This window comes from Phocoena phocoena, chromosome 16 (genome assembly GCF_963924675.1).
Source record: "Phocoena phocoena chromosome 16, mPhoPho1.1, whole genome shotgun sequence".
NCBI classification, from domain to species: domain Eukaryota; kingdom Metazoa; phylum Chordata; class Mammalia; order Artiodactyla; family Phocoenidae; genus Phocoena; species Phocoena phocoena.
This window is the reverse complement of record NC_089234.1, coordinates 15,258,283-15,330,371: the sequence shown is the minus strand read 5'-3', so window position 1 is coordinate 15,330,371 and position 72,089 is coordinate 15,258,283. Positions and strand designations below refer to the sequence as shown.

General features: G+C 38.3%; 1 protein-coding gene across 1 annotated transcript; it reads left to right on the top strand.

Moving 5' to 3' along the window:
- Positions 1-27,943: 27,943 nt before the first annotated feature.
- TRUB1 (TruB pseudouridine synthase family member 1) lies at positions 27,944-55,911 on the top strand. The gene is made up of 8 exons (XM_065893881.1): positions 27,944-28,223; positions 31,454-31,552; positions 37,790-37,845; positions 44,282-44,363; positions 51,465-51,537; positions 52,849-52,988; positions 54,808-54,864; positions 55,652-55,911. The coding sequence occupies exons 1-8, from the start codon at positions 27,944-27,946 to the stop codon at positions 55,909-55,911; spliced, it is 1,047 nt and encodes a 348-aa protein (XP_065749953.1).
- The last annotated feature ends 16,178 nt before the right edge of the window (positions 55,912-72,089 follow it).

Below are 72,089 nucleotides of genomic sequence, written 5' to 3'. Positions count from 1 at the left end.
TAATTTTTTTTACATCTTTATTGGAGTATAATTGGTTTACAATGGTGTGTTAAATTCTGCTTTATAACAAAGTGAATCAGTTATACATATACATATGTTCCCATATTTCTTCCCTCTTGCGTCTCCCTCCTGAAGAATTTTTTTTTTAAGTTTTAAAAATCCTTAAAAGTTTAAGTCAAGAAATGAACCAGAAAGTGACAAGGACAATCACATCACATAATAAATTCAAGCTACAAATAGCTAAAAGTAACAAACGTTGATTTGTTACTTGGAAAAATAAAGTGTCTTTAAAGTGCTAAAATATTAGAAAAACACAGGTAATTCCCTGGAGGTCCAGTGGCTAGGACTCTGAGCTTTCACTGTTGAGGTCCGAGGTCGGGGAACTAGGATCCCACAAGCCACAAGACAGGTCAAAAAATAAAAAATAAAAATAAAATATTAGAAAAACAGAAAATTATACTTTTAAAATGACATTTAAAGAATTAGAAATCAATGTAAACATAAAAATTCCTAACTGAAATGTTAAGGTGTCAGTTACAGTTGAATTTTGATATAAAATATATACATAGAAGACTGAACCACTCTATAATCCGGAGTGGTTGGCTACCTGATTGTTCCTTAAAGTGCTGTTATGGAGACAAAAGAGAATCAGTCAACTAAAACGTCACAGGAATATTCAAATGCTGTTAAAACTGTTGCATTCAATTCTAAGTAATCATAACGATTATAAATGATTATAAAAACAAGGTTTTTGTCAATGGGTAAATTTATTGAACAGGTCACCTTTCAGTCGGACCACGTGACACATAATTGAAATCCCAGATGGCTCCTCACTGTGTTACAAAAACCCAAACTCTTGACCTTAATGTACCAGGTCTCTCACAGTAAAGCTCCTGCCTACTTTTCTATTCTCATCTAACTTCAATTAGTCATGCTGGCTGCTTTTTGTTCTAAAATTCTACTTCTGCTCTTTCTGTCTTTGTGACCTTTGCTCTCAATAGTCCCTCTGCCTGGAAGACTCTTCTCATGACTGTCTCCTTCTCTTGTCTTTGCATGCTTATTATAGATCTTCCTCTCTAGAATGTAAGCTCTATGAGAATTAAAGTTATACTTTAAACCAAGCATCTTCTCCTGACACACAGGGTAGGCACAATGTAAATGTTTGTTGAATAAATCAGAGGATAAATAAATTTATCTTTGAGAACACACCTCTTTTTTATTTAAAAAAAGAAATCACTTGACTGGGTCTTTCAGCAATGTGAAAATAGAGCAAAGAACTTCTTTTGGAATGAAGACTTTTGAGACAATGAATCTTCTGCCAGTTATCCTTACCCCACATCCAAATAAATGGAAGCCTCCCTTTCCACTTGAGGAACATTTCCCCACCTAATGGGAAAGTGCTTGACTCCAGAATGTACTGACTGCAGGGATTTGGAAGGATCTCAAACTGTCTATGAAGAGTCCATGTAAGAATGACTCATCTAGTACCTGCCATTGAAGATGATTCTGTGAAAGTGTAGGTGCGTAGATCAGCATAAGTCAACCAATGGCCCATGTGGGAATTGTATCTGCTTGCATATATAAATACCGTCTTTGGGAGGCTTGGTTCCAAAGCATGCTTTAAAGACAACAGTATTAATTCCTGAAATTGCTTCAGAGGAAGAGATGAAAGAGTTGCATTACTTTTGTAACCTGTGGCCCCAGGCAACCTCTGTGATTGTTCACTTCCTACTGAACTCCTGTTATTGAAAAAAAGCTAATTAGAAGTCAGAGGAGGTTAAAGTTCCCCCAAAGACAGACTTTCAAAGAGAAAATTGGGGAAAGTTTTCCAAGCTTGATAATAAGAAGAGTTTTGATAGCTATTAAGGTGACCTCAAGTTCACCTTCAAGCAAAATTTTGAGGAAACATATAAACCTCAATCTTTTTTACTCAGTGAACTGAAAGAAAAAGGGAAAGAATCTAGACATTGTCTCGCCTGTCCTAGGTAAATCAATAAGGAGACTGCTCTTTTTTTGAAGGCTTGTGTGGATTTAATGATCCTCAAACCCTGAGTTCAGAATTCAAAATTTATATGTATGTAATTATTGCAAATCTCACTCAGAAGCACGAGTTCAAAATACAAGACACAATGAAAATGCATGTGGAATGCTGACTACAAATTATCATATATATTGTCATCCTCTATTCAAATATTTATCTTTTCTGGGGACTCTATGCTCACGGGGATTGGTAATGAGATATTGAGCCTTTTGCTGTTAATATTCTGTTTCAAATTGAGACCAGCTTTACAAGGAAGAAAACACTCGTCATCTTCGTTTTCACTGGCTGCTTTCTGGAAAGACATAGGAGGATACCGTCAGAACTGGCTCTGGGGGAAAATTGCAAAGTTGAGGTTGGCTTTCACGCTCATTTCCTCAGAGTCATCCATTTATTTCCCCCCAACCCCCCATTCCTGAGAGTTTGCAGTATATTGCCCTGACAAGGGAGCCCCTTTGCTGGGACCTCTATCTTCCTTCTCTCCCTCCTTCCATCAGAATATGCTCTCTGATATTTTTTTTGTTTTTTTCTTAAATTGCTTATGTTCAGCAGGAGAAACCAAGGCTTTGCAATGAGTGCCAGGCCACCTCTTAGCAACAAGAAGACATCTCGTAATACCAGGCCACCTGGATGTCAGGAGCTCCTAGCTAGCTAGCTATCATCTGTTTGTCTGTGGTCCTATCTATATCTGTCTATATATAATCGTAATTTGCATATATATAACATCTTAGATATATATGTATATAATCTTACACATATACATGTATGTGTGTATGTGTGTTTTTTGATATCTATGTTTTTATGACTTATGATGTAGATATATGATATAGGTATAAATATGATATAGATATATGATTGATAGATAGATAAATAGATACAAAGTACCAGTGATTCCTAACTGGGGGTGATTCTGCCCCCACTCTCCCATTGGCCAGGGATGTTGCTAAATATCCTATAAGGCACACAATAAATCTATACAACAAAAAATTATCTGGTCCAAAAATGTCAAGCTCTGTTCTTTTTGAGAAAAGCAGAGAAACTGAAGAAAAACAAAATCTCTTCAGTGTGGCTGTCACTGTGTTCCTCAAAACCTTGGATATGAAGTTGCCGTCTCAGAGTTAAACTAAAAATGAATTCCTAATGGATGGGAGCAGAGATTACTAAGTACCTTAATGGGACCAAATGGTTCCCAAGGCAGTAAGAATGGACATTAATCAGATTGAAACCAGTAATACACATCTAAATAATGAGGACAGGGGAGGATTTGGCCAGCCAAGGAGGTAGAAATCACTTGTCAGAGACAAGGCTAGCAGTGCCCATCTAAGCACTGGTCGCAGATGGGGGCCTTTCCAGTTGTCTCCTTACGGTGGTCCTGTGTGGATGCCACCAGATGTCCAAATTGCAAAACTCCTGCCTCCCACTCCTACACCTCCAGCTTATTCCATCCTTCCAAAACAAGTGTCTGATAAGTTGTTTCCCCACGTGGCTTGCCTACATGGAGAAAAAGCATTGATCAGGCTTACACAAACATTCAGCATGTCTAATGATTATTTTTCATATTAAAAATTATAAGCAGGGACCCTGATTATATGACAGTGCAGGGTGAGTTATCCAGGTGCATCACCTAGGGAACCCCACGAGGTTTCTGACGCTACCATGCTAATATGGAAAGGATGCCCCAACGGGACCTGTCCACATGGTCACATGGTCTGGAGTTGAAAGAAATCCAGATTGCACACTGTTATGGGTTGAATTGTGTCCCCAAAAAAGATATGTTGAAGCTCTAGCCCCCCCAGTACCTCAAAATGTGATCTTTTTTGAAAGAGGGTCATTGCAGATGGAATTAAGTTAAAATGAGGACTTTTAGGAATAGGGCTGGCCTTTAATCCAGCATGACTGGAGGCAAGATTGGAGTGATGCTAACATAAGCCAAAAAACACCTGGGGCTATCGGAAGCTGAAGAAGCAAGGAAGGATTCTCCCCCGGAGACTTTGGAGGGAACGTGGCCCTTGATTTCAGATGTCTAGACTTTAGAACTGTGAGAGAATAAGTTTCTTTGTATGTAAAGCCACCCAGTTTGTGGTCACTTGCTATGGCAGCCCTAGGAAATAATACACCTGTTGAACAGGGGAGGACACCTAATGGTCTCACAAGCCCGCGGTGCCAGAAGTAATGTGTTCAAGGAGGAAAGAGTCTATGAGACCTAGAGCTGGGTCCAAGAGGAAGTTTGAGAACAAGAGGGTTTGAGATAGAGAAGTGGGTGAAGTCCCCTCTTAGAAGTATAGTCTCAAAGCGTGGAATTCATCTGGGTTTCCATTTACCATGACTGAATACAAGAAGGGAACCAGGAATGGAAACTTTAGAAGTCCTTAATATCTGTCTATTTTCCCTATATGATTATCAGTAAAATCCTTAAGGGCTACAGAAGTAGCAAGAAAAGTAGAAGGAGGGGCTGTGGTCTTGAGAGTTAGGTAACTGGAAAGAAGATTGCACCCTGTAGCCTGGTGTGGGGAGAAGAATTCAAAACGAAAGAGATCATGGAAATAGGAACAGAAAATCGGGTATCGGTCTCACAGTCTCCCCCTTGACCAGCTTCCTTAGAGGGGGATCCTGGAAAACCACTCAGGAATCACCACTTCATTTGCCTCATAGGCAATCTTTCCTTTACTTCACAGATCTTACCCAGGCCTGTAAATTATGTAACTATTCCCTCCATTGCTCAGAAATCTAGGAGTCTTGATTCTTGATCCTTGATTCTTCCCTTTCCTTCCCTCTCTCATCCCCATTTATCAGGAAATCCCAGAGAGTTTACCTCCAAATGTGTTTCCTTTACTTATCATCTGTCCTTTAATCACCATCTCCATAACCCCACCTTAGTCTAATTTTGTAACATCATTTGCCTGGACACCACAACGACCTTCTCCCCTTTTCTAGTCTTCCTCCTCTAATTCCTTCTGCACTCAGCAGCAAAAGCAATCTGCTTAAAACAAAAATCTGGTTATATAACTCCCCTGCTTAAAACCATCCATTTAACTGAGAATAAAATTCCACCTTTTTACAATGGATTACAAAGCATTTTACTATTGAATCCTGCCTTTCTATCCACTGTTTCTTTGGTTCTAGCTGTACTGTTCTTTCTTCAGTTTCTCTGCCTGAAACTCTTTTCCACCCCAGGGCCTTTGCACATGCAATTTCCTTTAGCTGGAATGTTCTACCACAGCAGCATGGCTAGCTACTCCCTATCCTCAGTTTTAGCTTAAATGTCTCCTTGGAGAGGCTTTCCTTGGTGATCACGCATGTCTATTGATCTTTATCTGTCTCAGCATCCCCTTTGTTCCTTCACAGTAGGTGTTATAACTTGTAATTACTTTCTCTCTCTCTCTCCTTCTCTCTCTCTTCTTTGTCTCTCTCAAAAAATGTAAACTCCATAAAATTAGGGATTATGATTTTTTTTGTCCACCACTGTATTCCCATTGCCTAGCTATAGTAGGTGCTCACAAACTGGAGGGTGAAAGTGAGGTGGGAGGGAGATGGTTAGAACCATTTGCTGGGAAGAGAATTTTTTTACAATGTGCATGTGATAATTAATTTTATATGTCAATTTGACTGGATCAGAGAATGCCCAGATATCTGGTTAAATATTATTTCTGGGTGTGTTTATGAGGGTGTTTCTGGATGAGATTGGCATTTGAATCAGTAGACTGAGTCAAGCAGATGACCCTCCCCTGTGTGGCTGGGTGTCATCCATCCAATCTGTTGAAGACCTGAATAGAATAAAATTTGAAGGGAAGAAGAATTTGTCCCTTTTTTCTGCCTCATTGCTTGAGCTAGAATCTCCTACCCTCAGACTGGAATTTACATCATCAGCTCCCCTAGTTCTCAAGCCTTCAGACTCAGATTGAATTACTCCACTGGCTTTCCTGGGCCCAGCTTGCAGACGGCAGATCTTGGGACTTTTCAGCCTCCATAACTGCATGAGCCAATTCCTCTTAATAAATCTCCTTTACATCCTATTGGTTCTGTTCCTCTGGAGAACCCAGGCTAATAAAGTGCATGATGTGTAATTTCACTCAATGTGACAATAACTATATTTGCAGTCCAAAATTCTGGAAAAAAAATATTATACCTAAATATATTCATTGAGGCATTATTTATTATAGCGAAAAGTTAAATAGTCTCTTGGCTACAGTGTAGAAAAGGGCATATTTACTGATAGTCGCCATATGGAACTTTTAAAACTATCAAAGAAGATATATAGAAGCAAATCTCAATGTGATCTTTATTTATGATATTAATTCGTCAAATAAAAGGTCAAGTTTTGTGGGTTTTTTAAAATATTTATAGCTTAATAGAATATAACAAATTTGCTGTTGGTTAACAACAAGATTGTTCATTAATCCTGATGAAACCTAGAGAGTGGACATGTCTCTCACAAAAAATACAAGTGAGTTCAGAAGTTTTCAAACGATACAGAGGCACAAAGTCATTACAACTGGTTTATAAGAGGGAGAGCCTCGTGGTTCTTCTAAGGTGGCCTAAAGCAGAGATTCTCAGAGTGGTCCCCAGACCAGCAGAAAGAGTAAATTGTCAGGCCCCCTTTCACACATTCCTTCCAAGTCATTCTGATGCCTGCTAAAATTTGAGAACCACTGCTCAAGCATCAGTCTAATTACCAGTTCTCTGTTTACTGAGGTCTGACAAAGGAGTGAAGTTCTGGTCTTGAGCAAAGAACGGGCCAGTTTCCCTGTGGACCCTGGATGAGTAGAACAGCCCCAAGAGCCCTTCACCTTGGGCATGCCCCAATTCCATCAAGAGTGGGAAGATTCTATACCCCTTAAACCCCCTCTTTAGCCAGGGATCCACTTCTTTCTTCCCCCCTGGGTCTTAGGAGGATGAGACTTAGCAATAAAGCTAGCTTTGCTTTATCCTTGCTCTGCGAATCTGTGTCTCTGAGTAAAAAGCCACTTATTAAGGGGGAAAGTCTACTTTTAGCACCTCTTCTGGAATTAGAGAACAAGTTCTTAATCTAACACATACTCTACACACGTACTTGGATAAAATTGAACAAAACCAGCTCTAGAGCTCCCCAGAGCTGAGACAGAGACTCAACACGCTCCCATTATGCTTCTTAACAAAGGAGGACACGGAGACTCAGCCCGAGTCTCTGAGATCACACAGCTTCTAGGGGACAGACCTCAGACTAGCTCCTGGGGCTGCTGCTTCTAATTCAGTACCCTCATAGCTCTACTCAATCCAGTTCCCCTTCTGTTTCCAGACGTGACACCTCAGGGCTTACTTTCTATGTCTGTGGAGCAGGACCACTGTGAACATGCATACAGTTCTGTACTGAGCCAGGAAGGCCCTGCAAAGGCCCCGGGAGCACAGCACAACCTGAGCTGAGCCCTGACCCCTGGCTTGAGGCTGCATCTGCCCGAAGGAAAGACCCTTTTACACATTTGGAGGCCTTGATGGTGCCTCTTCAAATACCAACGTCTGAGCCACACCTTAGACCATTAGATCAAAACCTCTGGAAATGGAGACCACCAGTCACATATGTAGTATTTAGAGCTCATCAGGTGATTCTAATGGGCAGCCAGAGTTGAGAACCACTGTCCAAAATGATTTCCAAGCTTCCTTTACCACACTACTTTTTAAGTGTCTAATCTTGACCTTGTCATCAAAGGCAAGAGACACTGGAGATTTACTCAGTAAGTCAAGTTAGTATAATCTGGTGATGGCCACAAAAAAAGCACTGGTTGATGAAGTTAAATATTTCACGCAATCCTGTCTGAGCCATCAAATCAATAGTGTATTTGAAAGGATCTTAAAAGTAAGGTCTGTTTTAAGCATAAGGACGGTTTCTATTTTTATACCTAAAGACTGAAAACTGAAATATTAAGTCCCTTGTTTTGAAAAGCAATGAGACTTTTGGGTACGTGGGCTCGTGTTCTCCTTCTCCCAGCTTCCCAGCCTTGACTGACAAAGTGGAAACTTCCAGGTTCTTGGAGTTATTAGATAGAAGCTTCTGCCTTCCTCCTTTTTTTTTTTTTTTTTTTTTTGTGGTACGCGGGCCTCTCACTGTTGTGGCCTCTCCCGTTGCGGAGCACAGGCTCCAGACGCACAGGCTCAGCGGCCATGGCTCACAGGCCCAGCCGCTCTGCGGCATGTGGGATCCCCCCGGACCGGGGCACGAACTCGTGTCTCCTGCATCGGCAGGCGGACTCTCAACCACTGCGCCACCAGGGAAGCCCTGCCTTCCTTCTTTTGCTGGCTCCTTCCCACGGTGGGATTTCTAGAAGAGTACTGAGCTGTTGGCATCCATCTTTTCTCAATGAGCCTGTCTGCTGGACACGCATGTTCTTCACTTCAGATGACAAGAGTAAGGGCAAGCCCTAACCTGCAGAGAGCATCGGTTTGCATCTCAGGAAGGAAGACCAGGGAGTCTGGTTTTGTCATAGGTTCCAGCAGCTTATTCTAGTCCAGCTTTACTAGCAATAAATTTCATATTTTGATCTTCATTTGGCTTCTGGGTCTACTGCTGAACTAATTTAGCAAAAGGATGTGACTAATTAGCCCCCTTGAATCCTAACAGTTTCATCTACATGACCAAAATGACCTGTTTGACAGCCTTATTGGTTGTGTTTCCACGAAAGCCATGCTGTGAAGTGGCGCTGCAAAGCACTTGCTGCAACTTTATCACTCCAGCTTGCCGTCAAACCAGTTGGTTGTGGCTGAGAGAAATGATGGCTGGATTAGTAGAGGCTGGGAAGTATTGGTCACCCACATTGTACTCCTGTGCTGATGACGTGGGGTTGATTAATTCAGTGGAATGTTTCTTTTTTAATGTTTTGTAATGATTGTAGACTGAATACATGAACACAGCCTGAATTGATTTATAGCTCCCACGAACTGACAGAACAGTTTGCTGTTGTTTTTTTGGCATGGGGTAGTTAGGACTGGTAGAGTGAGGATTATATAGGAGTCTTCATAACTTTTATGGTCTGACTTTCATTATTATTCTTGCTCTATTGGAAAGAAATAATTGCTACCATTCTTAGAAAAGGGCTGGGATACAGAAATTTTAGGTTGACTGACTAGAACAACTAATTTAACCTTTTTTGTACTGAGATGTTTGCAACTGTAGAATAAACTTTTACTGGCCAAGTAATCTTATAATCATTGCTACCATGGGACTTACATTGCTCATAGCTGCAAAACTAGTAGAATATTAATAAAACTTTGTGCCCCAAATCCATAAGACAAGAATTTTAAAACAATGTATAATAAACTTAGATGCTCTAGGTACAGAAATGGATTGAGTTGAGATTACTACCTGGATTCTAGAAGCCACAGATCGATATTTAAAATAACAATTCCCTTTCCTTTCTAAGAAACTGATGTGATTACCATGTTTCTTAATGGTAGGCTCAAAATTGAATCTTACAATGAAGCTCAATTTCTCAGATTTTGAATTCTGAGGATTTCACTCCGAGACAATTGTATGTTTTCAGCCACAATAACTGATCAAAAGAAATTTCCGGGAAGAGAATATATTATAGAAATCATGTAGCCAAATGTTTATGTAAATTAATTGGCAAAAGACTCTTTAATGTCCCCAGCCTACATGATTAATAATTTAGAGCCAAATTTAGGGGCACTCCACCCGGAAAGAGTTACATTACCCAATATCTGTTATGTTACCCCAAAGTATAAGCAGCAAACAGCTCATTAAAAGTTAATGAGGTAATCAGACAAATTCTATGACTATGCGTGAGCTTCTCATTAATGTTTCACTAGACAGCATTAAGAAAGTCCAAACAGACTGCACTAGATTTAGAAATAATAAATGGGCTTCAAAAGCAAAGCAACTTAATGACCTTCCAGTAAACACAAAGACCTGAAACAGAAAGGATGAAGGATTTTAGAAACGTATCCGCTATGCTTTCTGACTGAATCGACAATGGAAAAAGGGAAGTAGAGCGTGATCAATTACCTGCTAAATTTGATGAATCAAGAGGCCAGGTTTAAATATTACTTTGGAGCCTGAAATAACTGATTGGACTGTCATCAACTGTTTAAAGTGCCCGATTCTCCCTTCACTAAGTACTGTTTGACTAGAGCATGGTTCCTCAACAGCAACACAATTGACATTTGGTCTGGATAATTCTTTGCTGTGGAGAGCTGTCCTGTGCATTGCAGGATGTTTAGCAGCATCCTGGCTTCTATCCACTAGATGCCAATAACAACACCCGGATGTGATAACCAAAAATGTCTCCAGAGATTGCCAAATGTCCCCTGACATTCGTATTCCAGGCTGGTCAAGGGAGTCATACCTGTTAGAGGCTGAGAACTCTAAGAATGCAAATACCACATTCCCAATCAGAGTGGGAGGACCTATACAGCATTAAATGAAAGGATTAACGTGCAATTATTTGGTCAATTTGGATTTCGCAGACAATTAAACTAGTTAATTCAGATCAAAATTTCTTCTTCAGGATCTGACTTATCAGGATTGGCATCTACATTAATTCAATTCGTGGACTAATGGCTAGGCATATTTTTTATTCGGGCTTCAGGTTTCAAGCTCAGAAATACTTCAAGTTCAACGGTCAGGGCTAAAAATCAAACAGAGCAGTATTCAGTAGCGTGATACTAGTACATACCCCTCCAAGAGTTCCTCCCCCTGGCTTCTGGTCACCTGGTTCTTACTGTCCCTCCCCAAACCCCACTCCTTCCCAGCCTTGTCTATCCCAGCTTGAATTACCAAATAGCATGAAAATTGAAAGTATGCGCTTTAGAGCCACACAAAACCGTGTTTGAATTCTGACTCCATGATTTATCAGTCCCTCATCATGTAAAAACTGGGATCAGTCATAATAATAATTCCAAGGTTGTTGTGACAGTTACATAAATTGATTAGGAGGTCAACGCTTCTGCCAATAAGAGACCCGACTACAGTGTTAAAGTAGATAAGGGTTGTCATGTAGAATTCTGATGGAGGCAGCCTGAGATGGTATGGATGCTCCAGGAAGCTGCCAGGAACCAAGCTGCTTCCTGTATTTCTGTGCTGCAATCTTTAGTAACCTTCTGGGTTAAAAGAGAGCTGTTGGATTTCCAGACATGATTTCTTCATTCCCGGAAGGAAGAAAGAAAACTCCAAAGAGCAAAGGACCTTCTTCAGAAGTGCTTCTCAACTTCTTTTTATTTTCATCAGCCACATATGAGGGAGAAAGACTAGGTAATGTATTTTTTTAAGGCAAGTACAGTTGCCTCCAATAACTTAGCAGTTTTGCTAGTGAGAAGGAATGCATATTGGGTAGACATAATCATACTGTGTCACTCAGAGACTCTCTCCCTCTCTCCATTGGGTCATAAGAGTCCAAGAACTTATTTGACTCTGGGAACACAAGCTGGGCCCTGATTTTATGATAATTGCCATCTTTCCTGATGCTTCTTTAACTATATTCTCTGCTACCAAGCACCAGTGTTTTGGGTGGAATCCAAGAATGCTGTCACAGAAATCCATTGGCCATAGGTTGTCCTCTAGACCACAGTGCTAGAAGTTCAGTCTCCATAGGGGCATCCATCAGATGACCAGTCACCCTCAGAGTGCTGGGTAGGACTGGATGTCATACCTTGTAGAACTTGCCAAATGTCCTACCACCCTACTCAGTCTGACGGAATTTAACGCTCCCATGTAGGTTCACGTGTCTCTCCCTGAACCCCCAGAAACCCCTCTTTCCCCAATCCGGGATAATCTGTCTGAAACCTCTATAAACTTAGGTTTTGAGAATTCAGCTTAGATTTTGAAAATCCAGGTCAAATATTTCTTCTTGAAGCTAAGGAAATTCAAATCTTCAACACAGAAGGCTTAATTGCTTTATTTGGGGCAAGAGAGGGAGGATGCATACAATAGGGCACACAGATTTTATGATTGGGGGAAAAATAAAGGATAATTTTACATTGACCCATTAATGTCCTTAGCAGTTTAAATGGAACAACCAATAAAAATGTATTTTCATCTATGTGTGAGAAATGCAAATTATTTTACGATTATTTGAATTTCAGAATAATTGGGATTTTTGGTCCTTTGTAATGTACGCCAATTGTAATGCGAAAAGTCTAACACTTAAAGAGTACTGATACTATTCATCAAAAGGTAACTATTCTTGGGCTTCCCTGGTGGCTCAGCGGTTAAGAATCCCCCTGCCAATGCAGGGGAAACGGGTTCGAGCCCTGGTCCAGGAAGATCCCACATGCCGCGGAGCAACTAAGCCCATGTGCCCCAACTGCTGAGCCTGTGCCCTAGAGCCTGTGAGCCACAACTTCTGAGCCCACGTGCCACAACTACTGAAGCCCATGCACCTAGAGGCCGTGCTCCGCAACAAGAGAAGTCACTGCAATGAGAAGCCTGCGCACCGCAACGAAGAGTAGCCCCCACTCGCCGCAACTAGAGAAAGCCCCTACGCAGCAACGAAGACCCAATGTAGCCAATAAAAAATAAAAGATAGGTAACTATCCTTTAATATTTCTACAGCTGTAGAAATAGAAATCTGTGTCTGTGTGTTAATGCTTGATGATTCATTGTCTGATCTCAGGCTTGTCTTTTGCCCTTTAGAAAGAAAATGCTATTTAAGTGATGAGCAAGGTATCATGGCATATCCTAAGTGTTCGCTACTCAGGAGAACAGTTGTAAATCACTGTGTTTTGTAAAACAGAAAACGTGTGACAGACATAAACTTTTATCTATCCAATAGCCGTTTTCCCTACTGCCTACCTCCTTTCTTCCTTGGTAGGGGAGCCCTGATCTTGTTCAGGTAATTACCTTCCCACACACTCAGCCCCAAGAGGGAATCGCTGATTCATCACTTTAAACCAATTGTTGTAATTCCATTACCCTTGCTAATGATTGGTTTAAGCATGGACACATGACACCCCATGAGTCAGTTGGGCGGTTTCTACCCTGAAGGGACACAAATGAGAATTTACTCTTCCAATGTTTGGATGTTGTAATGTGAAGGCATGATGCAGCCATCTTTTGAAGAAAAAGAAAGGTACTGTTGATATATTATGAATGGCATAGCAGAAAGATGGAAGGTACCTGGGCCTTGACAACATCCTTGAGCTTCTCAACCACCCTGACTTAGTTTGTAGGATAAAATTTACTGTTTAAGCCACTTATTGTTAGATATTTTGTTATTTGTAGCCACAAGCATAACTGTTAAATGACATAAGAGACTATGCTGTGGAAGAGAGACTGCTAGCTGCCTTGTACGGTATCTGTTGTCCATTTTTTTCTTATTAAGAGACCACTGATTATATTCTTAGTAACAACTGCATACATTTTCCAGCTTCTCTTGAGGGCTTAACTGAGAGTCAACAAAAATTGATGGGTGTGTCTTTTGGGCTTGCTCCCTAAAGGGCACTAATTTGGCTAAAATGCTCTCTCTTTCCCCTTCCCTCTTTCTTCTCGTTACTTGCCTGGAATATAGATGTAAATCGTCGTACTCCGACGGCCATATTTGACTGTGAGTAGACTTTAAGGATGGAAGCCACTCACAAAGATGGTAGAGCAGAAAGAAAGAAGGAGCTGCAGTCTCTGATTGACCATGGAACCACCATGCCGGCACTGGACTATCTATCCCTTGACTTTCTCTTGTTTAAACCACTGTTATTTGGCATTACTGATGCATGCAACCGAACCTAATTCTGACTGTTGCAGCTGCTGAATGGCATTAAAAGTGATACTTTTTGGAAGAAATTAAGTTAGGAGCAGAAGCCTTATTTCTTAGGAGACAGAGTCTTTTCAAATTTAAATATTGCCATTGAGTTATTCTGAAAGAGCAAGGAGCTACTCAAATTGTATTTAATAATTCTATTTTGCATTTTTTACACAATCATCCTAAAAAGTTATCTTTTGAAGCTGATTGAGAAAGCAAGGGATAGAAATCATTATAATTTGTTACTGTCTTTCCGTGAATGCCAAGAAGGGAGTTCAAAATCGGGTCTCTGAATTCATTCATTCTGCACATACTTATTGAGAACATAAGATATTAGAGGCAGTATATGTTAGGCCCCGTGCGCGTGCGCGTGTGCATGTGAGAGACAGAGAGACAGAGGGAATATCAGATAGAGATCCTACATTCATCAAACAAATGACTGTTTCCTGGCAGGAAACAATATGAAAAAGATAATGCCAATTTCATAAAAAGCAAAGATAGAAGAATACAAATAATTGCCTAAGGAATAGAAGGAAATAAGCTAAAATATTAACAGTTTATATCTTATGAATATAGCTTTTTCTCCTTTATATATTTTTCATGTTTCCTGTAAAGAATATGCAGGTTTTAGTCAGAAAAAAAATTTTATTGTTAAAAAAAAGATGTAGTTGTTACAGGCAAGGAGTTTGGAGGCAAAGCCCTCCACTCATTATGTCCTGGGAATTCTTGGCTTTCTGCAGTTCACTTCCACAGCTGCTTAAAATTCTCCAGTTGATCATAATGACTTTAGCTGCAGGTTTTGAACCTATTAAAGGGAAGGTCCAATGGAAGGCCAGTATTTCTTAATCAGGAATGCTTATGAGCTTTTACAAAATAAAAATTCCTGGTTCCCATTCCTAGTGATTCTGATTCACTAAGCCTGGAGTAGAACCAAACCATGTGAAACTTTACTTCCCATGTGATTCTGATGGGCACTCTGGGTTTGAGAACCATTGCTTTAGGTTGTTATCTGTTATTTGAACCTTAGTATAAATGAGAATCCAAAGAAAAGTTTGATAGGGAACGAGGGGTCATAAGAGGATAGTGGCGCCTAAAACTGAGCGGATGTGAGGCAGTCAGCGTTGGGGAGAGCGCAAAAGCCTGCAACCTCACCTTCTCCCAGGACCCTGCATGCAGAGATTATAAAGGAACAAAATGTATGAAAATATACCCTCTATAGTATTTCAGCTTATTGCAACAATGAAACAGCCAGGCTTAGAGAGGTAGGATGCAATAAAGAGGAAGAGAGAAACAGTTTGGATCTTCTGATGAACAATATGAAATCATCTCTACTGTGTCTCAGTTTTGAAAGCTTAAATCAGGACCGAAGATCAGGAGAGGGTCACTGGAGACACATCGAGAGGGAGGGTGTGATCTGGGTATCTCCAGATATCACTAAAAATTGGGAGATGTTGTTTAACACGGGACACTGCTTCCTTAGGCTATTTAGGGAACCTAACTGGGGTTCACCACAGTTTCAATACAGAGGCACATTCTACTCCATGGTTTTTGTAAATGACTGGTGTGTATGCATGCCGGGATGGGTCCTAATCTTCACCTTTATTTATCACTGACAAAGGATGAAAACTATAGAAATAATTTTTCTCTCATATCTTGCCAGAACAAAAGAAGATCTGTCCTCGGCCCTAAATAACCAGTTGTTTATATTGATAATCTTTTGAAAGCTCTATATCGCATTGTGTTACAGTAATTTCTTCCTCAGCTCTTAATTAAAGTATTACTACTTGAAAAATGAGCATGTCTTTATTGCAAGTAGAATGATCATAAATCTTATAAATTTAAACCAGGAATGAATGCCCCCCCTGAGTTAGGAGGAAATCAAAGGACTGTAAAATACATTTCATTCATTTTTCCCTGAGCGGTCTGATTCTTCCAATGTCAGGATCTGCCTGCTATCTTTTCATAATAGGCTGAACTATGCAGATATTCAAGATGAGATATTACATTGTACATTACTAATTATACACATAGACCCTGATGCTCACAAATGTTTAATGCATTGAAGGGAAAAAGGCCTTTATTAAAGACCTTGCTGTTTACCAGCTTCTAGAGCTTATCATTTTGGATTTCGTTTGGAAGGATTTATCCAACTGAAGAATTATTTTTTAAAAAATAAATTTAAAGGAAACTAAAGAACTTTGTAAACTCAATATGATGAAACTTAGAATTCCTTGTAGGAATGGAGACTGATTCCTTAGTGCCCTGGAAGGCCTACATGTTTTCCTCTACTCATCCCTAGAAATAAAAGAGAATTATTTCAGAACAAAGCAGCCATTACCAATTCTATCAGAGAAGTAATTTACCATACTAAATATTCTCACAGCATAGAGCATTGCAGTATTACTGATAAGTGAATATTTTAGTTTAGCCTCAGTACAAACTAAAATCTTTCTCTTACCAGAAGTACCAAGTTAAGTACTGAATCACAGAAAGGCTTGTCTTGTATGTACAAGAAAATGTACATTGTGTTATAGACTTCTAGGGAAATATTGAAAATGGTGACTCTTTCTTTGGAGGAACAAAATGTAGTTTCTCCAAAGGCAACTCTTCCCTACAAAAGAAGAGCGAAGAAAAGGCTGTAGTCTTAAAATGAATCATTGAACACTGATACCCTGTTGCAGGTTTAATTACTGTAATCGCGAAAGGCCAGAGACCAATATCATTCCTATCACAGCTGAGGCCAGTTACTACATTTTAGAAAAGACCACATTCCAAGAACACACGCCAAAATGATTGACGTCATCTGCAAAACGAAATAGTACTCTGCAGCTTCCATCAGCAGTGCTGAAATGGTGGCAGGTTATAAATAACCTCGGCCTACACTGCCACTTCTGTCTGTGAAGCAAACTCTGCTCCACTAGGTCAACCTTCTGAATAATGATACCCAATTTCACTTACACATTAAAAACCACTGAGACACTTTATTTGTTCATAAAAAACTGCTACATATGTCTTTTTGGAGCTATGGACAATTTCTAATTTTCAAGATGATATCGAGTTATGTAATTGTCCCCCCCACCCCCAATTAAATAGGTGTGTCCCAAGGTCATCCAACCTCATACTCTGTATGCCTAGCAGAATGCTGGGTACCTTGCTCAATAAATACCACTGATTGATGGATTGTTCCATGGCTGCATGTGGATTAGCCCAAGTGCGTGTCCAATGCCAGATTAAAAATAGTGACCCTACTTTGAACCCTCATTGGCAGCTAACCAAGGAATTTACATCTCATCCATTCCAATTTCTGCAAATTATAAGGAAGCACTTTCTGAAACTCATTAAAGGAAGAAAATCTTTGATTTACCACTACTAGCGTTCCCTTCCTCCTTTGCTTTCTTGTTTCTTCCCTTTTCCTTCTTTCCCTTGAGCTCACTTTCCTTTCCTTTCCCTTTCTATTCACACCCAGAAGCATTTATTGCTGGCTGCCAAGCTAAGAGCTGTGCTTTTTCCTCCAACCTGCTTCAAAGGAGCTCCCAGTTTAGTAAGCAACCATTTATAATAATGTTAGCTTCATTTATTGCACATTTGCTTCCTTCCAGATGCATTCTATCCATTGTTTTATTTAATCTTTACAACAATCTCGAGAGGAAGTCATTTGCCCACCCCATTTGACCTATAGAAAAGAAGCTTAGAACAGTTAATTAGTTTGCCAAAGGTCACACAGCTAGTAAACGATAGATTTGGGATTCAAACCCAGACCCATTTGGATACAAAACCAATCTTTATTCCATAATAATCTTCTGTTCCTAGAAAACAAAAGATAAGCTCCACATTGGAAGATATTTACCACTGCACTAAAGAGCGATTTCTACCCTTCTGAGGTTTCTCTGAAAATGCTTACGTCTCATTTGATTATAATTCATAAAGGCTCACATTTAAAACACATAAGGATATTTAAAGCACAAAGGCCATGATTTAGGTCAGTGATATTTCAAGCCTGATTCACAGACCAGTGCAAGCAGGTGATGTAAATATTATCAGTCTGTGATGAGCTAAATACAGAAATTGAAACTAAGCATTTAGGAACTTTTATAGCAATTTGACAGAGTAATTATATAATGATACACAATAACATATAATAATTAGAATAAAAAATAATAAACCACATGGCATTATATTTTGGGGATTTTTAAAATTTAATTTTTCTAGTAGTTCCTTTTTATTATATTTTACAAAAATATCAGTCCGCATGAATTGGGCATTTAAAAAAACTAGTCCACAAATAGTTTGAGAAGCACTGCTTTAAGGTCATTCTGAATATGTAAAATTTAAGTCATGTTAGCTGGCTATCAATATGATTTTTCTGGAAACGCCACTAGGACACCCAGAAATAGATTTTTTCTCCTTCCTGCACCGATAGACTGCTAACTGATTACTGGATCTGTTTCTGGGGGATATGGGAGCACTGAGCCACTCGAGGGAGCACATCTGCTCCGAGCTTCTCTGGCTTGGTGCCTGGAACAAAGGGAGTTTCAGGAGGTGCTTGATGAATGTTAAATGGAACAATTAGTGACCAGTGACCCATGAGGTAAAGTTTCTCCTGAGTTTTAATTCATAGTGCTTGGTGAAAAAAGAATTAAGTGTGGATATATCAGTGAACCTTCCAGTAATTTTGATCACAGGACTTAGTGACAGATGTCGAAGATGCTTTTAAATGGTGCGATTTACAGACTGTGTTGATTGAGAGCGGTGCTCTTTACCCTACCTCGCTGGAGCATTTCAGTGAATAATACAAGGCTGTCAGATAAGCTCAGGGCTCTTCTGTGGGCAGAAGATAGACATATAATTTGGTACTTGGAAGAAACATCCTGGACAATTTATGTACCCAGGAATCAGAATTGGCTTATTCGTGACTTCCAAGGGAAGACATGCATTTAAGGAACTGGTTATTGCAACTGGTGATAAAATGCTGCTGGTGGCAGAAAATGTTATTTTATGAAAGCTTTTAAAAGATATCTTTCCCCACACCCTGAATGAAAATATATTTAAGGTTTCAACTGCATGTGTCATTTCCTTATTTTCAGAGCTGTGTCCTGGCCATGAAAACATCTTCTGCTTATAGTGACACCTTAACTGAAGTTGATAGGGTTGGTTTTTTGCTGGTTGGTGACAAGCATGAATCCTTCATGGAAAAATCTAAGGAATAGAGCTCTGTGGCTGTCTCTGCCCCCAGAGATCTGCTGTGAGAGCGCAAGACTGCTCTTTTATCTGTGACTGCAGAAGCTAACGGGATGACTGGGAGGCCAGGGGAAAACATGCTCTAGGGATTTCTCCTTTCAGACCCTAAAACGGGAGGAAGATTAATGGCTGGCAAAGTCACACTGCAGATTATAATTCTCTTCAGGCAGGTTATAAAGGTGCGCCGACAAACTCCGTGAGGTGGGGGAGATGAGGGAAGGGGGAGGCTCACAGCTGCTTTCAAAGCCATTTGTCAGGAAAGAAAGTATCTCTCAATAAAATGACACTATGTCTAAAAATTCTTGCCTGGCATCCGTATCTGTTATGTGTTGGAGTGTGAATGAAATATGCCTTCATAGGGACTTCCCTGGTGGTCCAGTAGTTAAGACTCCGCACTACCAAAGCAGGGGGCCCAGGTTCGATCCCTGGTGAGGGAACTAGATCCCACATGCATGCCGCAACTAAGAGTTTGCATGCCACAACAAAGGAGACTGCGAGCCGCAACTAAGGAGCCCGCCTGCCGCAACTAAGATGCAGCACAACCAAATAAATAAGTAAACTAAAAAAAAGGTCTTTAAAAAAATATATTCCTTCATAGTAATAAGAAAATAGAATTTAGGCACATGAAATACATAAATATTAGATACATATGTTTAATAAAACAAGCTGGCTTGTTCTAAACTCTGAAATGAATCAAGATTAAAATTTCATATATGTGGTTCCTCATCTATTTGATGAATTACACAGACTGGCAGCTTTATGAATACCGTAAGTGCCCCAGCTTTCTGATATAATATGGAATATTTATTTTGTAAGATAGATAGCAGGATCTCAATATTATTCTAAAAACTATACATATTAGAGAGAAAGAGAAAGATAGAGAGAGATGTTCCCCTGGAAGAGTTATTTATTATCAAAGATAAATTTGTTGGGTGTAATGGGATTCAGGACATGCTACTCCAAAATATGCCCCCTTGGCATATGGAATATCTTAAGCTGAAGGAATTGGAGAAAACAGCAGAAGCAGGAAGGTCACTCTGACCTTCCTGCCTTGTTTTTCTTCCCTGAAAGCAGGAGATAAAATCTCCCAGGTGAAAGCTACCCTCCCTGTATCAGGAGGAAGGAAGACTTTCTTACCGCTAGAGCCTAGAATTTGGGGCCTAGAAATCTGTGCAAAACAAACCTGGTTAAACTAATCCTTACTAGTTATCTCTTCACCATTTGCCACCCCAAGCCCAAATCCCTTTGTCTTGTCAATTCTTCATAAATTCATTGCTTCTTGGTCTAAAATGTATAAAAACTTCCTGCTCTGGTCACTTCTTCAGGTCTTCACTCTCTTGTGAAGGCTCCCACATACATGTAAAAATTTAATAAAATTTGTACGCTTTTCACCTGTTAATCTGTCTTTGTCAGTTTAATTTCCAGGGTCAGCCAGGGAACCTAAGAGAGTGAAGAAAAACTTTTTCCTCCCCTACAGGTGAGATATAACCTTTAGCAAGATAGGCTAAAATAGGTCAGTTCGACCATTACCTGAGATGTCAGGGTTAATTCACAAGCCATTTATAAACTTGAAGTTCCCATCCTATAGTTTAAGAAACAGATCAAGGCCCAGCAGCATTGAGTTTGAGTATGATCTTAACTAAACTGAGAGAAAATTGTTTTCTGCCCTTTTGTTACTGACCCTCCAGAGTCAGCCTCCAGGAACAGTCCTGCTACCCAGTGTCATTCAGCTCAGAACAAGACCAAGTAGTACCAGAAGCAAAGGCAAGTTTTATTCTTTGATCAAAAAATGGAGAGATGCAAGCCCTAGTTCCAGAGCACACCCTCTCCTGGACAGGCCTTGGATGGGGCTGCTTTTTGGGGATCTCACCTGTGGCGTAAGAGACAGGGCTCTCGTTGGTAGGTGCAGGTATGTTGCTTAGGGCTCCAGGTTGCACGCCAGGGGCAGCATCTCTGCACACTGCATGCTGTTGTCATGGTGAATTGAGGTGTCGGGTGCACCGCTTCTGCACACGGCCCACCAAGTCACGTGCCAGGTGCAGCGGTTCTGTGTTGAGAAGGCTGATTCCACGTGTTAGGTGCAAGGCCTCTGCACGTGCCCCCTGTAGGCAACTGAAACTAGACTAAGCACAAAAGAAGAGGTTAGACCTTATCTTATAACCTAGATTCCATCTTATTCTCCACCCCAGTGGGCTTTGCCAGTGACACTTTCAGAAACTCTGTGAAGTAGACATTAATTTTATTTCTGGGGAAAATGACCAGAGTATTCATGGTGAATTAGTGCTTACCCAAAGTGGGAGAGTAGAATAGAAAATAGAGAAAAGAAAAAAAAAATATGTTCATTATGGATTTAGATGCATGTCAGAACTTATTTTGGAGATCCCTACTATAAAGTCTGTAGGGTATTGTCAATGAAAAATTAATCAGTCGATCTTAGAAAGAAATGGAAAAAAAATTTTTAGAAGTGCAAATTTTTCCAGTTTTATTGAGAAATAGTCTACTTACATCACTGCATAAGTTTAAGGCATACAGCATGATGGTTTGATTTATATATACTGTGAAATGATTACCACAATAGTTTCAGCTGGCATATCTCTTCTCATATAGATACAATAAAAAAAAGAAGAAAAGAATAAAGAAAAAAATTTTCTCCTTGTGATAAGAGCTCTTAGGATTTACTCTCTTTTATTTATTTTTATTGAAGTATAGTTGATTTACAATGTGTTCGTTTCAGGTGTACAGCTAAGTGATTCACATATATATATATATATATATATGAATATATATATACTTTTTCAGATTCTTTCCCATATAGGTTATTACAAAATATTAAGTATACTTCCCTGTGTTTCGCAGTAGGTCCTTGTAGGTTGTCTATTTTATGTGCGATAGTGTATATATGTTACTCCCAAATTCCTAATTTATCCCTCCCCCCCACCTTTTCCCTTTGGTAACCCTAAGTTTGTTTTCTATGTCTGTGAGTCTGTTTCTGTTTTGAAAATAAGTTCATGAAATGGAATTTTTTTTTTTTTTTTTTTGAGGTACGTGGACCTCTCACTGTTGTGGCCTCTCCTGTTGCAGATCACAGGCTCCGGACGCGCAGGCTCAGCGGCCATGGCTCACGGGCCCAGCCGCTCTGCGGCATGTGGGATCTTCCCGGACCGGGGCACAAACCCGTGTCCCCTGCATCGGCAGGCGGACTCTCAACCACTGTGCCACCAGGGAAGCCCGGAATATTTTATTTGAGCCAAATTAAGGACTATAACCCGGGAACAGCCTCTCAGAAAGTTCTGAGAATGTTTCCACCGGTTAGGGGCCAAGGCACAGTTATATAAGTTTTTGAGACAGAGGGCTGTACGTTAAATGATGTATTATTGAATGTTTACACAATCTAGTGAGTAGTGGGTCATGGGTCATCATGGCCCCTTACAAGATCAAGAAGGAATGTTCTCTTTTAAGGAGTTGCCTTGTTGCTGCTAGGAATATATTTCTCTTTATGGTTGAGCAGGCATTTTTGCTGATTGGAAGGTTGGTCAATACATAATGCAGATACACAATGTACAATAGTGGGAAAAGAGGTCAAAAGGAAGACAACATTTTTTCATGTTTAAATTTTTCTTGTCTTGTCATAAAATATGAATTTTATTTCACAATAATAAATGTATAATATACTATATGTTATCCAATGTTAAGTAGTAAAAAGTAATTTTGGAATTTCATACTCAAGCTTTGCTTTTTCCAAAATAGCTTTTCATACGTAAGGCTAACCGCAAGAATCAGACATTTTTGGAGCCAAGGTATATCTACATAATCAAGAAACTTATGCAGATGTGCCTTGGCTCCAAAATATGAGAGCATACTTTTATTTTCTAACGTAGCCAAAACATTCAGATGTTTTTTAAATTGTGGAATAGATAGCAAATCACAGATTAGAATGAACACACCGAAATATTCTCCAGGCCAAAAAAAAAAAAAATCAATCGTACATTTAAAAACCTGTAAAATATTCAAAAGGAAGATCATAATTTTCTAAATTCAATTAAGTAGTAATAGAAGAGGTTGAAGTCTTCAGGAGTTTTGAGATGACTAATGACCGGGCAAAGCTTTCTTCTTCTCTAGGCATAGTCCATGCTAAGTAAGAAGCTTTTCTTTCAACCTGGTAATGGGAAACATCCATCACCTCTGTCTCTGAGTCCAGCCTTAAACCCTTCCTCAAGTGGAGAACATTATTAAACGTTTAAAGAAAACTGAAGTCACAGACGACATTTCCCCAACTTATGATACCATAGATTAATCAATGAAGACAATTTGTACATTATCTTTGGAATGTGAATATAGAACGGTTTTAAATATTCCAAATCCTCAGAGCCTACTTAAAAACAGATACTGATAACACTTTCTCCAGGCTGTTTATAAATGACTTTATTTGCAGCAGTGGTCAATATGAAAGTTATTTCACGTGGCTATCACAGAGCATGTGCATGATAAATATTTGTGGTACAAATGAATGCTAAATAAAATAAAAACAATCAGATCTACTGTGTCGCTTTGGCAGCATTAAAGGCAACATTTGATCAATCACAGAGTAATCTGTTCTTTTGTATTTGTAATTTACCTAATATATATAATCACGTATATGTAGTTTGTATTAAACTATCAATATTTATATTATTCATGCCCTTTAATACAAATTTAATATTTATAATTGTATATATTGATTTAATTTCAGAGTTTATTAAATGTCCTTAATGTATCTCGATAACATTGTGTACATTGTAGGGAATCAATTGTGCTCTTTGAATAAACATTCTGAGAGCTCAGGAGTAATTACAATCATCTCTTTATAGACCTAAAAACACAAAATGTCAAGCACTCTTATTTTATACATTGTAAAACGCCTGTATTGTTCCAGGTCTTTCTTCATTGTATCTCCTCTTTTCCATCTCTTTGCCCCTTAAAACTTTTCACATTTGTTTAACCTGAGCTACTACATTGGGCAAGGGAGGGCATACTGCTCCTTTTTTGCTTATTACTGTGAAAATGTGCTTTTTTTCATAGAGAGGTCATGTGAGCCAGCTAATGCATTGGCATGTGAACTAGCTTTTACTGCCAAATGAGTCAGCTGAGATGGGAACATTAATTTATTTGAATGGGTACGAGTTGACAATGCCATAAAGACATATTGGTACAGCTTAATGGAACAAACTGTCAAGAAAGTGTAGGTTGGGTATGGTGCAATTCGGCAAGCATCTGAATGTTTCCATGTTCACAAGTATCTGCCTTTCCTGATCTGAAATGTCGTCTCTTGTCTCTTGGATTCCTCCACTAAAATGGAAATACCCCTAGAGAAATGACACGTAAAATTATTATCAGGTGTTAATATTAGATTGAAATTGCTGATATTCAAACATTTTGACCTACACAAGTAGTAGTTTTATTTGATTCAACATCATACCTTCATAGGGATAGTTTATCAGATTGCCTTGTTGTTTTGTTTTAATTAATTAATTTATTTTTGGCTGCAATGGGTCTTCGTTGCTGCCCGCAGGCTTTCTCTAGTTGTGGTGAGTGGGGGCTACTCTTGGTTGTGGTGCGTGGGCTTCTCATTTTGGTGGCTTCTCTTGTTGCGGAGCACAAGCTCTAGGTGCCTGGACTTCAGTAGTTGTGGCTCGCAGGCTCTAGAGTGCAGGCTCAGTAGTTGTGGTGCACGGGCTTAGTTGCTCCGTGGCATGTGGGATCTTCCCGGACCAGGGCTCGAACCTGTGTCCCCTGCATTGGCAGGCGGATTCTTAACTACTGCGCCACCAGGGAAGTCCCCATGAAGCACTATTTTCTATGATTCTGTCATCTATAGAAAGTTGCACAGATGAGCAACAGTTGGAGAAGCCTTTGTAAAGAGCAGCTCTCCCAGGCACACATACCTACAGCAAGGACCAGAGAAGTGCCCCAGTGATACAACCATGGGGGAGCCAGTGACAGATTTGGAATAAAACCTGAAAGTCTTATCAATTTTTGATTCCCATTAATTAACAATCTTTGGAGGCACATGGGTAGTTGAGGACAGCATGGAAGCTAGTCTAGAAAGCTGAAGTTTTACATAGCAGTAGGTAGTCTTATTTTTTTCTTTGCTTCAGTTCCATACAAATAAAATGGAGATAAAAACATTTGAGGCCACATGAGATAAGCTACACTGGGAATATACATATTTTACGTGTCCAGCACTCTACTTTTCCGGGAACTGGCGCTATTCCCCTCTATCTACGTGGTTTCTGCTGGAGCTGCCATGTTTATTCATTCCTTTATTCAACTACTATTTATTGAGTGCTATATCTGACACTATTCCAGGTCCTGGAGATATAGCAGCGACTAAAGCATACAAAAATTCCTCACAGAGCTTACATTCTGATGGAGGAAATAAGACATTAAGCAAAATAAGTAAATATTTGGTATGTCACATGAAACACGCTATGGAGAAAAATCAAGCAGGAAAATAATCAAGGAAAGTGCTGTGGTTGAGGAATGAAATTAGTGAAGTGCTATGTTCATTAGGTGGCCAGGAGTGGCTTCATCCAGGATATTTTTGGAATTGGATCAAAACAGGATGGTCTAAACCAAGAATGCGGAGTAAGGAGTAAGTAGAAAAAAAGCCTGTTAGAAGCAAAAGAGAAGAACGAAAAAGACACAAGAGAGTAGCATGAAAGGAGGATGTGGGGAGAGAGGGAGAAAAAGAGAGAACTTCCCAGGTTCTGCATAATATTCCAGTACACTTCTGATAAACCCTTTTCAAAAAGAATCCTTCTGATAAATTCTAAGCTGATATGAATCAGTTTCAGTCACTCCCAACCAAAGAATCCTAACTCACACATATATTAAGATAACTTATAAATGCAAGGCTTGCCCAACGTGGGAGATGTTGGTTACCTCAGAAAATTAGAACTTGATGCTTCTGATGCCAATAATATAGATTTGATAGCAGAGTTGAATTAATTTTGCTGTTCCCTAGCATCCAGGAAATAAAATGTACAAGAAATACTTATTTCTTTGTTTTCTATTAATCAGATGAGCTCTGATTCTGCAATGGGCTTGTGGAAAATTCAAATGAAAGCGTTATTTTTTCACCCCTAGTTATGCCCTCCCTCCACTCCCCCCATCGGAGTCACAGCAGAATTAGGGACGCTTACTGATGTCTAGACAACTGGGAAAAGGCTCTCTAATTTCCAAGTCATCACTGTTCAAGCCTGCTTTAAACTTTCTCTGCCAAGAGGAGAGCACAGAAATCTTACCAAGGCTAAAGGACGCTTTGCTCCCTAGGGTGTAGCCATCCCCTCTGAAGCCGAGCCACCTTCCTGGAGAAGGGAAAATCCTGAAGCAGGCTCAGGTATTCACGAATCATGGGACCTGTCAATCTTTCAGTTTCTCTCTCCTGATTCTCAAAACAATTCTCTTCTCTTCTGGCCTCCAAGGCATCCTGTGCATAATGTTTTCAGTTAGCTTAGGTTTTTATAATAGACCACAAGAGTAAGTAAACTGCTTCTAGGAATTTCAGCTTTCCACCCTACAAAAACTCTCCCTCCCTTTCTCACTCCTCCACAGATGCTGGGTTTTTTGGGTTTTGTTTCTTTCTTTTTGTGGTATATTATACATCACATAAGATTTTAACCATTTTAAAGTGTACAGTTATGTTGCATTAAGTACATTTACATTGTTGTGCACCCCATAGATTTCATGAGTCCGGTGATCTGACTGAGGCAGAGAAGGGTGGAAATATAGGAAGAAATAGTTATTGTATTTAAAACGTTTTTTCGTTTTTCTTGAATGAATGGGGCAAGTTCAAATGGGATCCCATAATTGGTGATTGTGAGTAGCTGAGAGGCATCATTAGGATAATAGATATAAATGTGAAAAAGGATGATGAGGAGAAAGGGGGGCTGTAAGGAAATTTGTAGGAACAATGAAGACAAACTTTTATCTGTCTCACAACACTTGTAATACCATTTAATATATCTGATGCAGAAGTAAGATGAAGAATTTTTCTCCACTTTGCCTTGTGCCAGGATCAGAACAGTGTTCCCGAATTTTGTTGGGGAGTGAATAACTTCCAGAGAGGTCTCAAATCTAAAGTAAAGTTTAATTTTATGAACTGCAATAACGCCTAAGCAATGTGTTACTAAAGGATGCAATCCACAGAAGACTTAGTATTAAATATCTTAGAATCCTTAAGAATTACATGTGAGTTGTGGGGTTTGGGGGATGGAAAGGAGTGCATGAAGGGCATCAAAATAAGCCTATGTGATTTAGCACTGGCTTGGCCTAGAGGTTTCTTTCAGGAATTTGAAGAACTCGTATCCATTTATCTGTTCCCAAATATTTAAGTGCCTGCTATGTGTGAGGCACTGGAATACAGCAGTGAACAAGGTAAACATGTTCTTTGCTCTGAGATTACATTCAGGTGTATTTTAATTCTGAACCATGAATCCAAGAACACAATAAATTGAATAAAGCAGTGAACCACGGGAGCCGTGGTTCTTCACAAGCTGCAGCGGAAGTCAGCATTGTAAGTTTTCTATTCTTGGTTGCTGACTTCTGCTTAATTCTTGAAGGGGGCGGGGGGGAGAGATGTGAAGAGATTTCTCGCCGAAAATATACACAGACTTGGTGTTTGGGTTCGGCAACCCCAAATTACACCTGCGGCACCGAACTAACCCCACCTAAGAAGCAGGCAGTATTATACGAGAAAAACTACTCCATCAGAGCCCTCGGAAGACTCAGCGACTCTCGGCCAGAACGGGAAAGCCGTGGACTACAATCCCCACAAGCCCTTGCGATTCCCCCCCCCCCGCCCGGGCAGCTTCGAAGCAAGGGGAAAGACTGGGGGTTGTTGGGTGCACTCCTTTTGCGTCATTAGCGTGCGACTCCACGAAACAAAACAGGTCTGGGCTACAAAAGTATGGCAGCTGCTGAGGCGGCGGTGGTATCGTCATCATCCTTGAAACCAGATACAACCCCAGTCCCCGAAAGTGCAGGAATGGCTGCAGCCACGGCCGCCACATCCTCAGCGATGGCTGCAGCCGCGGCGGTTGCGGCCAGGACCGGATCCGAAGCCAGGGTCTCCAAGCCCGCGTTGGCTACTAAGCTGCTGTCCCTGAGCGGCGTGTTCGCCGTGCACAAGCCCAAAGGGCCCACTTCAGCCGAGCTGCTGAATCGGCTGAAGGAGAAGCTGCTGGCAGGTACTGCAGCCGGGTGGGGACCAGGCCGAGGCGAGGCGGTCGCCGTGAGAGCGGAAGCCGCACAGAGCACACTGGGCTTTTCGCGCTCTCGTGGCTCAAGAGATAAGAGGAAGGGAAAGGGAGAACGGCCACAGTGTAAGCTCTGGACAGAAATCTGGGGCATCTCCGGCTTGGAGTTGTCCTGACGTGAACTCCTGTAGCCTAGTTGGCAGTTGTCGTTCTCAAGGGAAAAAAAACAAAAAGCAGAACCCACACATCCACAAATAAACCTCGGCTCTTGGGCCTGCAGACGAGTTTTCTACAATCTGATCCCTCAGAAGCCTTTTGTTTGGCTCACGTAGATAAACTCTACCCAACGGAATCACTGGCTCTCTACACCCCAAAGTTGCGTTCCTAAAAGTATGTTGGAAATGCGGATGTTACTTAGTTAACCAAGACTCAACACAGTGGTTTTTATATAGTGGGCATAAGAATTATTTAGAGTCCCTTGTACAAATGCAGATTCCTAATCCTTGCCCCCCTCAGAGACTGTGATTCTGAGGATATGGGGTATTTTTAGGAAACTGCATTTTTAAACTGTTGCTCCGGGTGATTCTGGTATAAGTAGTTAATGGACCACGTTTTGACAAACACTAAATATAACTTGGTCACTTCTAAGAGCACTCTTTTTGTTTGTTTGTTTGTTTCCTCATATACACTGGGAGAATATTAGAAAAGCCTGAAGGATCTCTCAGTTCATCAGTCCAGTAGATCATTTCAGACAATGGAATCAAGGCACCTTGGATTTTTTTGGATCTTGCAATAAGCCAGACCCGTGCTAACCTATGGAGAGGTGAGGGTGAAAGACACTGTGTGTTGCTAAGCTCATAGCAGTAATTTCTGCAAACTTTGGTGATAAAACTATTTAACTGGGTTTTCAAGGCCCTCCAGAGTTTGGCCCTGGCTTATTTTTCCATGAAATCAGTACAGGAAATTTTTTCTTTGTTTAGTGTCCCCTGGCAAATGTTACCGCCTCCCCCGCCCTTTTTACTGCAAAAGCAAATATTCTGGTAGGAATTTGTTAATTAAAACTGACACAATACGGATTCAAATGTTTATTGGCAAAGGTACATTCCTGAAGATGTTTAATACCAGTGTTATATCTGCTTATTCTTTTGTTATACTTTCATTATACTTTGTTACCTGTAAGGATGGGTCGTATACGGGATGCTGAAGGAAGGAATTACATCAAGGACAAGCTTTGTGGTGTCGTCATGAAGTTGTTTCCGTCATAGAATTGCTTGCATTTGGCCTGATTTGTTAGCTAAGCTAAGGCTTGTTTGATCCTCAAGGTAATGATTATCATTCTTTGTTTCAGACAAGTTTCTGATAGGATTAAAGCCATATCCTGGCCTTCTGGTTAATCTGCCTATCAAGAACTGAAATCCCTCTTGAAACTTAGTTAAAATTGATTGTTTCAAGGCTGTTGCTGGACCATCTTCTGGAAGCCACTCACTCAGAAGTAGACATTCTCATTACTCTCCATTTCTATATTGCTTGTGATTGGCCTATTCTATGTTTATGTTAGCCAGACCAGGGCTTCCCAAATGCCATTCTAACTGGCCGGCAGAATTGTCTGGGAAGGTTCTCTTAAAAATACAGATTCCAGGGCAAGACATTCTAATGCCAGCCAGGTTTGACAACCGCTGATTTAGGCCACAGTCAGTTGTCATGCTCTCTACTAACATTCCTTGCCTTTCCTTACATTGATTCATGTCGTACTAAAATCTCTGCTCTTTCGTCTTTTTGAATCCTTCAAGGACTAAAACATATCAGAATTTTATAGCTAGAAAAGATCTTAATAAATATTCATCCATGAATGGCACCAATGGGGTGAACCAAATTCCAATATAGTAGAGATGGTGTGTCTTCAAACTTGAAAGAGGTAAATTTGGACACAAAGGGAAGACAGTAAATTTTAGGGCCTCCACACTCCAAGGACCATCAAGTTAAAAATACAAAGAGTTCCCCAAAATATTTCTATGAATACAGTACAAGAGATCCATAATGGGTTACAAGTGAAAGTGAAGGGTTTGAAGCCTAGGCCTCGCCTTACAGATTTATGTTAAAGCATATGGTCATGTCCTTCCAAGCAGGGTGATGCTGTAATCAGAGAGTGACAATAGGACTGTGTTCCAGACTGAGTTCTGACTCAGTAAGGTGGTAATTACAACCCCACTTATCCTTTGGGCCATTTAATCTGGCCTCTTCACTGTTACTCTGCCTTCCCTCCTCTCCTGTCTCTGTCCTCTCTTTTCATTTTCTTTTACTCTATTTTCCATCTTCTGTGTGTCAGTGGTAATGAGGAAGGTTTGATGGGTTTGGAGGGGTACAGATCAATAGAGCTCTTCCTGCCGTTCTCTCCTTTCTCATTTGAAGCCTAGTAGCCAATATTCTCTCAATATAATGTTACATGCCATGATGATGGTAACAGCATATTGCTATAGTGCTTCGAGTTTCCAAAGCACATTCAGATCGCATTATTTCATTTTATTTTTTACAATAGGAATATGAGATAGGCCAGGTTGGCTTTTTTTTTCTTTCTTTTTTAATATCTAAATGCTTTGGAGTATAAGTGGCAACTTAAACTGTTACCCTCTTCTCACATAACCTTTTGTTGAGATTAGCTTCTTTAAGGAATTGAGAGTTTTGATTAGGAGAGGAGAACAGACCTACAGATAGTTTGGGAACTTAGTGTTCTCAGAAGTAACCCCGTATGAGATGTACTCCCAACATTTAGGTAGCTGGAGAGACCAGCAAAGAACACCAGGGAACAAGAGATTTTAGAAATGAAAATGAGGACTTTAAAAACTAGCTGCCTATGTAAAAACTAACTTCTTTTCATCATTCTCTATCTACCAGCCCACTGCTACCAGGAATTTACTAGATCTTTGTGGGTTCGTGTGGATATTTACCCACTTTAAAAAAAATTTTTTTTCCCTTGGAAAATGAATTCTAGTTTCTAGACAACTAATTTGGGAATACTATTTCTTTGTAATTTAGGGAGCGTCTGTACATTTTAAAGTCTGTTCTTTGTTGGTAATATCGTCATAATCTTAACATATTAAGTTTGTGCAGTACTTTTTATTTGTCTTGAGTACTCCATCCACACTGCCTCATCCCGTATTTAGGGAGATTCTACTTCATTTGTCTCAGTACTTACCTGTTTTTCATCCCAATTACTCTTATAGAAGCTGGAATGCCTTCTCCAGAATGGACCAAGAGGAAAAAGCAGACTTTGAAAATTGGGCATGGAGGGACTCTAGACAGTGCAGCCCGAGGAGTCCTGGGTAAGAGATACGAATGGAAGTTTGATGTAACTGCCACTTACATCAGAAAGAAATATTGATTAAGAACAGATAAAATTAACTAAGGCCATGCCATTTTCAGTCTACTTTGGAATATTTCAGATCTACTGGATTTATAGTGCCATCTTCTCAAGAAGCCCTTGTATCATTTGGCACAAGGTATAGAAGGCTGTTAGAAATAGCCACTTTTGTGTCTGGATGGACTTTGAGAAAGGGTTTGTATCTGTGCAGGAAAGAGTTAACACAACAGGCCTGAAATCACTGTCTTTAGAAAGGCCTGCTTGCATCTGGGGACTTGGATTTGGTTGTGTTCCCACCCTTCCCCATCCAATAAGGATGGGTTTACTGTGCCTTGACTATTTGTGTGAACAGTGTGGTTTATGCTAAACGCCTGCTTTCTATCTTGGAATCTGGGATTTTGTCCCACCATGCAGGCAGAGGGTGTCTGGGTAACCATTCCTCTCATCCCCTCCAATAAAAACTTTGGCTGCTGAGTTTCTAATGGGCTCTCTTGAGCAGGAACATTGTACACATGTTACTCCTTGTTGGATTGTTGGAGGAAGGAATGTGCTCAAGTGTCCCCCCTCATAAGAGGGAGAGAGAATAAGGAACCTGAGCATGGATTTTCTCCAGTGTCTTTACCCTTAGGATACAGCTGTGTAACCTTAGGATGTCACGGTAGGTAAATCTTAGCCATGGATGAATCTTCCAGGGTGGGATAGTCTTGGGGACTCCTGACAAGGTATATGGCTCTTTGTTCTGCCTATATCGAATCTAACTCTGACATTAGCTCTCTTGAGAAGGCGAACCTTATAGTTCTTCAGAGGAAGTCACTCTGTCTTGGGGACATTAGTTGAATGTCTTATTGCATGTGGAGGAAAATTGATAGAATTGATTGAGGGGAGAGGAGTCATTTATCCTTTTTTCTTCCATCCTTTTCTTTTTTTTTTGCATCTAGTAGAGGTTCTGAAGTCTATCTTTATAGACTGCTAAAGTGTGTATCCACAGGACAGGGTATGTTCTTAGAAACTTTTTTGTAACTGTATCCAGAGTCACAGAAATACATATGTTGGGATTCTCCCTATCTCCCCCTTCCCCACATACTAGAAAAAAACGTTTATGGAACAATACTTACCTTTTTACATGCCCTGGTGTTTTATATTTTATTGTATTCCATTTTTTAAAATGTTGATCATAATCCAGTAAATTGATTTCATGCTGCCCTAATGGATTGTGACTCATGCTTTAAAAAATACTGTGCTACATGATCCAATCCATTTTATTAGAGCTAAAATTAGATACAAATAAAAACAAACCTGATCTAAGCTAGCCAAAGGAGATGAATGCTTACTTAGAAGAAAAGGATCAAATTGGTGAATAAAATTGTATTTTTCAAGAAAATTAGAAGCAGTTTATGATTTTGCATTTTCTGAAATTACAGATTTTATTTGATGCATGTTGACAAAAACATCTTTACCTGAGGTTAAAATAGAAAAAAAACACATGGAAATTCATTTTCCTGAATTAGAGAACTTGAATAGGCAAATTCTGATACCTTAATTACTGTTTCTTACCATAACTAATAATAATCATTTATTGAGCACTTATTGTACGTGAGGTCCGTCCCATGGTTAGTGGCAAGGTCAGGAGCTGAACCTGGACCTGCTCAGTTTTAAAGTCTCTGTCCTAACCTGGGATGTCAAATACCTGGCACTCCTGCCTTTGTTCCCTGCTCCTCATGTCCATAGCAGAAATTACCAATCAATCACAGCATTCTTTGCCATTGGTTCTAGAAGTGGCTTCGGGATTCTTACCAGTTCAGCTCTTCTAGAGTTGAAGCCTATTTATTATAACCTTCTGTTTTCTAAGGCACAGCACCATAAATCCAAGAAGAAAGAGGATAAAATGTGCTGCTGTGATAGGCAGAATAATGGCCCCCCTAAAGATGTCCGTGTCCTAATCTCCAGAACCTATGAGTATGTTAGGTTATGTGATGAGGGGGCATTAAAGTTGCACGTGGAATTAATGTTCATTAGTTGACTTTAAGAGATATCCTGGAATATCCTGGTGGATCCAGTGTAATCAGAAGGGTCTTTAAAAGTGGAAGAGGAGGCAGAAGAGTGTCAGAAAAGATGTGGCAATGGAAGCAGTTTGTAGTGATGAGATTGCTGGCCTTGATGAGGAAGGGGGCCATGAACCAAGGAAGATGAACAGCTTCTAGAAGCTGGCAAAGGCAAGAAAACTCCTCTAAGAAGGCTCCAGAGAAAGATTCTCCCCTAGGGCCTCCAGAAAAGAATGCAGTTGGTGCTGACACCTTGATTTTTACCATAGTAAAACCCACCTCAGACTCCTGACCCCTAGAACTGTAGGATAATAAGTTTGTTTTGTTTTAAACCACTATGTTGGTAATTTATTACAGCAGCAATAGGAAACTAATATACCCATCTATTATAAATCGCTTAAAATGGAAATTGAGTTTTTATACACCATTTTATTTGTTTTTTGTTTTTTTGTGGTACGCGGGCCTCTCACTGTTGTGGCCTCTCCCGCTGCGGAGCACAGGTTCCGGATGCGCCGGCTCAGCGGCTATGGCTCACGGGCCCAGCCGCTCCGCAGCATGTGGGATCTTCCCGGACTGGGGCATGAACCCATGTCCCCTGCATCGGCAGGCGGACTCTCAACCACTGCGCCACTAGGGAAGCCCTATACACCATTTTAGAAGTTATTTTTTAACTTTAAAGGTTAGAAAATTACAGTGAAAAAATTTAGAAAATACAAAAAAAGTTGAAAGTAAAACTTATACATTTTCTACCTTCCAGCAATAATCACTGTTAACATTTTTGTTATATTTCTTCCTAGCTTTTTGTCTATGCAGAATTTTTAAGTTGAGCTGTTTTACTGTATGTATGTACATTGTATCCTTTTTTTACTTAACATCATAACATAGCATTTTTTCATGTTAATTAAAAATATTTGTAAACATGATTTTTTCGTTTTTTAGACTTTATTGAGGAATAATTGACCAATATAATTGTGTATGTTTAAAGTGTTGAAATCATATCAAGTATCTTCTCCAACCACAATGGTATGAAACTAGAAATCAATTACAGGAGGAAAACGATATTAAATAACACACTTCTGAATAATCAGTGGGTCAAGGAAGAAATCAAAAGGGAAATCAAAAAATATCTTGAGACAAATGAAATGCAAATACAACATATTAAAATTTATGGGATGCGGCAAAAGCAGTTCTAAGAGGGAAATAAACATTATTTTTAATGGCAATATCATGTGATGTCATATTGATTTAACCATTTCCTTATTTGAGGTCATTGGAGGTTATTACCAGTTTTGTTAGTAGGACTGATTTTGTAAGGATCATCTTTATGAATAAAACTTCCTCTTTGTTTTGGATTATTAAGACAGATACCTGGAAGTGGAAAGATACTGGTCTTTTCAAGTGATTGCAAGGGTCTTGGAGAGTTAGATAAATGGCAGGAGAAACTTCCAACTGCAAAATGCTTTGGAATTACATGTGTAATAGACTTGCCGGCCCTAAAGTGACTCTCATCATAAATAAGTTCAATGATTTGAGAATAGAGTATTAGGACATTTGTATAGGTTTGGAGACAGTGGCTTTATTTTTTTATAGGGAAACATCTGAGCACAGAAAACTTGGGAGATAGAGTAGTAATTGTGAGACAGTACTTGGAAAATCCTGGTTTTCATTCATTCTTCTAATTCTTTACACTTTTTCAAACTGTTGTGTATTTGTTTATGCTTTTCCTCTTAGATAAACTGCTCATCTCTGTCTTCTTTAGTTGTAGAAATCCTACTAACCTTTCTTGATTTCGTTAAAATGCTGTCTTCTACATGTGAAGCCTGCCCACCTGCTTTTTTATATTGCCAATGTAAAACTTCACTGTATTCTTTGTTTTTGTTAACTCACTGAGGGCTAAAACCAGGTCTTATTTAGTTCTGTACCTATACAACAAAATTTTGAATGGGAAAAAGCTGAATAAAAATTCTGTCCCATAAACTGTCCCTTGAATGAAAAGCTGCTGGTTGGCTAGGTCTCAACTCCAGTTAATTTTTCTATATACCACTTCTGTATTAGTCTTCCTAAAATTCTGCTTTCACTAATCACCTAACTTCAATGGACCTTGGTCTTCTTGGATATAAAATGAGAGCCTTAAGCTGGGTAACTCTAAGATGCCTTGTTGTTTCATTCTGGATCACTGAACTAGCAGAGAAGTCATCATCAGTCCAGCTTTTAAACCATGATAGAATCAAACACATCAGCCTGCTCTTAAGACGCCCTGCACTCTGGTTGAGAAACCCACTGTGCCCATCCTTGTGTCTGAGAATTTGTCAGTTTGTTCCTTCTTTAGAACATGCTTCTCTCTTGTCTGCATCTTCAAATCCTGTACATCCTTTAAGCCCTAACTCACACTAAATGTTTGAATGAAGCATTCTCTGGCCTCTGTAGCCATTTAGAGTGCTCCCTCCTTTGACCTCCTACAGCAGTTATTCTCTCTGTGTTCATTTTGACACAATCATATACCGTTGTATTGTTATTTAGAGTTATTCACTCATTAATTCAGGCAACAGGTTTTTGAGCACTTGCAGTTTCCCTTATCTGTATTGTATTTTCCCCATGAGATCATAAGCTCTTTCAAAGTCAGGAAATGTGCTGTTCCATTAAAAGTGTTCTTCTTGGCGTTGAGTGCATGGTAGCTCCTTGCAAAATATTGACTGGGGATTCTTGAATGGAATAAAATTGAATTGAACCTTTTATTATTGTACAAAGTTTTTGCCTCAGCAGCAGCTGCTGTGACTTGAAGAGTGCTGTGCTCAACAGAGGATCCTGAAGGCGGACGGTTTCTGTGTTGGTCCTTGAACCAATATGCCTGTCAGAGAAGCCGAGAGGGGTGGGGGTTTGGGATGGACTTGATGAAGGAGTTGGGATGTGAGCTGTGTTTCAAAGGATGGACTTTGAATACTTTATTAAGGAGTTGGTACTGTAGGCATTGGGACCCTATTGAGGATTGTTTGGGGGCTTTGTGCAGTATAGGTTTTCAGAAATGGTATGAACTGGGAGAGGAAGGGATAAGATGTAGAATAGCTAGGTTTACAGTATATAGGCTGCTCTAGGCTGGTGGCAGTGGGAAGAATGCCTAGATGAGTAAGGTGGCAGGGAGGATGAGAGGAAGGGGGTCTGCTGTTAGTCTGGTTTGAACTTTAACTCCACCGTTTACTAGTTGTGAGATGCTGGGCAAAGTTCCTAGTCTCTCTATGCCTCAGTTTCCTCACCTATCAAATAGGGATAATTGTATTATCTTTCAGCGTTGTTATAAGGATTAAATGAGCTAATGAATGGAAAACATCTAGAGTAGAATTTGATTCATAGTAAGCTCAGTGAATCTGCTATAGATATTCATGATAATTCTTTTAGCTTGCCAATCGTTTCTCCTTGTTGCTTATAATTCTGAATTGTGGTGGTTATATTGTGTTCTTTTACAAAATTGTATCCATTAATGAGAAATACTTCAATTCTTACAAAAATTTCCTTGCTATTAGGTGAAGAAATGATTATGTCCTCTCATCCTCGGCTGGTGAAATGTGTTGTCATAAGGATAATGTTTGAAATTGAGGAGACGTGAGCCATTGTACTTTGTGTACGGCCTACACGAACATACACTCTCCAGGCTCTCATTTTACCCTGTATTCCTTTTTGGGTTGGGTTGATTTGTTGTTTCTATTTTCTTGATTGTATGCTACTGGGCACTAAACATCTTTAAATGGTTCATTAGTTATGATGATGGCTTTTGCTTTGTTTAATAATGAACTCTGTCAAATATTTTATCATACCAAGATTAATTGTACCATGTATTTTCACTGATGCCCATATAAAATTCCAGTGAGTCCTTTGAGGTTTTTCCAAAACTTTTTGTTATCTAATTGTCTGGATTGAGGTTTCTAGTATGTTTCACACTTCGAAAAAGGAAAAAAAGTCTCCCACCTGCACTTCAGAATTTCTTACTTGCAGGACAAGTTCAACCGATTGGAGTAATAGGAGCCCTCACATTATGCTAAATAAATGGTTTTCCAACTTTACGTTACATATGCCAAGAAATTATGACCGATGTATGTCATAAAACATTTTTAAAACCTAGTTTTACAACAGAGTGTCATGATATTTCTTTCTTTGATTTGTAGTGGTTGGAATTGGAAGGGGAACAAAACTGTTGACCAGTATGTTGTCAGGGTCCAAGGTAAGAATACTGGAATGGTTCTGTTTTTCTTCAGTGTTTTCTTAATGACCTATGTGTTGGATTTTATCAATTAAAAAATAAGCTGTATAAATTGCATGAATGTCAACACTGAGTATTAAACACAATGTCTATAATCATATCTGAGATTCGAAATATTGAGAGTATAAATTAGTGATTTAAAAACAAATTTGACTCATAGAAGCAAAACTTTTGTGATGCCCATAATTTAAAAATATATGTATTTAGGTTCTTTTGGGTTTTTTTGTTTTGTATAATCATATTTCTTAAGTGAAAGGGAACTTACAGATCATAAATTCTACCAGAAGATTTTTCTTTTTTTTTTTGTGGTACGCAGGCCTCTCACTGCCGTGGCCTCTCCCGTTGTGGAGCACAGGCTCTGGATGCGCAGGCTCAGCGGCCATGGCTCACGGGCCCAGCCGCTCCGCGGCATGTGGGATCCTCCTGGACCGGGGCACGAACCCGTGTCCGCTGCATCGGCAGGCGGACTCTCACTGTGCCACCAGGGAAGCCCGACCAGAAGATTTTTTTAAACCTTGGAATTTTTGTAGAAGCAATACCATTTTGTAAACCATGCAATTTCCAACAAAAGATATGCTTATTTCAATGGTTATAAAATGTTTACTGAATAAAAGAATGGGGCCTCTTTAAGATGATGTTACATCATTCCTTGACTAAATCCGAAAGCATCTTTCGAGGTATTTGCTAGGAGAGGGAGGAGGGGTTAGGAAGAGGCAGGAGAGGCTCTAAACCTGTTGAGTGAGAACCCTTATCGCGAAATAGCAGGGGAGCCCTAAGACAAGTCTAGATGTCAGTGTTTGACCTCTCCGGGCCTCTCAATTTTTCCTTAGGAAAAATGGTTTTGATTCTCTCAAGGGTCTCTTCTAGCATTAAAAGAGATAATAATATCTGTATTCTAATTAGCAACTAGGTGCTGGTTATCATAGTTGGGGCCAGGGGCCAGTGAAAATGCCTGTGGAAGGAAGATTAATATGCCACTAGTTAGGGAAGAATTTCAGCAATTTCCTGGACTAAACTTTTTATTTGTTTTAAAACCCTTGCTCCAAGCAGGATATAAATAGTTTGGATAAAGTGGTTTTGTCTAAATTGTTTCTTTAAAAAAAAAAAAATGTGGTCAAAGACCATTTAAAAAACTTCCCATTTCATTGCAGACTGATTGATGACTTTTATAAAATACAGTTAAAATGTTATGGCAATGTCAAATTGCTAAAGAAGTTTCTAAGCACCTTATTTTCTGAACTTATCTCATGGTGGATACTGGCCCTTGGGCCATACTCTGAGTGCCAGGGGTCTAAGTAAGCTTTTCTTAAAATAAAAAGCCCTGGAGAGCCTGTTGCCTTTGACATCCCATTTTAGTTATTAACTGGCATAAAAACCTGTGTCTTTCAGTTGGGAAGGATCTTAATACCTTAGATAAATGGAAAAATTTCCATGCAGCTCACTCTGCAGTCTTCAAAATATTGGTGTTGAAAAATCACAGAGTATAAAAATTGTGTTAGAGTGGAGGAGTTTGACAGTTTTACGGTAAATTTGAACATTGTACTGACCCATGGAGTTTAGGATCTGTTTCTGTTACAGGATTTGCCAGTTGCTTGATATATGTTTCTTAATTCTAAAATATAAACAATGGTTACCTTGATACAGGATTATGGATGATTTTATTTTCTTTTTTCACATTATTTGGTGTTCTCCAAAATCTTTACAATGAAAAGTCACTTTTATAATAATAGCAAAAAGATATATTTACATTAAGGAATGTGTTTGTTTTCTTTTTCCTCCCAAGATAAAATACGTGAAGTTCACTAGAATATTCATTATCCAGCCCTCCCCTCCAAAACCACAAGTACATGTAACACACTATATGTTGTTGAAAGGTTTTACATGTAAATTCCAGGCATATTTCCAGAAATATGATGACTGGAAATATAAATACATCATTGGCTCTGGCTTAAGTTTATTTATCACAAACCATTTTGGTGTTCAGCTAGGAAAGCTGAATGTCATACAGTGAAATCACCGATCCTCAGATGACTGTAAAGTAAATAGAAAATCCCAGGTGCGTCTTATTATAGAGACCTAGTTCTTGGGTGTTTCATGTTTCAAAAATAAGCGTTATTGGACTTCCCTGGTGGCGCAGTGGTAGAGAGTCCGCCTGCCGGTGCAGGGGACAGGGGTTCGTGCCCCGCGCCGGGAAGATGCCACATGCCGCGGAGCGGCTGGGCCCGTGAGCCATGGCCGCTGAGCCTGCGCGTCCGGAGCCTGTGCTCCGCAACGGAAGAGGCCACAACAGTGAGAGGGCCCGCGTACCACAAAATAAGTAAAAAATAAGCGTTATTATCTTGTTAGCTATTTGTGTTTCTTATACTTTTAATTTTAGATTGTGTACTTGTTGAAAAATTAAATCTTTAAAATTTTACCTTTAAGTATGTTGGACATTACACTTTTATCAAAAGTAGTTAAAAGCTGTTAATGAATTTTTTAAAAATTTATTTATTTTATTTATTTTTGGCTGTGTTGGGTTTTAGTTGCTGCGCTCGGGCTTCCTCTCGTTGCGGCGAGCGGGCGCTGCTCTTCGTTCCAGTGTGCAGGCTTCTCACTGTGGTGGCTTCTCTTGTTGTGGAGCACGGGCTTTAGGCATGCGGGCTTCAGTAGTTACAGCACGTGGGCTCAGTAGTTGTGGCTTACGAACTCTAGAGTACAGGCTCAGTAGTTGTGGCACACGGGCTGAGTTGCTCTGCATGTGGGATCTTCCCGGACCAGGGCTTGAACCCGTGCCCCCTGCATTGGCTGGTGGATTCCCAACCACTGTGCCACCAGGGAAGCCCTGTTAATGAATTTTTAAAAATAGATTTTGTTTTTAGCACTGACTATAATCTTGGAGATCTTATGCAGTGACTTACAAAAATTTTTTGACGAAGACCCATAATAAGAATTTCATTTTACATGTGACTCTGTATATCCATTCATGTACAAGAACCAAAAATTTTATCAAACAACTTTAACCCTATGTACAGTGTACTCTTGATATCTTTCTTTCATTTAAAAAATTGTCTGCAGCCTTCTAATGGGGCACAGACCTGCTGTTTGACCTCATATTTACTTTTTCCACTTTTACAGATGATTTTTTTTTTTTTTTTGCGGTACGCGGGCCTCTCACTGTTGTGGCCTCTCCCGTTGCGGAGCACAGGCTCCGGACACGCAGGCTCAGCGGCCATGCCTCACAGGCCGAGCTGCTCCGCAGCATGTGGGATCTTCCCGGAGCGGGGCACGAACCCGTGTCCCCTGCATCAGCAGGTGGACTCTCAACCACTGCGCCACCAGGGAAGCCCTACAGATGAATTTTTATTTGCATCACAGTGCTACTAGAAAAATTAGACTTTTAGTATGTGTAGAGTGGGGTTACCTCAAGAGTAGAAATATTTAGTTCTAGGATGGCAGATATTCGCTGTTCATGTTATAGCCATATCATAATACACCGTTGCCTCACCATCCAGTCCTAAGGAGAGACATTGTTGATTGAATGTGGCCTAACACTCTTTCCTGCTGAACCAAGAAATATCCTTAGAATCCTGGTAAATGTAATAAATACCAGTTCATACAACACTATCAATTAATGGGTGGAGTGCTGACCTTTACCTAAAATCTTTAGGCCATGAGATTAATTTGCCTCCATTTTGTGAAGACCACAGATTATTTAGACCACCCCACTCCTTTCATGCATTCCTTCCCAATCAGATTGGAGTAAGATTTAAGAAAAGAGCCCTTCCTTGTCTTCGTCATTAGCTTTCTCTTTTGTCGTATGGTAAGCCTTGCTCTGCCAATGATAACTTTCTCTTGAGTCATTTTTTTCTCACTGCATTCTCTTTTGGGATTATGAGTGTAATGTGTACATAAAGCATATAGGTTTTCTGTACAGTGCCTGTTAAACAAAAGTTGCTCAATAAATACTGTTATTACTATTCTCAAGTGTTTCACTATCCCCAAATCTCTCTCTCCTGAGTTTCAGGCCTCCTGGGTCCCTCTGGCTACATGTTCCATAGACATTAATTTTATTCAAGCAATTTCTGTTGGAAATCTTGAATACAGTTAATTTCGTTGCTTTTATTTCTATCTGTGATTTTTGGTGGCCTAGGCAAAAATATGACATTCATTAGAAAGAGAAAGCATGCCAGTTTTTTAATGAAGAGACTTTACTCTGGGCATTATAGTCAGAAAGAAATTTCTTACAGTAAGGAATATTGAGTGACAGATAGTGGATCTCAGAATAGTTTACAACAGGTGAAGAAGTGGATCTGCATGACATATAACTTTGGTAAAAGGATTCTAAGGAGGTTAGGCTAATACATCCCTTTGACCTAACTTGATCTAATTATGGAATATAGATTACCTAGAAGAAGGCAATAGATGCATAGTCCCTTTACTCTCTTCCCTAAATTATACTTTCTTTGAACCAGTCATTCAGCAGAATCTGGATGGCAGATGTACTTTGAAGTAACAGACTTTGATGAGGTTTTGGAGTATTATCTTTATTAGCTTTCTGTATTGCTGATCAAAAGTTGGTTACTTATATGTGCTTTTGAAACCAGTGAGCGATGGAAGGGTCGATGTTCTATTAGGAAATCATTGATGCCATATAAAGACTCTTAACTAGCATTTTACAGGTATATAAGGTATATATATATATATATATATATATATATATATATATATATATATATATATATATATACACACACACACACACACACAGAGATAAACCATAATAGTACCTGGAGGCAAAGCCAACATTTCATCAGAAAGCAGCTTTGTATCCCCCTCCAACCCTTGAACAAGTGTTATCATTGGGATATACAAACTTTTCCCCTGGGATATTTCAGAGGGCAGTAATTTCCCCCAGGTATACAGTAGCATTTTTAGGTTAACCAGTCAATGTCAGCTCTGAAGTGTGACTTGAATAATGTTCCTCTGAAACTTAGCAACTCTCGGAGATTAGAGCATCTCTAATCTACTTTCTCCAGAGGTAGTCTAATTTGTACCTTTTCTTTACACTCTATTAATATTCATACATTTCATAAGTACTATATTGAAAATTTTGAAGGACTTACATTTATGAACTGTATAGAGCTATTGCTTTTTAATGAAGATATTCAAAACCACATGTTTTCGGTGTGGTACCGTAATAAGCTTATCATTAATAAACATAATTCTGCAAAGTTCTCCAGCTTAAATTGCTCAGTGTAACTACATATTCTTTTCAGTGGGAATTATATTCCTTGCATTTTTCTCACTACTTCATGTGAACTTCCAGATAAAATTTGAATTTGATCAAAAGAGACGAATACAAAGAATATGTAGTGTAAGTGTGGCCTGAGATGGGAAGCAGAACCATCCTCAGTTACTCAGTGATCTGCTTCTTCACTTGTGAATAATGAGCAGTTCTGAGAAGTGACTTTTATCCTTTCAGAGGCTTAAGAAGTAGCAATTTCTCTTTATTAAGAAACACATATGTACATTACTTACGCTATACTAGTTTTGCCTTATTTTCTATATATTTAGCTTTTGTTTAAATGCATAAACAAGTTACTAAGATTACTCTTGGTATTTCATGTAAGAAGTAATAAATTGATTAATTAAAAATTAATTTTACTTTTAAGTATGGTAAAATCATTGAATCTTGAGATGACTAGGTAGGGGATTATTGTACCATTCTCTCTACTCATAGGTGTATTTGAAAATTTTCCTTCAAAATCAAAATTGCCCAGTAGAAAACTGGTTTAAAAAATTTTTTTTTACAGTAACAGTATATTTATAAGCCATGATTATCAATAAAATCAGGCTTTTCCTTGTCATGTTGGCTGGTGTGGGAAGTTTGTGAATGTTCCTCAATCTGTACGATACTTCCTACATATCAGAAACTAACAAAGCGGGGCTTCCCTGGTGGCGCAGTGGTTAAGAACCCGCCTGCCAACGCAGGAGACACGGGTTTGAGCCCTGGTCCGGGAAGATCCCACATGCTGCAGAGCAGCTAAGCCTGTGCGCCACAACTACTGATCCTGCGCTCTAGAGCCCGCGAGCCACAACTACTGAGCCCGTGTGCCACAACTACTGAAGCCCGCCTACCTAGAGCCCGTGCTCCCAACAAAAGAATCCACCACAATGAGAAGCCCACTCACTGCAACTAGAGAAAAAAGCACGTACGAAGACCCAATGCAGCCAAAAATAAATAGATAAATAAATAAATTTATAGAAAAACTAACAAAGCAATTACAGTCTGTTGATTTTTGCCTTTATTTTGTATCAGGTAGTATTAGTAAGGTTCTGTATAAACTTTAAGACATGCATAACAGTTCTTCTTTACCTTATGGCCTATTTGTCTCCCTTGTTTCTCTTCCTCTAGAGGTATATTGCCACTGGCGAACTGGGGAAAGCTACTGACACACTAGATTCTACAGGGAAAGTAACAGAAGAAAAACCTTACGGTATGAAGTTCATCTTAGGTAGTCCTTGTTTTTAATATTTAGAGAAAGTTTCTCTGAATTCAGAATTTAAAATAAATCTCATATTCCCAGTGATTTTAATTGTCCGTACATTTCTTTGGGTTAAGAAGGTTGGAAAAACATATTTGCTTATTTGGTATGTTTGTTAATAAAGATTTATAATAATTACCTCTTTTCCTATAATCAGTTTTTCTTTAATGTGCAGAATTCTTCCAAATAACTCCCTTGCCAAAAACCATTTATAGCTAGGATTTAGGACATTTTTCCTAATGAATGTGAAACAAAGCAGAGAAGCTCTCTTGCTAGATTTTACCTGCATCTTGCCATTGTTGTTGTTTTGTTTTTTATAATTATGTCTTAGCTGTTGAAATAAATGTACTAGGTTTAGTACTTTAAAATTGATCATATTTCTATGCTTTTGGAGTATGTAAAAAGATAAGACAAAAGGAAAACTGTTTCTCTAGCAATAAAGCAGAACTCATTGGGGCCCACCTTAATTTTTCTACCATTCCTCCTTGCACTACTTTAAGAAAGGATAGATAAATGAAATGGTTTCCTAGCAATTCTCATAGTGTTTATGCTATTTATAATGCAGCAGTTGTGGTTTTTGTACAGTCAGTTCACCCACATTATTATGTCATCAATTGTGAATTATTTGTAAGCTTCCTGGGTTTCTTTTCTGCCTGGGCTTAATGTTATCTTTTTTTAATGTACCTATAGACAGTCTAGTATCTGCTTCCCTATGTTTTTGTGTTGAGTGGTCTTAATATATATTACATATTACCCTAGTAGTGAGACCAACCTTCTTGTTCATAATAGCTTCACTTGTCCTGTTAACATTTATATGTGGCTTAGTATCTTGCATGATTAATCAAGCACCAAAATGAAAAGAAAAATCACTGATTTATTTCGAATCTTTTAAAAAATAGATGTTGAATTAGCCTTGAAATTATTATTATTATGGAATAATAGCAGATGCTCACTTAATGGAAACCCAACTGCAATCTTCAGCCAGAATGCTTTTAAGATTCAGGTGGCCAAGGAGGATGTCAGCGATTTCCAGAGTATCCTACAGTGTATGTCAGTACACATATAATTAGAAGAATGGTGAGGAAGTGAAATTGGTGAGACTTGGTTGGATGGGGTAATGACAGAGAGGAGGTTGTTAACCACGACCTAGGTTTCTGGATTGTAAAACTGGTTACATGATGGTGCGGTTCGTTGAGTAGGTGATATTTAAAGAGGACCAGGGTGATGAAACTACTTAAACATACTCTTCCTTCCTGCCCTTAAGCATTTTGGAATTCTTACAAACTCTACTTTGTATTGTATCATTTATAACCTTATTTACTTACCTTAAAGAAAGCATATTAGTTTGTTAAAATCGTCTCATTATAATCTTGAAAAGCAACTTTCTTTAGGCCCTGAAAGGGAGAGCTCCCTATAGTTTATTGAATAGTATTTGTAGGCCCAGAAAATGAGAGCTCAGAGAATTTTGCTGACTGACATGATTTTTCTGTATGATTTCTATAAATCAGTAAACGTATGTCATCTGTTTAAGCTGTACAGCAGGGTACCAGGGGGAAGATAAATATAAGACCTACCCTGTTTCCTTAAGGAACTTCTGTCATATAGAGAACTAGGACCTATGTTCTCAACCCTCTGTGAACTAATACTAAGACCTATAACTTATATTTTCTAATGGCTTCTTTATTATCCTGAAATAAAAGTCAGAGGTATTCTCCACTACCTACACGTTAAAAAAAAAAACAATGTTAATACAGTAAGTGGACTATAAAGAAGAAATAAAGGTAATTTATAGTAAAATAGACATATCATTATGTAAATACACAGATATTACTACATGGAAAGTCTTCATGAAGTAGTCATATATGTATTATATATAACAGATACTTATACATAAATCACTGTGAATGCCACAAGTCAAATGCGGACTGGCAGGAATGTGGTATTGATGACTCAGTACTGGAAAGTTCAGTATATGTAAGACTGTACAAAAAATTCTGCGTTTAAATGGGAAATGGAGTTATGTTCTAGCCTAAGGTAATTATAAACAGACTTTCACCCACATGAACATCTGGCAGACCTCCAGAAGTCATGAAGGGCATAGGACAGTTCTTCACTGTGCTGTACCACTGCACATTGCAGGAAATCCAGCATCCCTGGTCCTCGCCTATTAAGTGCTGCTGCTGTCGCCACCCTACCCAATCATGATAACAATCAAAAGTACGGTTCTTAACTAACCTGTTGAGAACAACTGACATCTGGTTCAAGTAAGGCAGTATGCAGTAAATGGCAAGTGAATGATCTTAGGTCATTTTATCCTATCTAGACAAATAATATTTTTAGCTATAGAAAATGAGTCTGTAGCTCAGTAGACGCAACGTTCAAACCATATTAATAGGGCCCTTTATTTTATTCTGTATCCTGACATCTTCTGTTATTTCTAAACAGTGTTTTTCACCATTAATTAAAAATCAGTCTTTGTGCTAATACCAAACTATCTTAATTGCTGTGGTATTAGAATAAGTCTTGTTATCTGAAAGAGCAAGTTTTCTTACCTTTTCTATTTATTTATTTATTTTTGGCTGCGTTGGGTCTTCGTTGCTGCGCGCAGGCTTTCTCTAGTTGTGGTGAGCGGGGGCTGCTCTTGTTGTGGTGCGCGGGCTCCTCATTGCAGTGGCTTCTCTTATTGTGGATCACGGGCTCTAGGTGCTTGGGCTTCAGTAGTTGTGGGACACGGGCTCAGTAGCTGTGGCTCACGGGCTCTAGAGCGCAGGCTCAATAGTTGTGGCGCATGGGCTTAGTTGCTCTGCAGCTTGTGATATCTTCCCGGTCCAGGGCTCGAACCCATATCCCCTGCATTGGCAGGTGGATTCTTAACCACTGCGCCCCAGGGAGGCCCTGCTACCTTACTTTTATAGATTTTCTTTTATTGGTTTTTTTATAGCTTTCTTATCAAAGTAAGGAAATTGTTTTCTATTCCTAATTTGCCATTTGTTTGTTTTTTTAATCATGAGCAGCCATTGAATTTTATCAGATTTTTTTTGTATCTGTTGATTTTCCTCCTTAGTCAAATATTAAACTAACTTTACATTTCCAGAATAATCCCAACCTGATCATAATATGCTATCCTTTACATAAATTGTTGGATTTAGTTTGCTAATATTTAGTTTAGAATTTTTGCATTTTTGTCTGTGAGTGAGATTACCCTGTATTTTTCCTTTCTCTTAATGTCCTTGACTGGTTTTTTTTTTTTTTTTTTTTTTCCTTGACTGGTTTTGATATCAAGGTTATACCAACCTCATAAAATGGGATGGGGAGTATTCTCTCTTTCTTTTTTTTATTCTCTGGAAGAATTTATGTGAGATTAGCATTATTTCTTTTTCTACTGTTTGGTAGAATTTACTGGTAGACATCTGATTCTGGAGTTTTCTTTATTAGGAAGCCTTTTAATCATGGATTAGATTCCTTTACTAGCTATCAAACTTAATATTTTTTATTTCTTGTGTCATTCTAGATAATTTTTCCCCTAGGAATTTGTCCATTGCATCTCAAATTTCCAAGTTATTGGTATAAAGTTGTTCATTGTATTCCTTTAAGATTTTTCTTTTTATTTTGAAATAATATCAAGCTTAGAGAAAAGTTGCAAAAATAAAGCCATATTTTTATAGATTTCAATGTACAGATCTTTCACTTCTTTTGTATATGAAATCTCTAAGTACTTCGTTTTTTTAACGCTATTATAAATTGGATTTTTAAAATATCAATTTCTGATAGTTCATTGCTAGATATACATAGATGGAGATGACTTTTGTGTATTAATCTTATGCCTTTCAGCCTTGCCAAACTCACTTGTTAATTCTAGTCGCTTTTGTATAGATTCCTTGTTAGGATGGGTCTAAAGTAAGACTTTCTTTTCAGGTCTGCATTAGTCCTACTCCAGAGGCATGGCTTTTCTTGGGTGTCTATCAAGTGCTGGGGTATTCAGCAAAGTTTCTTCATTCTGAGGGGTTGGAATTTGGACATCTTCCAGCCTTGTAAGAGGTTTGGTAGTAGCTCTTTTTTTAACTTTGTTAAGACTCACTATATATATGCACAGCTTGGAATTTAGCCAGTTTCAAGTGGACCCGTATAGACATCACTTTCTCTGTGTAATGCTCTCAAATTCCAGCTGCTGCCGCTTCCCCAAATTCTGATCTTTGCTCAGAGCTTTGTTTGTTATTCCCCTCCCTGTAGTACAGTTCAGAAAGCACCCCCAAGCAAAAGCAAGTGATTGTGGGCCTTACCTTGTTTTCCCTTCTCTCAGGGATGATAGTCCTTGCTATGTGTTGTCTAATGTTTGAAAACAATTGTTTGCTGTATTTTTTCCAGTTTAACAGCTGCTTTTGGTGACAAGGCTTGTCCAGTAACCATTTAACTCTATCCTGGGTGAATTTTTTTTTTTTAAGTCTTTATTGAATTTGTTTACAGTATCGCTTCTGTTGTTTATGTTCTGGTTTTTTGGTCATGAGGCATGTGGGATCTCAGTTCCCCGACCAGGGATCGAACCCACACCCCCCTGCATTGGGAGGCAAAGTCTCAACCACTAGACTGCCAGGGGAGTCCCTGAATATTATTTTTAAATCCATCATCCTGCTTTTAACTCCAGAGTTCAGTTAAGTACCAGCTTTCATGTTGGAAGTTCACTGGAAGAGCCAATAAATTTTAAGCAAATAATAACATGTAACATGGTCTTGTATATATTAATTTTATGGGAATGACTTTTAAAAAAATTAATTTCAAATGAAATTAATCATTGATTAATCATTAAATTAATCATTGATTAATCATTAAATTATCACATTGATGATTTATTAATTTGCTAAACAAAGAATAATTACTCAAGTTCTATGGTACTTCCGTCGTACCTATCATCTTCTACCAAAGGTCCTTATTTTGGCCAGTTATTGGATATACTTGCTTTAGAGATTTTATTCTTGATTTCTTTTTAAATCCTTTGGAGGTAGAGTCTTTATTCTTACAGGGACAATTATTATTACTTGGATCAGACTAGTATCATGTTTCAGATATAGCCAGCATGCTTCACTACATGTTAAAAATATCTAAAATATTATATTTGCTTTTATTGTAAAATAACTTGCTACACAGGCTTTCTGTCTGGTGATTTGAACATCAAATGAATGATTCCTTGGTGACTTTTAAATGCTCTTTTAACCTTGAGATTCTATTATTCATCAGCAAATTAAATTCAGCAAGAATGTCTTTAGTACCATCTTAATTGTGTGCATTATGTAAGAGGAAAAGCTATCTTTGCCTTTAAGGAGATAAGAATTCCATTGGTGAGGTAATACCTACATATATATAGTAGGTAACAGTTAAAAATTGTGAATGATTAATTTCAGAATGAACAGGAAAACCATAACTGCCTAGGATGCATGGCAGAAGTAGAATGGGAAAGAGTACATCTTGTCACCTTGTGTGAGGGAATATCAGTAAAAGAGAGCCACTGAAGCAGGACAAAGGAGCATGCATTGGCAGGAATGTCAGTAAAGAGACCAATTTGGCGGAAGTAGAAAGCTGTTTGGTCTTATTTTTTAAATGTGTGGCAGACTAGATTGTGAACTATAACAGTTTTATCAACAGTGGCATTTCTTTCAGCAATTGTCAGCATGGTGGTAATGTTGGCTGTCCAGATTTGGAAGTTTTGCATAACTAAGGTGCCACCAGTAATTATGTTTTAATGTTTCAGTAGAGTAAAAAATTTTCATGGAAAAGTCCATTCATATCATGAGATACATCTGTTTGAAAAGCAGTTTGAACAGAATAGGCTTTTCAGATCTGCCTTTTGGGAGCTAGGTGTTAGAGAAATTCTTTTGAGTTCCGTAGCTCTCCTCTGAGTCTAGTAGATTCTGGTCTTTTGTTCATGTTTAGCTTGTAAGGATCAAGGTCACACTGAGGTTAAGACTCTTGCTGCATTGATATTGAAATCTGGACATGTTCCATGCTGTCTTTTAATTTTTATTCTGGTGTTCGAACAGTAATTCAAAGCACATTCGTTAGTTTTTGTTTAATATTGTTCAAATAAAATCAGATCCTTTGACATGTATACACCAGAATAAAAAGTTTAAATAAATTTCCTACAAAGTGAAAAAGAAGACTGTAATTTTTTTCCATTGCTATAACCTAAACAAGTTATAGAATATTTCTGTAACTTAGTTTATTAGTGAATATGAAATATGGATAGTCATCTATCTATATGTGAAGATCCCAAATATTGAATTTCAGTGTGTTATAGTTTTCAGTTGTTAAAATTATAGAACAGTACTTTAATATTGCATCATTTTGTTTGAAAGAGTATCAAACACAAGCTGAAAAGCTTTATCTGACTAAGACAGATAAAATCTTTGCTATGTATATTCTCTTTTTGCACTGGCTTATTTTTGAGGCAAAAGTCAGACTCCTGACTGTAATTCCAAGAGCAGTGAAGGAGACATAAATACAACTTTACTTAGGGACAAAGTTAATGTGAGTGTGGAAAATGTATACCATACCATACAACAGTTTTGAAATCTATCAGGTAAAATTTTAAATGTTGTTAGTACTTGATAATCTTCAATAATTTATTCAGTTATTTATAATATTTGATGCCTGGAAAACCTTAGAAATGAACTTTACAGGTATTTTTCTACTTACTTTCTGATCACTGCAGGACCATTCCGATAGCTTTATGCAACATTTTTCTCAGGTCTTCTGAAGGCCATAGTAAGTATGTAGTAAATGCATATAAGATGATTGGATCATTTTTAATGGAGGAAAAAATGAAGCAAAGGAAATTAAATTTAGTCTTAATATTGGACGATATAAGACTTTCCCCCGTTTATCTCATTAGCATGTATTTTATCCATCTCAACAAGGTAGAATTTGACCTGCAAAATGTACATTGTAATAAATGCTTTGTTGGAATTTTTTTTTTAATTTCCAGAGTTGTTAGTGCTGTAAAAATAGCACATGTACTTCTGTGGTTGTTTTAGTGTCACTTTTTTGGTTCATTTTTGGCAGATAAAATAACACAGGAAGATATTGAAGGCATTCTACAGAAATTTACTGGGAATATAATGCAAGTACCTCCTCTGTAAGTCCAATTAATGAATTTGAATAAATGTTTAATTTTATTTTCCAGTGGCTAACATCACTTTAATGAAAAAAGAAAAGAGGAGGGGCTTCCTTTTACTATATGGTGAGGCAGGTTTGATCAAGTAAGGTGAACCTGATTCAGACAGGATGCAGAGCTTCTGACAGTCTCTAAGAGGTAGTGGGATGTAGTCTCCTCTGTCTCTGGATATTGCCACAGCCTGACATCTGTGCTCTTCCAGGATTTATTGGTTCTTCTGATTCCATCTGTAGACATCAGGGCAGTTCTGGAGAGCAGAGATGTCACTTTTCCCAGAATTGCTGTGAAGGGACCAGTCCAGTCTGGTACAGGCATCAGAGCTGTGATTCAGAGTCCAGTTGGCACTTCCTGTCAGGTGTTGGGCCCATTCCTTTTGGACCCAGAATCTTATACTTCACAATTCTCGGCAATAAATGAAACAGATGAGAATTATAACTTATTAAAAGTATAATGATATTGATTTACCATTTAGCCATATTTTTGTGTATGTTACCATTTCAAGCAAATTGCTTCTTTTTTTTTTAATGGCTTATAGGATGTGTCAGGATATGTTACTAACAGTTCTTTTAGAATTTAGAATATATTTTGTGTTTTTAAAACATCTTTTTTCAAGAACACTGAAATATCTATGGAGAAATGTTTCTTCATAATTTTGCCTCAAATGTGAAGACTTAAAAATTGTAGCAGGATCTGAATAAACATTATTTTGGATCATTATTGTTAAGATATAGTAAACATTTATAAGAATCGTTTTAGAATTTTCTTCTCTGTGATTGTTCCAAGGATTTTGTGGTCTAGTAAAATTTAATCACACAAAGATAAGATCTGTTATTTGTTTATTTGCTCTTTGGAAACATTTTGGTAACTTATATGTGAAAATGAATATTATTATAATGGAAATATATTGTTTCAAGGAAATATAGCTGAGATCATTGTGACTGCAGACCCTTAACCCAGAATGAGGACTAGTGAAGACATGAATAGACCATCTCCAGGAAGATGGTTAAAGAGAAATATTGACAACATTGCTCACTGAGTGCCAGAATGAGCTGTATTAGCCTCAAAGATATTTAGGAACTCTATATGTGACACCATTGTGAAGTAGATTAGAAGAAAAAATTAGTTCATTCTTAGAACGATTTTCAGTTTAAAGGGCTGCGAATCATCCTTTCTTTCCATGCTGTAATCTGGAATTATTCTCTCTTTCTTTCTCAATCTCTCTCTATTCTTCCTCCCTCCTTCTCTTCCTGTCTCCCTCTTGTACCTTGCAAGCTATTCTGCATTAAAGAAAGATGGACAGAGACTTTCAACTTTGATGAAGAGAGGTGAAGTAGTAGAAGCAAAACCTGCCAGGCCAGTTACTGTGTACAGTCTTTCCCTTCAAAAATTCCAGCCACCATTTTTCACATTAGGTAAGATGGAGAAATTTGAAAACATTTGTATTTACATGTGCCTTTATTTTATATTTGGCTACTTTTGTGTAATGTTAATGGATCCCTAGGATATTGGAGATTTTTAAAAATTTGAGTTTAAAGAAGGTTAGAATTTGTTAATACCTTTTTGACAGCACAAATAATGAGAATACCTATAGCTATATGGAGGTTCAGAAATGTCCTAAATAGTCTGAGTTTTTCATATATTATATTATCTTACTATAAAGTTGGAAGTAACATACTTTGGGTCTCTATGGGGAAGAATAGGTAAGGAGTACATGTTTTCAAATTTTTGTATTTTATTATCTTATGGATACTTGTTCCCCATTTTGGCTAGTACCTGATAGTTTACACTCAGTTTTTTATTGACATTCATTTGTCCTTTTAAAACGATGCATTTTCAGTTTTTGGACAAGAAATTCTAAGAGTAGAGTGACCCCCCCCCTTCTTTGTCACCAGTAAATCACTGCTAAAGATCATGAAAATATAGGAGTAACGGGTAAGGCAGAAGTGTGTTCCTAGACATGTGGTAAATTTTAACTCAAGTTATCGATTTGAATTTATCTATAATCCATATTTGAAATAAATTTAAAACCGAAAAAGTTTTTTTCTATTGTTTGGAAATTTTATGATCTCCTAGCTAAAGCCCTGAACGTATAAGAGCTGTGGAGAATCAAAAGCTGTAGTTCTTATTAATCCTCAGGCTCCCTGAAATTGACCCTGCTCCCAATTTCATGGTGCATACTGAATGGGATTCCTTGTAGACATAATTTCCCAAAACCTTTTTTCCTGAACTTCATTGCTTTTTTTCCCATTGACATTATTATTTAGTGTGTATTAAGTTCCTGTAGATTGTGGGTTTTGTACAATTTTCTTAAAAAGTCACTCCTTAAGTTTCCTGATTCTAAAATATTAGGCCAACAATGAAACAAACATACTAAAAAATGTTTCACTCCATTCCATGAAAATGCGGCCTCTGTGTTGGCACAATAGATATTATCTATGCAAGTAAAAAAAACTCAAATTTTTCCAGTTGCATTTGTTCACTGGAATTTGTAGTAGTCCAAATTTGACTCTTTTCACCAAAGTCAAATATAGTGCAAGAATGTAGAAATTCCCTCAAATAGCTGTATTTGTATGCTAAGCTAGAAACAGAGAGTAGTCCTTTTGTGTGAAAATACAGTTCTTTTCAGGATGTCTTCTGGATGAATAAAAATAATCCAGAGCCCTGCTCTTAACCAATAAACTTGTATTATACTGCGTTAAGAAGATGTTTAGTTATGCATTCAGTTCTGGTACATTGTGTAATTTTAAGTTATTTCATGATTTTTTCAGGAGTATTTCCAAGAGAACATTTAAATATGCTGAGTTCTCCATGTAGTATATCACCCCAAACATAATTCCTGTCACTGAAAAGGGTTTTTTTGTTTGTTGTGTTTTTTGAGTGTACAAATCTGAAAATAGTTTTTTAAATCTGCAGCTCATAATAGCAAAGCTGAGATTTCTAACTATTTAAAATCTATTAAATGAACAAGGCTGAAGTATTAAAGTGGTATGACTTGCCATGTAATTTAAAATGTGTTCAAGAGTTTCTGCTGTTTGCTTTCTCCACACTCTGACTTTGCAGTCTCACAAACACATATGCTACTGGATGAATAATTTATATTTTAGCGCATAAATGTTTTATCACTCGATTGTTTGCATAGTGCATTTTTACATTTGTTTAGGGGCATCATTTCTATGTAAAGTGGATTTCATAGGCGGTTAGCAATTTACCATGTCACTGTTAACATTCCAGATGTTGAATGTGGAGGAGGTTTTTATATCAGAAGCTTGGTCAGTGACATTGGCAAAGGTAAGCATAAAGATGAATTCTGAGTTCTCATTTAGAGAATAATATTCCTTTCTGATGGGAAGAAGGAATTTTCCGTTTTCCATGTCTCTGAGTACTGGCCTTAGGAACTGGATTCTTGCTGCCCTTCCACCTTCGAAGCGTTATAGGTTTATGGAAGACAGTTATCAGCGTAAACAGCTGCAGTGAAATGCTTGTAATGGGAGAGAGGAGAAAATGAAGATGTGAATCATGAATCTCAGGACCACCATTTTTTTCAAGTATAAAATATTTTAACTCAAAGTAAGGGTAAGAAGAAAAGATTAAGCCTTCTAAAAGTTATTTTTATCGCTGCAAGTCAAATTTTTTTTGAAAACTGGAAGCCATAGTCTTAGAAACAGCCAGGAAGTTGCAGTTCTGGCCCTGCCATTTTCTGGCAGTTGTGACACTGGACAGGTCACATTACCTCATCCGCAAAGTGAGACGAGTAGTTACCTCATGGGGTTGTTTCATGGGTTAAATAAGAAGAGTGTGCAACTTTCTTGTAGACTTTAAAGCAGTTTATTAGGTCAGTTATTAAATGTTATTTTGCTCCTTAATCATTTCTTAATCTCAAGGCTCTTGGCTATTATATTGGATAGTTGCAGTTTTACATTTGAGGTGGTTTTGAGAGGTCTGAGTCGAGTTCTGTCATTTGCAAAATTATAGCCGATGAAATACTGAATTACTGGATCATGTATGTTGCTTCAGTATTTGAATGAAATGCTGAATCATTTATCTTTTGTTTTCCTTTCACCTTTTGTTGCCATAGAACTGTCTTCCTGTGCCAATGTGCTAGAGCTGACCCGCACCAAACAGGGACCCTTTACACTGGAGGAGCACGCCCTTCCCGAAGACAAATGGACAATTGACGACATTGCGCAGTCTCTTGAGCAGTGCTCATCCCTTCTTCCAGCAGAGACAGCACTTAAAAAATCAAAACCCGAGGAGTCTAATGAGCAAGTTTTGAGCTGTGAGTACATAACTCTAAATGAGATAAAGGGAGAAGATGATGTGATTAAGACATTTTAAGTTTGGCTTGGGATTGTCTTCATTTCCTGGTTGACATTTGCATCCTGTGTGCAGAATGACAAGCTGTGTGTGTGCCAAGACAAATGATCCTTTTTTTTTTTGCATGAGGAAAAATGTCCATCATTTATGGTTTCTAGGGTGCACAATTTATCTGCTGTACATTATAAATAGCCTTGCAGTTGTTCAGTTCTTTCTGTACTATAGAATGTTCTTCTAGGATGTTATTATGTTGTCAGATTGGATTCAGGAAAATCAACTTTCTGATTTTGATCTCTCATCAAAGTCTTTTCCTGTGAAAAAGTTGACCACGTTTTCTAATCAGAGGAAAAAAAAATATGAGCTAAATGTTTCTTTGGTGTGACAAAGTGAATGTATATTAGTTTCTTTGACTTTATTTTGGCTTCCTCGTGACTCTGGTTATTGAAATTCCTTAACTATGTTTGAAAAAGCCATTATTTAACTCATGTTTTGGAGAGTTTATGATTATTAAGAACATTTCTTTGATAAGGCTGCACTTATCTTGGTGTTTGTTTAGATCTTAGAAGCTAATAAACTTCTATCGTAAATATTTGTAGAAGAACCAAATTATTGCTGCTACCACTAATGGAATGTAAATAGAAGACTAAATGTTTAATTAAATTCACCTCTACTCTCCCATTAGCACAGAACAGCTCCTATGGCGTATGTTTTGGCAGCTATGAGATAGTTTCCTGGTAATTTAATCAGTACAGTCGACCACCCTGTACCAATTTACTAAATAACCTAATTTTAAAAAATTAAGCTAAAGAATGCCTTCAATGAAAAACTTCTTTTCTTTATTCTTTAGTACTTGTTCATACATCTTTATAGGGTATTAATCCCCATGATACTTTGCTTTCAATTTGCTCTTTCAAGTGATGTTTATAGATGCTGAGATTGCTGCCCTGCATTTCCAGTTAATCCCTTCTACTCTAAATGTTTAAAAACAGTTATTCGCAAACGTTTTCATTCAGGTAGCCTACTGAAAGTTCCCTGTCCCTCTCTACCATAGTTTTGAAAACAGTCATTCTGAAATAGTAAATTTCATATGTAATGAGTACGTCATATTTTTGTTATAGGAAAGCAATATATAATGCAGCATCTGTAGAAATGTTCAAATCGCCCTGCGTTTATCCAAATAAATAGCTCCAAAAGGAAGACTTGTTAAATTTTTCATCGTATAAGAGTCTTTACATTTTTATGGATTGTCTTTCTTTTAAAGGTGGTTGCTTTGCAACCTCTAACTTATAAATTTTAAATATGTAAACAAACATGATCTTATTTGTGGTTAACCTAATATAAACTCAATATAAAAAGTTATATGCTTCAATAGAACACTTTCAGCGTATTGGCAACATTTTTCAAGTGGAAGTGGAAATATTAAAACATTCTTAGTATGACACAGAAAACTATAAGGAAGAGTTAATTATCATAATGCCTTAAATAAAACACCAAACACACAAAGTTGTAAATTGAAGCTTTTACAGTTTCACATATTCATATCTAGTGCCCTGCAGTTTGTGTAACCAAAGGTGGCAGTGGCTGCCTCTCTCTGTTGGAGTGGTACAGGTTACAGTATGTCTTCATACACTGCCAGCTAAGGTCCAAATAGAGGAATATAAAACAACTAGGGCCTCTCTGCTCTATTTCTCAACTTAAAATTTTAAATGTATAATTTACTAATGGAGAAGAGTATAAATTTTTTGAAAAGACAAGTGACTTTTTAAAATGGTAACCAATCTTTTTCTTTTATCGAAAACATTGAAGAAAATGTTGCCAAATGGAAAAATTACCAAATCCTCACCATCCTGATACAGTGACTTCAGAACTTCAATTTCATATTATTCTTTTCCCTTCTTTTGTTCACATAATTACAGTCTGAAGACACCTATACTTTTTTATTGACTATTTTTTTAATTTCATATTCTTTTACTATTTGTATTTAGTTTTGACAATGATTATTTTAATCATATTACTTCAGTTTGTTTAAACCATTTCTCTATTGCTGAATACTTAGGTTATTTTCAATTTTATTAGGGTAAGTTCCTGGGAGTGAGATTATTAGATGGAATAATATGAACAATTTAATTTTCCTTAATGAGTTTGCCTTATTGCTTTCCCAAAGAGTTGTAACATTTTACAGTGTCATCATTTGAGTATGTCAGTTCACTAAAAGTCGACAGCTTTGGGTGGGGGATTTATATGTCGTTGCTCATTTAGTAACTTATACGGGTTCAGAGTTGCTCTGATTTGCCTTTGTGTGACTTTTTCCACATACTTTGTTCACTTATGTAAATAAATGTCTTAATGGTTTCTTTATACATTTGTGTGAGTTATTTGTGCAGTAAATATTGTAGAAGCATTTTCATGGCCTGTTCTTTCTTATTTTAGTTTCATTTTCCATTTTTACTAACCACATTTGCTAATATTAAGAATTCTTCCCCTTTTAGAGTCACCAGATTTGAGTATGAATAGTTAATATTTATTGAAAACTAAAGATATTATTCTTAACTTTCATAAGCAGCTGTAACTGATCAAGATTCTCTAAAAAGTTTAAGACTCATCCATAAACAAATTATTTTTCTCTTGAGTCTAGTATTTGAATACCAACTGCTTTGTTTTTTTCATTTTAATCAGAATATTAAAGAAATATCTGTACCTTATATATTTCTAGGCCTAATTCTTTATGTAATAATAAAGTTGTTTTACTTGTAAGAAAAGGTGTTAGAAATTTCTGAAAATGTTTCAACCTGGAACATACAAATGACTTCATTTTGACACTTAGTTTTTTATATTTCTGGAAAATATTGTCTTAAAAGTCATCAAAAGTGGTCATAGAATTATTTTATTTACAGTTTTAAGATCCATGAGCATTAAAATAATATAATTTTTTTCTTTGATAATTCAAAATTATAAAATTTGAATAAGGGCTAAACTCACATTTTCCTATACTGACTAGGTCTTTTCTTCTTAAATACTTGAATTAATACAAGCTACTGATCCATCATCAGAAATGATTCATTGTACTACATAAGAAAAGAATGCTTCAGTACGTTAAAAGGTCTTCGGTACATTTTATGCCTCTCTGATCAGTTAGAAATTTGTATCAGACTTACAATGAACATTTAGAGGTTTAATTAGTTCTATTTCAAAAGAAAGTAATTTACCTCATATCATGATGTAAATAATAGAAAAATTATAATTCAAAGAGCACTCTAAAATTGAAACATTTAAATAGAGGAATATGATAAATATAAGCTTTGTGGCTTGAAATGATTGTAATGGTCTTGTAATTAAATTGAAATAGAAGACTTGTCTTGAAACTATTTCTTTAAGGTATGTGTGGGCAGCTGTAGCCTGGCCTAATCATTTATTAAATGTCACTTGTTAAACACTTACTACATGGCACTTGAATCAGCAGTGCCTTCATAGTTTCAACTTGAGTTAAAATTCTCTCTTTGAACAGGAATATTGCTGTTCATGTTCGTCTTGCTGTGTTACGTAATCATACCAGTGGGAAAGTTGAAGTCAGAAACTATGTTTTGCTCTTCTTATTCGTAACTCTTAAAATATAACATATTAAGATTATTTCCGTCTCTGCTAACAGTCAGTTTTTTGATCCAGGCAAATCACTTAATCTTTTTAGGCCTCACCTTTCTTATATTTAAAACAAAGGAGACAGACTAGTCTATCTCTAAGAACTTTTGCAGAACTAAAATAGGCTGGTGAGTGTAGGTGATTTGTATTTATTCTGTTCAGAGCTTGTTCTTTTTAAGCCTGAATTTTCACGTTCATCAGTTTTGGAAAATTCTCATCCCTTATCTCTTTGAATATCACATCTTTTCCATCTAGTACTTCTGTTAGGTTTATGTCTTCTCATTTTATTGTGTCTAATTACTCTTTCATATTTTCCAGTGCTTTATCTCAGTGCTTCTTCTTGGGGAATTTCCTTGAACCTTTTTCCCAGATATGAATTCATTCTTCTGCTATTTTGATTTACTGTTTATGCATGTATTTGTTTCAGCGATTACTGTGGGTTTTTTTTGTTTTTTTGTTTTTTGCGGCACGCGGACCTCTCACTGTTGTGGCCTCTCCCGCGCAGAGCACAGGCTCCAGACACGCAGGCCCAGCGGCCATGGCTCATAGGCCCAGCCGCTCCGCGGCACGTGGGATCCTCCCGGACCGGGGCACGAACCCGCGTCCCCTGGATCGGCAGGCGGACTCCCAACCTCTGCGCCACCAGGGAAGCCCTACTGTGGTTTTTTAAAGTTTATAGAACGTCAACTTTTTTTTTTCAAAATCCTTTTTGTGTGTGTTGTCTTTCATCAGGGCTTTAGTTTAAATATATATCATATATATATAAGTATCAGTAAAAGTTTTATATGTGTGAGTATATAATTTTTACTGATATTTAATATCTATTCAGAAACTTGCACATATCATAAATGTATCATCTGAATTTTTACAAAGCAAACATGTGCAACCAACAACCAAATAAAAAAAACAACAACAGATCATTACTAGTCCACTAGAGGCCCTCTAGAGGTTCCCCTCCAGTCACTAGCTCCCAGCCCCACCCCACTGTCAAGGGTAACCATATCTAACATTATAGATTGTTAATTTTGTCTGCTTTTGTGCTTTATATAAATAAAGCATACAGTGTATACTCTTTCATGTTCGGCTTCTTTTGCTCAAAATTATGTTAGTGAGGTTCTTCCATGTTGTTGCACACGTTCATAGGCCATTCATTCTCATTATTGTTTAGTATTCCATTGTGTGAATATACCTACATTTGTCCATTTTACTGAATGATGGGCACTTGATTAGCTTTCAGTTTTGAGTATTTTTAGCATTCTATTACATCTTACTCATTATTTCTCACTATTGGCTTGTTAATGTTACCTCTTTAAAATTTTTTCTTACTGTTTTCTGTAGAATTTATGATACATGTCTAACTTATCACAGATTACCTTCAAATAATACGGTACCACCTCATGTATATTGTAGAAATCTTACAAGAGTATATTTCCATATCTTCTATTGTTTGTGCTGTTTTCATACTTTTTACTTTTACATATATTATAAACTCTATAATATATTGGGTTTTTTCTGTTGTTGATGATCTTTATTTTTACTTTATTGCTTTAGACCAGGGGTCAGCAAACTTTTTCATTGTTTTGTGAAAGTAGCCCTTGACAATACACATAAATGAGTGGATGTGGTTATGTTCCAATAAAACTGTATTTACCTTCATGTTGTAGCTTGCTGACCCCTGACTGTCAGTTATCTCCTAAAAAGATTTCTAAAACTTTTATATTTATGTACATTCTGCTGTTCTTCATTTTTTAATGTAGATCCAAATTTCTATCTGGTATCATACTCCTTTCTGAGTAATTTCCTTTAACATTTCTTATAACACAAGTCTGAGAGCAATGAATTTTCTCAGCTTTTGTTTGTCTGAAAAGTGTTTTTTTTTTTACCTTTGTCTTTTGAAAGATATTTTTGCTGGATAGATAAATCTGGATTGTTAACTTTTTTTTTCCCCTTTCCATTCAGCACTTTAATGTTGTTAATTATCTTCTGGCTTGTTTAGTTTCTCTAGCTACCTTCAAGGTTTTATCTTTGGTTCAAGGTTTTTGTCTGTGGTTTTTGGCTGTTTGACTCTGATGTGTCTAGGTGTGTTTTCCTTTGTATTTATCCTTGTGAGGGCTTCTCAATTTCTTGCATTTTCAGCTTATTTTCATCCATTTTGAAAAATTCTCAGCCGTTATCTTTTCAAATATTTATTCTACTCCTTGCTCTCTCTTTTCTCCTGAGACTCAAATTATTATGTTCAACCTTTCGATATTGGTGCATACCTCTTGGATGCTCTGCTCTTTTTTAAAAAACTTGTATTTCAGTTTGGACAATTTCTGTTGACCTGTCTTCAAGTTCACTGATTCTTTTCTCAGCCATATCTAGTGTGCTGATACATTTGCTAAAAAAGTTCTTCATCTCTGATATCATGTTTTTTAATTCAGTGTTTTTTTCCGGTTTCCATCTCTCTACTGAAATTCCCTATTTCTTCATGCATGTTGTCTACCTTTTCCACTATATAGGTCCATTATATTAATCAAAGTTATTTTAAAGTCTATGATATTTCTGACACCTGGGTCATGCCTATTTCTGTTGATTGCTTTGTTACATACAGTTTTTTTTATTACTTATGTGTATGTTTCATATTTCTTGATTGAATGCCAAATATTGTATATAAATATACATTGAAATAAATAAATTTAGAGATGGGCACACATCTTCTGTCGGGCCGTTAGTGTGGGGATTGGGGCAGTCTAGTCAGTAGTTGAAAAAGGTTTGGGTTTATTGTTGTTATATTTACTGTCAGTGTACCAGACTTCAGTCACTGTAGGAGTGGTCTGCTGCTACTTTGTGTCTAGTGGGAGTCTGGATTGTGGAAGGATTTTTCTCAGTGTTCCTCTCCATGCTCAGATTTCAGCAAGTCCATCATACCTATGGAATGGAAGGAATCTGACCCATGCTTTTTCACCTCTCCCGGTGGTAAACTGCTATTTAGGTTCAAGGGGGTGTTTCTCATTTCTCTCACTCCAGCCTCAGTCTTAGGCCCCGCAGCCCTGGACTTCAGGGGTGGAGTCTCTGAGCAATTCTGCCCCTTCCCCAGTGGTAGCAGATCACTGCTTTGTATCAGTGCAGGATCCTGAGCTGAACTTATTTTCTCCCCTTCCTCCAGTAGTGGGCAGTTTTTTCTTCCACCCTTTCACCAGAGGCAGTGCATCTTTGCTTGGATCTCTCCTCTCCCCCAGCACTTATAGCTTTTGCTTCATATAAGAGAAAGGTTCATGTAGCAGGTGGGTTTCATGACTTGGTGCCACCTGCAGGGTCTTTCTCAGGTCTCCTGTCCTGCCCCTAATCTTTCTTACGAGCAACTAGTGGAAACCCTTGGAAAAGAACTAGGAAGTGACTTCTTTTATGTGTGGGGCTCCCAAAGTTTCTAAACTGTCCCTCTTGGCCTTTAAGAATTCATTTCAAATTTCAGCTGTTTTCGTCTCACCTGCTTTTATGATGACTGGCTCTTCCTTCTGTATTATGCCCAAAGTGAAACAGTTCGTTTCCCATCTCTCCTCTGAGGAGTGTGTCACCCGTTTGAACTCGTTTTACCTCCCAACCGTAGCTCCCTGGTGGGCTCAAGAAGTTACGCAGTTTTTTCTTGCTGTTAGGGTGTGATTGACGTTCTCTTAAAGCCTTTTATGTCTAAGTGAAAGAAGAACCTTAAAAATTGCTTACATATAATTTCCCCAGGATTTATAGTCGTGAGGATTTTGAGGGTATTTTATGTATTGTTTTTGCTAGAAATGAAACTCTCCATATCCAAAGAGCGATTAAGACAGATAAAGTTAATGACTTGCAGCACCATTACATTGTAGTTAATTTTATATCCTTAGAAAATAATCTGTCAAGCCCTTGACAAATGGCAAAGCATTTAATAAGTTAGCATTCATCTATTCAGGGTGCTTTGAAATTATTTGACTTTTAATTCTTCTATTATAGGTGAAAAAATTAGGACATAGAAAAATAACTTTTCCCAACTCCAGATTAAGGCATTAGTAAGGATAGGACTTAGAGGCCAGATATCTTAAGTCATGACTATTCTTTTGGCTTGTAGAATTGACTATATTATCTAAAGGTGTTGACTAGGTGATTTTATTCCATATTATTTAAATATGTCAATAGTCAAATATTCACCAGTGCCTTTGCATGGGGAAACAATGTATGGCATACAAAAGAAGTCTTGAAGACATGGTTCAGGCCTTTAAGAAGCTTTCACTTTACTTCAAATAGGAACTCAAGAAATGTACATATAAAAATGTAAGCAGCGCCATAAGACAATGCATAAGTATCAGTGAGTGATATTGCCAAAACATGCTATTGATGTTTAATGGAGCAATAATTTCTGCAAACATTTGTTGAGCTCCTACTAAGAACAGAGGAAGGAGAACATGGATGTTCAGTACAGTTGCATTGAGAAGGAAGACCTGATTTGAGCCTTGAACAATAGATACTATTCAAAGAAGAGAAAAGTCAGACAGAGGGGAGAATAGTTCCGCGAAGACGGCAGTGTACAAGGCATATTCAGTCAGGAAAGAAGAGAATGGTCTGGGTGGAGAGGAGGATTTATGTTGATACGTGGTTGGAAAAGCAGATTGGCATTACATCGTTCGGAGCCTTGAAAGGCAGAATTGAGTAAAGCTTCAGAGGAGGGACTAGTTCATATGGAAGCTTTGTTTTAAGGAGGTTAATCTGGCAGTGATGCATGGCAAGAACTAAAGAGGTGGGAACAGGAGGCAGAAAAGTCCAGCTGGAACTGAGTCTAGTACAGTAATCCAGGACTGAGGTAATGAAAAAACTCTGAACTAGAGTATTCTCAGATAATAGATCTTTGAATGGACAGTTGAAAGGAAAATAGATGATATTCAGTGATTTATTAGATAATTGACAGCCAGGGAATTGGAGGAAAAATGATTAGCAATAGTCATCAAATAGTTTTTCTTAAAAGAAACAAATGTGAGTTTTTGCATAGGAGTAAGCATTTTCTTAGGCGTCGGATAGTTGGCACAGCTGCCTATGATAACGATGACCACTTGCTTCTTCCTTTTTTAATAGCCATGTGTTCTGTGACCAAACAGTGAGCCTCCTGAAAAGAACTACGCCTTTTCACTTCTCCTCTAAGTGTCTGGCTTGTAGTAGGTTTGTTGAATTTAATCTGTAATTAGGGGTTCCTAATTATTATTTGAAATATTATATAAATCATGCCCGTGGTTGAAAGCATGGGCTCTGGAGTTGTTAGGTTTTCCAAGTTCTACTGCTTACTCAGCTATTAACCATAAGAAAGTTAATTAACTTCCTTGAGCCCCAGTTTCCTCATATGTAAATTGGGGATATTAATAGCGACTACTTCATGAAATTATGAAGTCTAAATTAGGACATTCAGGTAAAGTGGTTAGCATACTTCTTAGACCTCAGTAAATAGTAAACAGAAGCAAATACCGTATACCTGATGTACATTTAAGTGAAGGATAAATCTGAAATTCTCATGGCTTGTGGATTCCAGGTATATATGTCTAAGAGGCTTTCTAAGATATTGCTTTGGTGGGAAGAACTGAGCTGAAATAAAGAATTTCCTGACAGCAAAGATTATTAAATGGTACAGTAGGCTATTGGTGCAAGTAGAAAAATCTTTAGAGAACGTAGATGTTCACCTTTTGTATATTTAGTGTACTGATGTAGATATATACACACACACATATAAACATACATGCCATTAAAGTTAGTGAACCTTTTTCATCTACATCACCTCATTTGACCCTCCAACAATCCAGTGAAGTAGGAAGAATTAGTCTTTATCTGTTATTTAGGTGAAGGACTCGAAGTGGCTCTGAGTGCTAGGGGACTTGCAGGGTCACATCGCCAGAGTGGCAGAGCTGGGTGCCTGTACTCTTTTGATTCCCAAATGCTGTCATATTACATCTGGAGAAAAGTGATCTGAAGCACAGATATTTTGTGGGAAGAATGAAACACATGCTGTAATGCCAAAAAATAACTGGGAATAGAAGCAGATAACAAAACATTTGTTTCTGTTATAATGTGACAGAAAGCAAGGCTCTTGTGGTTTGGGATTGAGCATTCAGAGGAGAAATGGGGAGCAGTTGGATTTGGGTGCGACTACTCTTGGAACACTGCATCTGGTTCTGGCCTCCTCATCGCTGGGCTTATGGAAACCAGCTGGACAAGGTTCAAAGCAAAGCACCAAAATGATTAGGAGCTGAGGGCACTGATGAGTAAGGGAAGATTAAAAGAATTAAATATGTATAGTTCAGTTAGGTACAGACTACGGAAAGAGAAGCTAACTAGGTACAAATATCTGAAATGTGTAGACATTAAAAAGGTAGATTAATTATTTAGCGTGAAACGTGGGGAGTGTAATATGCCGTAATAGGATGTAAATTTAAGCTGAACGTAAGGAGAAATTTCCTGATAATCTAGGAAAGCGCTCTGTGGCATAGTCTTTCCCTAGAGAAGCAATAGAGATTGCAAGCCTTCTGACTTCTAAAACTTTCCTGTGAGCTAGGTATTAGACGATGTTAGAGACTTATTATTGACATGGTCAGGTGTGACAGTGATACTGTGTTTATATAAGAAAATGTCATTTTTTAGCGTTACTCTGAAATCTAGAGGTAGAACAACATGATGTAAAAGATTTGCTTAAAAGTACTACTGCACAAAAGAAAGGAGGGAGGAAGGGAGGGAAAGAAAGAAAGAAAAAAGGAAAGGCAAAGAAGGAAGAGAGGGAGGGAGAAAGAAAAAGGGTGAAAGAAAGGGACAGATGAAGCAAGAGTGATAGAATGTTGATAATGTTGAATCTGAAGGGAGGACATATGTGAGTTCGTTTTACTCTTTTATGTCTATTTGAAAACTTTCATCATAAAAAATCTAAATTTTCCTGAACAAAACTCAGTAGTGTCTTATTACTCGCTGGCCTCCCTGAATAGAAAAGCCTTACGGCCCCACACACAGAATTCTGGTTGACCCGGGCCTCTGCTCACTGCCTTAATCTGAGAGATAGATGGGGCTGGGCTGAAGGACCCTTTCTAAAACTGTAGAGGGATATCCAAGGAAATTCTTATAATTGTAGTCCTCTAGTGGTAGCTTCAGGAGGTTGAATTTCTAGTGAAAGAGCAGAGAGCAGGGTTGTTGAACCATTAACTGACCTCTCCTGCTCTCCTGTCCCTTGTTCATGGAAAGTACTGGCTATTGAGCAGAGAACCAGGTGCCTTAAGAATGGCCATATCCTATTCTCTTGAATGAAGAAACATTGCCCCCTTGTTTGTAGAGTTTGTGAAGCAAGAAGTGGGGTAACTCACGAAGTGAATGATTTCAAAACCCAGCAAACATCTATGAAGCTGAAGCTTTTAAAAACTTCTTACAAAACCATCATCCCTCCTTTAGCCTCTCAGGGCAGATCTCACCTTACCTTGCAGGTGAATGTTTAGGGCAAGAGATTTAGGGAACATTTGAAATGTGTATCCCAGCTTTGCTCTTTTGTTTGTCAGAGGAGTATAAATATTTTATCTGAATTTCACTAATGGCAATCCAGCATGAATACAGACCCAGCATTTGAGGACCTGTCATGTCTGAATTTCTCCAGAGTGCACCACTAGGCCAGCAAACGTGAGGCGGATTCCAGCTCATTGTAAGAATGGATCCGGGAGCCACTGGAGCTGTCTGGAAATGTCACAGAGGCTGAATGGTGGGCAGGTTTGTCTGAGTCTCTCTCGTGTCCAGACGTCCTTCCTCCAGCCCCAACATCACTCGATTAGCTCAGGCCCTTATCATCTCTCACCTGGGCTATTGCAGTCACCGTATTTAGACTTCCTCACCGATAGCCTCTTCCCTCTACCATGATCTTCCACTTTGCCTCCAGCGTGGCTGTTCTGCCACACAGCTGATCGATCCTGTCATGCCTCTGTTTAGACTCTTAGCACCCATACCCAGCGATTTTTCAAGAGTCCAAGTGTATAGTAATGAAATCTTTCGTCAGGGCTCAGTCAGAATCAATCCATCCTCATCTCAGTTGCCATGGTACCTCGTATACACGTTCATTACCATACTTAGCACCCCATTTTAATCATATCTTTACTTGTCTTCCCCACCAGACTGAGGGCTCTTTGAGGGCAATTACTATGTTTTCATCTTATTTCCCCAGCGCCTGGCGCATTCTAGGCACTCCGTATCATCAGAGAAGCCTCAGGAGCCAGAATATGCCAAGTATAGGAAGACAGTGGACACTCAACAACTTTAAGGGCGTGAATAAAGTATAAAATAAATATTTATTTTATAAATAAAATACGTTTTATTTTTTATATTTTAAAATAAATATAAAGTATATTTTATTTTTTATATTTAATAAAATAAATATTAAAAGATACATTTTTATAAATAAAAGTGTCCTGAATAAAGGACATTCATTCAGCCCTTATTTATTGACCAGAGATCTAGCTGATCTTTCAATTAACCTTTAGCCTATCAGTGGTCCTTGAAGGCGGAAGCATTTCCCCCCATTTCCGGTGTAGTTGGGACAGGAATATGAGTAATGCAGTGAATGATACAGTCTAGAAATATTTATTCCTCTACACTAAGCTGTCTTTCAACTTTCAGATTCTATGAAAGAAACGAGATGATATATAGCTTATTCTAATTTGTGGTAACATTGTTTATTTGTTTCCTTTTTTAAAATATTTATTTATTTTTGGCTGCGTCGGGTCTTTGTTGCTGCGGGCGGGCTTTCTCTAGTTGTGGCGAGCGGGGGCTACTCTTGGTTACGGTCGGTGTGTGGGCTTCTCATTGTGGTGGCTTCTCTTGTGGCAGAGCACGGGCTCTAGGTGCACGGGCTTCAGTAGTTACAGCGCATGGGCTCAGTAGTTGTGGCCCGCGGGCTCTAGAGCGCAGGCTCAGTAGTTGTGGCACATGGGCTTACTTGCTTTGTGGCATGTGGGATCTTCCCAGATCAAGGCTCGAACCTGTGTCCCCTGCACTGGCAGGCAGATTCTTAACCACTGTGCCACCAGCGAAGCCCCTATTTGTTTCCTTTTTAAGGAGGAGGTGGAATTGGATTGTTTGTTTGGTTTCTTCTTCAGTAAGAAGCATCTTAATATAACTAGTCTGGACATCTGTCCCATTTTCAGAAATTACAAGTTTCGATCATTGCTAAACTGTACAGATCCCAATCTGTCTGCTCTGCATATATTTGCATTTATAAAAGCAGAAGCAGCCTAAAAGTTTTGCTAATGCAATCCCCTAAATGCATGAAGTGTTAGATTGCTTTCCCCCATTGGTTCATGCATTGCTAAGGGCTTAAAAGGATCATTGATTTGAATTATTTAATGTGAACAGCAGGTTGAGTTTCTTTTATATAAGGACCTTTGGGACATTGCCTTAGTTTTTTTGTTTTTAAGTTAAATCTCATTTTTCTCTGAAAATAAGAAGTTAAAGCTGTATTCACATAAGCTCCCAAAGTGCCAGATTTTCATTGTGTTTTTAAACCATATAGGAAATGTTTGATTCTGACGGAACATTGCTGCTGAAAATTGGGCAGAAATTTCTAGGCTGAAAATATAGTTATAACTACATGTTATTCTAGTGTTGTTTTATTTTTCCTTTCTTTTTTAAAAAATTTATTTATTTATTTATGGCTGCATCGGGTCTTCGTTGCTGCACGCGGGTTTTCTCTAGTTGCAGCGAGTGGGGGCTACTCTTCGTTGCCGTGGGCGGGCTTCTCATCGCGGTGGCTTCTCTTGTGGAGCACCAGCTCTAGGAGCGCGGGCTTCAGTAGTTGTGGCTCGCGGGCTCTAGAGCGCAGGCTCAGTAGTTGTGGTGCACAGGCTTCATCGCTCCGCGACATGTGGGATCTTGCCGGTGCAGGACTCGAACCCGAGTCCCCTACATTGGCAGGCAGGTTCTTAACCGCTGTGCCATCAGGGAAGTCCTATTTTTCCTTTCCTGAAGTTGATGCAGAAGAAATAAAAGAGAGAGGGAGAGATCCTATCTATAATAAAAAGCCATCCTCGATTTTTGTTGTCTTGAAATTTAAGCTCGTTTTGACTTAAATTCAGTAAACACAGTCCTAGACTTTAAATGTTGAACATTTTTATTGTGTAATTTAAATTTTAGTTCCTATTGTTTTTTGATGGTTTACTCTTTCCCTGTGGAAAGGCAGTTGTGCCATGTCAGCACAATTTGTGATGGTAACATCTGGGTGAATGGATTTATTTCAGTTTGTGTTCTGTTCAGAAAGCTTGCCAAAAATAGAGACTTGTTTGTGATGTCTAGTGTGGCTTCCTAAAACAAAGCAAAGAGTCTTACGTAATTCATTTGTCAGGACACTACACAAATAAAAAAATGGAAGTCTCATTCACATAAGGCAGTCATGTGATGTAAAAAGTTTAGGTAAGGGGATTGATAGGGTGACCATATAATTTAGTATCTCAACCCCAATGCTTGTGAGAGTGAAATGGGAGTCCTGAAATAATTGAGACATTATTGATCCACAGCAGGTCTAAACTGGGGTTATCCAGGACAACCAGATGCCATTGTCACCCTAACTACTTGCAACTACTATTTAAAGTCTCATTTACCATGGTATATAGCAAGTTCTTCTGGGAATTCTCGTACGTCATTGATGTAGCTGTGTCAAGGAGTGATATGGTAGGCATTCTAATATATCAGGCAGTATAACACTTTCCTGGATTTCTAGTAGGTAAAAGGCGTGTTAGGGCAGAAGACAGAGCAACTGGGACTTGACAAAGGCTTTAACGCTGCCTAATGAAAAACCTGCTATAGCTAATGGTTAATTGTTATTGGCTAAACATCTTTCTTAGTAAATCAAATATATTTAGCACTTGTAGGAGGACACAGAAATTGATAGCCTACAGGGGAAAGTTGTGATTTGGGCTGCCTGTGGCTTTGATTCCAGAATCAGAAATATTAGCCAAGGATGTCAGCAAATGAAATACGTTTTCTTTGTTACATGTCATGAGATGCAGCTACTGCCCTATTTTCACTTACAGTCTTCCTTCTGAATTAATATACCTTAAAAATAGCTGCGGATTCTCAAATCTGTAAGAATGGTATATGCTGCTTGCCACAATTTCTTTTCTCCTGAAGATCTCTTCAAGGTCTTTCAAGAATGCAGTTTAACTTAGCAAATATTAGGGGACCTACTCTGTGTGTTAGATGCCTCTGAGATACAAAGAGGAGGGTGAGTCTCTGCCCTCAAGGCATTTACTATAATACAAGAAAATAAAGTGAATGCATAGCAATACAATACTACAGAGGCAGTTGCCATTAAAAAGATACATACGTTACAGCGGGGTGGTGGGTATGAGGATATTTATAACACAAGTCTATAATTTTCTGCATGTTTGAAATATCACTTAAAAAAATTTTAAAGCTGTATATCGCTATATCTATATAGTACCAGGAGAATTCAGGGGACTGGGCAGTTACATCCGGTTATGAGGATCTGTGTTGGGTTTATCTACCCTTTTCTGCAACATTCCGTTTCCTTTAATTGTCACTTAGCTTCCCTAAAAACTCTCTCATGAAAAGAGTCTTCTTTCTCCCACACCTATTCAGTGGTAGGCAGCACAACACATATTCTTTCGGGTGCCCAGAACATCCCCCATGGTTTGCCGCTAAGAGTCTTTGATGTGAGGTTCACTCTGTCTTTCTCTCTTAACCTTGCCCATCTCACATACACTGCGAGTTGGCACCTGCCCCCAAGACTGCCTCTCTCCTCACCCCATCCCTTGCCAAGGCAATCTGGTATATGCCCACTACTCACCTTCCCCAGAGCACAACTCCAATCCAAGCCACACACAGCTCTTGACAGGACTCTGCAGTGGGTTCCTTTCTCTCCCCGCACAGGTCTTCTTCTCTGAGCACCTGAAGGAGGTGAGACTGGGGGAGAAGCAGGTGTGGAAATCCAGAGGATATTGAGAAGTGCCTTTGCTGGTTTGAGAAGTGTTATATTCAGGAGTTGCGGTTGGGTTGGTCTCAAAGGAGAGATGGAGGCTGAAGAGCTGAGATTCTTCAACGTGTGACGGATGTTCGTGGGCTAGGATCAGGTCATCCTTCTAGGGAGAGTGTAGATGGAGAAGCTGAATGACTTCTGAGTCCTTAGTCATCCCAGATCAGGCCGATGTGGTAGGAGGAAGCCTGGGGAGAATGAAGGGGGTACCGGTCAGTGCTAATGAGGGAACTGGTCAGGTCAGAGCCAGTGATCACCGAACCTGGAGAACTTGAGTTTGTTGGTCATCTTGAAAAGAGTAGGTTCAGAGACCATTTGAAATTATTTGTAATCGCATTATTCTGGGCCAAATGACCAGAAAAACAACCAATACTTACTGAGCAGTTACTGCATGCCCCGCTCTGTATTATTCCCACTGAGGTCTCCCAGCAGCCCTCTAAGATAAGTATCATATCCCCATCTTACAGATGACAGCACTGAGGCACAGAGAAGTTAAGTAGTTTGCCTAAGGTTACACCAGCTGATTAGTGCAGAGCGAAGATTTGAACCCAGGCACTGTGAC

Coding starts and splice junctions, on each gene's coding strand:
- TRUB1 (XM_065893881.1), top strand. CDS start 27,944: ATGGCAGCTGCTGAGGCGGCGGTGGTATCGTCATCATCCTTGAAACCA. Junction 37,846..44,281: donor GTATGTTGTCAGGGTCCAAG/GTAAGAATACTG, acceptor CTCTTCCTCTAG/AGGTATATTGCCACTGGCGA. Junction 51,538..52,848: donor ATAATGCAAGTACCTCCTCT/GTAAGTCCAATT, acceptor GTACCTTGCAAG/CTATTCTGCATTAAAGAAAG.